At 39.1% G+C, this 72,089-nt stretch overlaps 1 protein-coding gene and 2 long non-coding RNA genes across 3 annotated transcripts; 2 read left to right on the plus strand and 1 right to left on the minus strand.

Annotated features, from left to right (window-relative positions):
• Nucleotides 1-21,907: 21,907 nt before the first annotated feature.
• On the plus strand, nt 21,908-24,868 carry LOC132629302 (uncharacterized). The gene is made up of 3 exons (XR_009578168.1): nt 21,908-22,891; nt 23,311-23,357; nt 24,406-24,868. It is a non-coding gene; the product is annotated as an uncharacterized LOC132629302 (long non-coding RNA).
• Nucleotides 24,869-35,722: 10,854 nt separating this feature from the next.
• LOC132626085 (cytochrome P450 704B1) lies at nt 35,723-42,037 on the plus strand. The gene is made up of 6 exons (XM_060340817.1): nt 35,723-36,714; nt 38,191-38,406; nt 38,938-39,216; nt 39,599-39,988; nt 40,545-40,745; nt 41,741-42,037. The coding sequence occupies exons 1-6, from the start codon at nt 36,439-36,441 to the stop codon at nt 41,918-41,920; spliced, it is 1,542 nt and encodes a 513-aa protein (XP_060196800.1). The 5' UTR covers nt 35,723-36,438; the 3' UTR covers nt 41,921-42,037.
• Nucleotides 37,479-43,146, minus strand: LOC132626086 (uncharacterized). Its single transcript, XR_009577072.1, has 2 exons — nt 42,556-43,146; nt 37,479-39,172 (listed from the first exon to the last, which is right to left on the minus strand). It is a non-coding gene; the product is annotated as an uncharacterized LOC132626086 (long non-coding RNA).
• Between the last annotated feature and the right edge of the window lie 28,943 nt (nt 43,147-72,089).

The raw sequence follows: 72,089 nt of genomic DNA on the forward strand, positions 1-72,089 counted from the left end.
TTATCCATGAAACATCTTCCAAATCTAACACAAGAAGAGAAATTTGAACTCAATAAGCAATCCAGAACTTTAGCACGTAAATCTCACTTTTAATCCTTGATTTCACTTTGGAATAACTTGGATATTTTAGAGAGGGTTTGCAGGGGTGTTGAGAATGAACAAAAATAGAAAAGGGTCGAGTTATATATAAATTAAAACACCCACCGCCTCAATTATAATGTACATTATACGGTCCATAGAATGGACCGTACAATTGTCACATATTACTCCACCCTATTGTAACCATTATACTGTGGGGTACAAAAATTGTACGAGCCGTAAAATATTATACGATCCATATAATTGGATTCAGTTGGATAAACAGGAAGTCCAACAATTTTCTCTTCCTCATTCATGATAACATTAAAATCCCAACTAATTAACCATGAAGCATCTTCCAAATCCAACACAAAAAGAGAAATTTGAACTCAATAACCAATCCAGAACTTTAGCACTTAAATCTCACTTTTAATCCTTCATTTCACTTTGGAATAACTTGGATATTTTAGAGAGGGTTTGCAGGGGTGTTGAGAATGAACAAAAATGGAAAAGGGTCGAGTTATATATAAATTAAAACACCCACCGCCTCAATTATAATGTACATTATACGGTCCGTATAATGGACCGTATAATTGTCATAGATTACTCCACCCTACTGTAACCATTATACGACGGGGTACAAAAATTGTATGGGCCGTAAAATATTATACGGTCTATATAATTGCCCTCAAGCTTCACTTTTTGTCTAAACGTATTCTCGTCGATTCGTTTAGCCTCTAATCCTTCCAACACTTACCAAACATGATCTTAAGCTCTTGTATACTCAAGGTTAACATGGTTAAACACTTGAAATCTCAAACACAAACTCATTTCTCAAACTACGCAAGTCAAACTTACGGTGAAACTCTACGCAGAAAAATTATGAGGTGTAACATCCATCCCCCCGTAGAAACATTCTTCCTTGAATGTTAAACATTCAGAGGTCTATAGAAATTTCGGCAGAGTCTTTCCTGTAACTTCATTATAACTGACCTGAAAGTGATGGTAACTCAGTCTGAACCTCCTCCAAGATTAGAAATAGGTAGGGGTATCTGGATTTCATATCTTGCTTCGCCTCTCACGTCACTTCCCCAACGTTCTTGTTTTTGCAAAGTACTTTCACTGAGGCTACATCTTTGGTCTGTAACCTATGAACCTGGTGGCTTGGGATAGCAATAGGAACCTCTTATCTGTAACCTGGACACCATCAATTGGCACTCAAAAATGATATCCAATACAGTTGCGAAGCATAGATATGTGGAAGACCGGATGCACTGACTCCAGGTCTGAAGGCAAGTCTAACTTGTACGAAACCAAGCCTACTCTATGGATGATCTTGTAAGGCCCGATGTATCTAGCGCTAAGCTTTCCCTTCTTACCAAATCTCATATTGCCCTTCATTGGTGATGCCTTTGAGAACACCCAAGAACTCCAAGTCTCGTCATTGATTATCTGCGTAAGACTTCTAGTGACTTTGAGTTGCTAACAATCTTTCCTGAATAAGCTTAACTTTTTCTACCGCCTGTTGGACTAAGTCAGGCCCTAGTAACCTCGATTCTCTGACCTCGTACCATCCATTAGCAGGTCTACACTTCCACCCATATAGGGCCTCATACGGGGCCATCTGAATACTAGAATGATAGCTCTTATCATACGCGAACTTAATAAGCAGCAAATGATCATCCCAGCTACCTCTGAAGTCCAACATATAAGCCCGTAAGATATCCTTGAGAGTCTGGATAGTGCGCCTAGTTTGTCTATCTGTCTGGGGATGGGAAGCGGTACTAAGGTTCATCTATGTAATCCATTCTGGAAAGACCTCCTGGGGTTAGCTGTGAATTGTGTGCCTCTGTCTGAAATAATAAACACTGAAACACCACAGAGTCATACTATCTCCTAGATATCTAACCTCACGTAATCCTCAGCTGAATGAGTAGTCCTGACTGATAAGAAGTGTGCTGACTTTGTAATCCTATCAACAATCACCCATATGGAATCACACTCAGATGAGATCAGGGTAAACCCGTATTGAAATCCATATTGATCCCTTCCCACTTCCACATCGAAATATCTATATCTTACAATAACCCACCAGGCTTCTGGTGCTCAACTTTCACTGGTTGACAATTGGGGCATTGGGTTACGAACTCAGTTATATCTTTCTTCATGTCGTTCTACCAGTAAAACTCTCTGATGTCATGGTGTATCTTCGTCGACCCAGGATGAATGGCATTACGGGAATAATGAGCCTCTACCATAATCTGCTGGCTTAATCCTGCAATATCAGGAACACACAATATACCTCGGTACCTGAGGACTCTATCTCCAGTGACCTCAAATAGTGACTTCTCCTTATAAGGGGCTATATCCCTGTAATGGGTTAATAAAGGATCCTCATACTGACGCTCTTTCACCTCAGCTACTATGGATGATGTCACTGTATCCTGAATATTAACTACTGTATCACCTGAGTTTAACAATCTGACTCCTAAACTAGCCAACTAATGAAGCTCATGAGCTAACTCTCTCTTCTAGGCCCGCAGATATGACAAGCTTTCTATGGATCTAAGGCTAAGGGCAGCGGCTACTACATTTGCCTTCCCCGAATGGTATAGAATGTAAACATCATAGTATTTTGGTAACTCTAACCATGTCTCTGTCGTAAATTAAACTCTTTCTGCTCGAAGATATACTGGAGACTCGTATGGCCTGTATATATTTCGACATGAATGCCATATAGGTAATGCCATAGATCTTAAGTGCATGAATCACTGTTGCTAACTCCAAGTCATGGGTCGGATAATTCTTCTCATGTTTCCTCAGCTGCCTCGAAGCATACGATAATTACTTTACCGTAAGACCCAACCCGATGCCTGAAGCATCACAATAAATAGCATAACCCTCAGATCCTTCTGGAAGTGTCAGAATTGGGGCTGAAGTTAATCTGTCCTTCAACTCCTGAAAACTTGACTCACAAGCATCTGTCCACTGGAACTTAGCTTCCTTCAAAGTCAGCTTCGTCAGTGGTGTAGAAAGAGAAGAAAAGCCCTATATGAACCTCCTGTAATACCTTGTCAAACCCAAAAATCTATGAACCTCTGTTGTTGTAGGGGGTCTAGGCCAAGTCTTCACGGCCTCTATTGTCACGACCCAAACTGGAGGGCCGCAATGGGCATCTAGGCCTTACTTGACGGGAACTACCATAACGTACATCCATAGTTGTACTAACATACATAAGTGGGCTAGGGGTGCTGCCATGAGACAATCTGAATAGAACATAAGGAATACTCGACAAGAAATGACCCCAACATGATATACATAAGATATACGGGCCTACCACGCCGATATGAACATCCGTATGTCAAACTATAGGCCGACATTGTCAAGACCCAACTAGGGGACGCGACGGGTACCCGGGGCTAACCACCGAGCACCGCTCGCTCTATTACTCACTTTACTCGATTAATGCCCTTTTTATCACATTTATACTCAAAGCATGGAAAAATCATAGTTTATATGAAAACATAAATACTTTTATATCCATATAGAGATCTTTAGTATATCAAAATAATAAGTGCACATATACATGAAAAACATGAGACCATACTACCCACACTGCTCATCTACGAGCCTCTACTGACATACTATACAAATAGACGGAACAAGACTCCGTCGTGCCCAAAATATACATATGTGTCAAAAGGATAATCATAAGAACCTCCGAACAATGGAGTGCTTTCAATCAGCTGACAACTCCTAAGAATTTGGATCGAGCTCGCCTCCCTGTCTACTGTGGGCATGAACACAACGTCCAAAGAAAAGGAACGTCAGTACGAATATTGTACTGAGTATGAGAGGCATAAACAATGAAGAAGGACAACAATAATATAATAAGAGCATCAATATTAACATCTGGAACTGAATGATAATCGTAAGAGAAGTGATGCATACTGTCTTACTCATACTCATCATCATATCGTATATGCATGACATGCAAGCTGCTCGTCCATATCGGAACGGTGTGATAATCAATAATATTAGCCCGCGTCCAGGCCTCCCGCGTCCGGGGTACCATCTCATGCCGCCCACTAGTGGTGTCTGCCCATGCCAAAAAGGTCATGGTGTATCCGTATAGCTGCCCGCCTTAGCGGTGACTGCCCGGCCAACTAGGCGCGGTGTGATGCAATCATGATATGCTCATCATAAGAATGCTTATAAAAATATATTTGTTATTGTACATGCATAAAGGCTCTAGAACAACTGCATTCTATCGAGGTGACGTAAGGTCGTGAACCCTCGATTCCATTATGAGCATACATGAACATTCTGCCTCACCTTGAAGGGATCAATTTATAAGGTGAGCGTACACAAGGAACAACATCATTTACTTTATAAGAACGTCATATCATATCTCTGGACTCATATAGCTATTCATGATCTTAGACTCTTGGTTTTCAGGAATGTGGGAGAATCATGGACAGAAAGAGAAATCACATCATAAGATTCATGCCATTGAAAGAAAAGGGTCTAGACTCACATACCTTTATCATCTATCTAGGCTATCGTTTACTTGTCTTCCTTCGATGTCACGTCGTTACCTTCACGAGAGAATTTGGACTAGCGTTAGTTAATAGATTATGAAAACGCATCGTTATTCCTAGGGAAAACTAGGCGGCATTTCCTTTGTTTTTACTACCTTTTCCCCCGTTCTATTTCAACTCCCAAACATTTACAACAACACTCGTGATATTGCAAGCAACAATCCTCATTCATATACTTTAAGCAAAATCCACCATTTTCCTCCAATTTCTCCACATTTTATGGTTTTTTCTTATCATCATAATTTTTCTTACTTCACACCTATTCCATGGTCTATACGTCATTTATAACGGGTTCATAATCATAGCATGTCAACTTTCATGATCCAACCTAGCTATCACCCAACTATGACACCTTTTTTCTCAATAATGGCCCATTTTCTATGTTCTTCTACATTTCAAGCATCTAAGCCTTCCAATACCTTGAATCACATAGTATAGTCATGAAACATACCTTCGATGATGGTTGGACAAGCCTTGAATGTGAATACTCCTTTAGCACTAAAATCCTTCTTCACCTCTTTTGGAATTTCTTGAAAAAGATGACCTCTAACTAGGTTTCATACACTTTGTTGCTTGGATTTGGTGTTGATGATCTTAGTTTCCCTTTGATTCTCTTGAATTCCTATGGATGAAGTGTTTGGAATATTCTAGAGGTCTCTTGCGTTGTATGGATGAGTAATGAAATAAAATGAGGCTTGGGTCCCTTTTAATAATTCAAAGTTTGATTTTTTATGATCAACAGTCGGGGTGAACAGTGGTCGTAAACCACAGTTTACGGACCGTAAACCAGTTTACGGGTCGTATAGTGTGGTCGTATTTAAGCATATTAAACAGAAAGGTTGGCTGATGAGTATGGCAATTTACGATCGAGGTTTACGGTCCGTAAACCAGTTTACGGGTCGTATACCAAGTCGTTTTTAACCATTTCAACATTGGACAGAAAGTTAAAGTTTTTGGAAGGCTGGGGGACGATGGCACTTTACGGTCCGTAAATCACTTTACGGGCCGTAAAGCACTTTACGGGCCGTAAAGCACTTTACGACCACTGGGCTAAATGAAATTCCGCAACTTTCTTATTCTCAAATTCAAGAATAGTCATTCCCTACTTAGTATAACATCGCACCCTCATACCCTTCGTTGGCTTATTCATTGTACATAAACGGGGACTTTTCCGAGGTGTAACATTCTTCCCCCCTTTTGGAACATTCGTCCTCGAATGTTAAAATACTCGGGAATCCTAGAAAAATTTCGCTAGAGTCTCTTTTGTAATTTGGTACTACCTACCTGCCACAACAACCCCATAATATTTTTGCCTCACAGGGCTACATCACAATAGCAACATCACTTTACGACTCACGACCAGAACATAAAGATAAAGCATACATACCTTATAACCTCGGCGCGTCATCATGAACCTCTTCTGTAGATTGGAATAAATGCTGGTATTTGGCTTTCATCTTTTCTTCCGCTTCCCAAGTCATTTCTTCTCGATTGTTATTTCGCCATAGGACTTTCACTGAAGCTACTTCTTTGTTTCGAAGTCTTCGCACCTGTCTATCTAAAATAGCAATAGGTACTTCTTCATAGGTCAGATCCTCTGTCACCTGCACATCGTCAATCGGAACTATTCTTGTTGGGTCTCCAATACACTTGCGGAGCATCGAAACATGGAATACCAGATGGACTGATTCAAGCTCCGAAGGCAATTTCAACTCATAAGCTACCTGACCCACCTTACTAATGATTTCATAGGGTCCGATATATCTAGGGCTTAGTTTTCCTTTCTTGCCAAATCTCATTCCCCCTTTCATTAGCGATACTTTCAGGAATACCCAATCATTTACCTGGAATTCCAAATCTCGTCGGCGGTTGTCCGCATAAGACTTTTGACGACTTTGGGCTGTTAACAGTCGGTTTCGGATAACTTTAACCTTTTCAACCGCTTGTTGGATCAAGTCGGGGCCTATCAATTGTGATTCTCCGGTTTCAAACCATCCAATTGGAGATCTATATTTTCTTCCGTATAATGCTTCATATGGAGCCATATGAATACCGGAATGGTAGCTGTTGTTGTAGGCAAATTCAATAAGGGGTAAATGCTCATCCCAACTACCACCAAAATCCAACACACACGCTCGTAGCATATCCTCCAAGGTCTGAATAGTACGCTCAGCTTGCCCGTCAGTTTGTGGATGAAATGCCGTGCTGAACTTGACTTGAGTACCTAACCCTTCTTGAAAATATTTTGAAAACTTAGCTGTAAACTGGGCCCCTCTGTCTGTAATAATGGCCAAAGAAATTCCATGAAGTTGCACAATTTCTTTTAGATACAACCTGGCTTAGTCTTCTGCTGAATACGTGGTTCTAACTGGGAGGAAATGAGCTGCTTTCGTGAGTCTTTCCACGATCACCCATATAGAATCGTATCTGCCTCGGGAACGAGGTAATCCCACAATAAAGGCCATATTAATTTCCTCCCATTTCCATGTAGGAATTTCCATTGCTTGCAATAAGCCTCCTGGCTTCTGATCTTCTGCTTTTACCTGTTGGCAATTTGAACATTGTGCTACGAAATCTGCTATATGTTTCTTCATGCCATCCCACCAGTATATCAATTTGAGGTCATGATACATTTTGGCTGCACCGGGATGAATAGAATACCGAGAATGGTGTGCTTCCTCTAGAATCCGCTGGCGTAATTCTGCCACATCCGGTACACACAGTCTGTCTCGGTATCTAAGAACCCCATCTATAGAAACTTTAAATGGAGACTTCTCTTTTCCATGAGATACATCCCTGTGATGACACATTTGTGGATCTTCATACTGGCATTCTTTTATCTCCGCATTCAAAGGCGAGACCGTAGGATCATTAACACTAATTCCTGCATTACCCGAATCAATTACACGTACCCTAAGGTTTGCTAATTGATGGATCTCACGAACCATTTCTTTCTTTTTCGAAGGAACTCCACATAAACTACCCATTGATCGACGGCTAAGCGCGTCGGCTACCACATTCGCTTTTCCAGGATGGTACAAGATATTCACGTCATAATCCTTCAACAATTCTAACCACCACCTCTGCCGTAGGTTCAACTCCTTCTGCTTAAAAATATGGTGAAGACTCTTGTGATCTGTATAGATATCGACGTGCACACCGTACAAATAATTCCTCCATATCTTTAAGGCATGGATAACCGTGGCCAATTCGAGATCATGAGTCGGATAATTCTGTTCATGTTTTCGCAACTGTCTCGAAGCGTATGCAATAACTCTCCCATGTTACATCAGTACACATCCTAGTCCCACACCGGAAGCATCACAATACACAACATAACCATCCGGCCCTTCTGGAAGTGTTAACACTAGAGCTGAGGTCAATCTGTCTTTCAATTCTTGGAAACTACGCTCACAAGCATCGTTCCACTGAAATTTCGCCGACTTCTGGGTTAGCTTCATTAATGGGGCTGAAATAGATGAAAAGCCCTCTACGAATCTTCGCTAATAACCTGCTAAACCCAGAAAACTACGAACTTCTGTAGGCGTCGTAGGCCTTGGCCAAGTCTTCACAACTTCTATTTTCTGAGTGTTAACTCGGATGCCATCATCTGAAATAACATGACCTAGGATTGCCACATAATTTAGCTAAAACTCGCACTTTGAGAACTTCGCATATAATTCTCGGGCTCGAAGAATGCCAAGAACAATTCTTAGATGATCTGCATGTTCTGATTTTGTGCGAGAATATACCAGAATATCGTTAATAAATACTATCACGAAGAGATTCAAGAATGGCCTGAAAACATTATTCATTAAATTCATGAACACCGCCGGGGCATTTGTCAACCCAAACGACATCACTCGGAACTCGTAGTGACCATATCTTGTCCTGAAGGCTGTTTTGGGAATATCTTCTTCTCTAATTCTCACTTGATGATAACCAGATCTCAGATCTATCTTGGAGAACCACTTAGCGCCCTGTAATTGATCAAACAAATCATCGATTCTGGGAAGAGGGTATTTATTCTTTATTGTCACCTTATTCAACTGCCTGTAGTCGATGCACATTCGTAGCGATCCGTCTTTCTTCTTTACGAACAGGACTGGTGCTCCCCACGGCGAAGAACTAGGCCTTATAAACCCCTTCTCAAATAAATCTTTTAACTGTGCTTTTAGCTCTTTCAGTTCCGCCGGAGCCATTCGATACGGAGGAATAGAAATGGGCTCGGTGTCTGGTAATACATCGATAGCAAAATCGATTTCCCTTTCTAGAGGAAGACCTGGAAGTTCGTCTGGAAATACATCTGGAAATTCATTTACCACCGGAACAGATTGGAAAGTTATCTGCTTTGCCTCGATATCATGAACCCGAACTAGATGATAAATATAACCTTTAGCTATCATCTTCCTCGCTTTGAGATAGGAAATAAACCTACCCTTTGGGGATGCCGTATTACCTTTCCATTCAAGTACGGGCTCTCCCGGAAACTGAAATCGAACCATTTTCGTCCGGCAATCAACATTTGCATAACATGACACTAACCAATCCATACTCATTATTACATCGAAGTCTATCATTTCCAGCTCGATCAAATCGGCTTTAGTCTGGTGATCACATATCACAATGACACAATTTTTGTACACTTTCCTCGCTATTACCGGATTACCGACCGGAGTGAACACCTCTAAAGGTTTAATCGGCTCGGGTTTCACCCTAATACAATTAGAAACATACGGGGTAACGTAAGAGAAAGTAGAGCCCGGATCAATCAAAGCATATACGTCACGGGAAAATATAGTCAAGGTACCTGTGATAACATCTGGGGAGGACTCAAGATCCTGTCGCCCTGCCAAAGCATATATGCGGGGCTGAACAGCACCTGAAGTAGATGCTCCCCCTCGGCCTCTACCTCTACCTGCTATAGTCTGAGAAGTCTGTGCTGTCGGGCGTACTGAAGAAGATCCAGCTGCTGATCCAGTGGGCTGAGTCCCAACTCTACCTCTCGCCGAAGGACAATCCCTCATCATGTGACTAACTTGCCCGCACACATAACATGTATCTGAACCCTGACGGCACTGCTCGGAATGCAATCTACCGCACTGGCTGCACCGCGGTACTGAGGGTCTCCGCTGACTAAAATCTCCCCTAGACTGAAAATCTGAGGCCCTCGAGATCTGACCCTGTCCTGACTGAAAAGAACGATCAAACCTCCTATCTAAAATTCTGGGAGGCGCATTAGTCGCTGACTGACCTGAGTGCCTAGAATGCATCTGTCTCGATCCCCCTTTATATTCACTGCTTGCTCCCGTAGACCTAGCTCTCTTACCTTGCCTTCTGTCATTATCACGATCACTTCTTTGCTGCTTTTGTCATTCCTCAAGGTTCTGAGCATGTGCCTGTATTCGGGAAATATCCATCCCGTCTTGCAAAGAGGCCGTCAATCAATCTCTAAACAAATGTTGCCCCAACGCACTCACAAATCTATGGACTCGGTCTCCCATGTCGGCCACCATCGTCGGAGCATATCTGGCCAGGGAATTAAATAGCATACTATACTCTCGGGCACTCATACTTCCTTGCTTTAGATTCAAGAACCTGTCCGCTCTAGCTCGGCGGACCTCGGGTGGCAAATAATGACGAATAAAAGCATCAACAAACTCTTGCCAAACCGGAGGAGGTGCATTTCTGATCTTGACGCTATCCAGTCGTTATACCACAGTCTCGCCACATCGCGGAGTCTATAAGAAGCCAACTCTACCGATTCGGTCTCAGAAGCATGCATAAGTTTCAGCGTCCTCAACATCTCATCAACAAAGCCTTGTGTGTCCTCATCCGGCTTCGACCCGAAAAATTCTGGAGGATTTAAAGTCAGGAAGTCACGGGTTCTCGTACTGGCGGAACGATCACTCAGGCCCCCGCATTCTGCCGCTGTGCCTGGGCGGCAACCAATTGCGTCAATAGATGAATAGCTTCGGTCACTTATTGACCCGAAGCAACTGGTGGAGGAATTGGGACTGAGGCTCCTCCTTGCTCTTCTACATCGGGCGAGGCCTCATTTTGTGATTCACCTTCCTCCGCATTCGCCGGAGGCTCACTTTCTGCCCGCCTCTTTGTCGTAGCTTTGCCCTTCTGGGCGGCTGTAGCTTTACCTTTCGGCGGCATTCTGAAATCACAATGCACTTTTAGGGAAGGATAAAATCTTAGGCATGGCTCTATCGCACGATCTCATAAGAAGAAAGATGGTCATTTTCCTAAATGCCCTGTAGCCTCTTGTTTATTAGCGTGGCGTGCAACACACCATAAACAAGACTCTACTAGACACGGCTCGTAGACACTTCCTAGGATGAATTGCTCTGATACCACTTTTGTCACGACCCAGCAAGGGGCCGCGACGGGTACCCGGGGCTAACCACCGAGCACCGCTCGCTCTATTACTCACTTTACTCGATTAATGCCCTTTTTATCACATTTATACTAAAAGCATGGAAAAATCATAGTTTATATGAAAACATAAATACTTTTATATCCATATAGAGATCTTTAGTATATCAAAATAATAAGTGCACATATACATGAAAAATGTGAGACCATACTACCCACACTGCGCATCTACGAGCCTCTACTGACATACTATACAAATAGACGGAACAAGACTCCGTCGTGCCCAAAATACACATATGTGTCAAAAGGATAATCATAAGCACCTCCGAACAATGGAGTGCTTTCAATCAGCTGACAGCTCCTAAGAATCTGGATCGAGCTCGCCTCCCTGTCTACCTGTGGGCATGAACACAGCGTCCAAAGAAAAGGAACGTCAGTACGAATATTGTACTGAGTATGAGAGGCATAAACAATGAAGAAGGACAACAATAATATAATAAAAGCATCAATATTAACATCTGGAACTGAATGATAATCGTAAGAGAAGTGATGCATACTGTCTTACTCATACTCATCATCATATCGTATATGCATGACATGCAAGCTGCTCGTCCATATCGGAACGGTGTGATAATCAATAATATTAGCCCGCGTCCAGGCCTCCCGCGTCCGGGGTACCATCTCATGCCGCCCACTAGTGGTGTCTGCCCATGCCAAAAAGGTCATGGTGTATCCGTATAGCTGCCCGCCTTAGCGGTGACTGCCCGGCCAACTAGGCGCGGTGTGATGCAATCATGATATGCTCATCATAAGAATGCTTATAAAAATATATTTGTTATTGTACATGCATAAAGGCTCTAGAACAACTGCATTCTATCGAGGTGACGTAAGGTCGTGAACCCTCGATTCCATTATGAGCATACATGAACATTCTGCCTCACCTTGAAGGGATCAATTTATAAGGTGAGCGTACACAAGGAACAACATCATTTACTTTATAAGAACGTCATATCATATCTCTGGACTCATATAGCTATTCATGATCTTAGACTCTTGGTTTTCAGGAATGTGGGAGAATCATGGACAGAAAGAGAAATCACATCATAAGATTCATGCCATTGAAAGAAAAGGGTCTAGACTCACATACCTTTATCATCTATCTAGGCTATCGTTTACTTGTCTTCCTTCGATGTCACGTCGTTACCTTCACGAGAGAATTTGGACTAGCGTTAGTTAATAGATTATGAAAATGCATCGTTATTCCTAGGGAAAACTAGGCGGCATTTCCTTTATTTCTACTACCTTTTTCCCCGTTCTATTTCAATTCCCAAATATTTACAACAACACTCGTGATATTGCAAGCAACAATCCTCATTCATATACTTTAAGCAAAATCCACTATTTTCCTCCAATTTCTCCACATTTTATGGTTTTTGCTTACTTCACACCTATTCCATGGTCTATACGTCATTTATAACGGGTTCATAATCATAGCATGTTAACTTTCATGATCCAACCTAGCTATCACCCAACTATGACACCTTTTTACTCAATAATGGCCCATTTTCTATGTTCTTCTACATTTCAAGCATCTAAGCCTTCCAATACCTTGAATAACATGGTATAGTCATGAAACATACCTTAGATGATGGTTGGACAAGCCTTGAATGAGAATACTCCTTTAGCACTAAAACCCTTCTTCACCTCTTTTGGAATTTCTTGAAGAAGATGACCTCCAACTAGGTTTCATACACTTTGTTGCTTGGATTTGGTGTTAGTGATCTTAGTTTCCCTTTGATTCTCTTAAATTCCTATGGATGAAGTGTTTGGAATATTCTAGAGGTCTCTTGAGTTGTATGGATGAGTAATGAAATAAAATGAGGCTTGGGTCCCTTTTAATAATTCAAAGTTTGATTTTTAATGATCAACAGTCGGGGTGAACAGTGGTCGTAAACCACAGTTTACGGACCGTAAACCAGTTTACGGGCCGTATAGTGTGGTCGTATTTAAGCATATTAAAACAGAAAGGTTGGCTGATGAGTATGGCAATTTACGATCGAGGTTTACGGTCCGTAAACCAGTTTACGGGTCGTATACCAAGTCGTTTTTAACCATTTCAACATTGGACAGAAAGTTGAAGTTTTTGGAAGGTTGGAGGACGATGGCACTTTACGTTCCGTAAATCACTTTACGGGCCGTAAACCACTTTACAACCACTGGGCTGAATGAAATTCCGCAACTTTCTTCTTCCCAAATTCAAGAATAGTCATTCGCTACTTAGTATAACGTCGCACCCTCATACCATTCGTTGGCCTATTCATTGTACATAAACGGGGACTTTTCCGAGGTGTAACAGACATGGGCATACAAAACATCAATATACACAACATTTGTCTACAAGCCTCTAAGGAGTACATAATCGTCAAAGGGTCGGGACAGTGCCCCGACATACCCATAACATATATACGTATCCATACTGACCCTAAAAGGCAAATTCAGAGCAAGTGGAGTGCAATAACACTGTTTGCTGAGCTGGTAACCTCCTGAGAGGACCGTCAACCTGTATATTAGGGCTTGCGGGCATGAAACTCAGAATCCCTAGGCAAAGGAACATATGTATGAATAAAGTACCAAGTATGTAAGACAGGAAAGTAACATATGAAAGACATGAAAATAAAATGAGACAAAAAAAAGGATCAACCTGTTCATATGGAATGCTTCTGGGGGCCATGATATGCATAAGTACTATATATATGCGTATATAACGCCGTTCATACATATATATGCGTATATAAAGCCTCTGTGGGCATCATCATCATGGCCAACTGATCAGTGGTGCGTATATAACATATATATGTATATATATATATATATACATATATATATATATATATATATATATACACACACACACACATACACACACACACACACACACACACACACACACACACACACACATATATATATATATATATGTAGATGTATATATAGTGTTAGACCCCGTATTTTATACGTCGAGTTATTCGCGAAGGAATCGACGTGAGATAGAAACCTCGGATTTTTAATTTCTAAACTAGAACTAATTGGTTATAAATTTTACTTAGTATAAGAATGTTGTTGAAGATTAGGAACTACTTAATTGTAGTGTTAAGTAAAAATTAGTGGCAACAAGGAGCCAATATGAACATTAACGTGCCATGTCCAAAAGATGACTCAAAGTCATAAAAAATAAGGCTATTATGGAAGACATACAAATATGCATTTAAAAGTTGATTCATCCTCTACACTTTCATTATATTATGGACAACCAAATTGAAAGAAAAAGGGATGTGAGAGTCGGCCAAGATGGATGAAAATAAGGGGGAGAAAAAGTTAAGGCATGCATTTGAATATTGAAGGTATTCATTATTTTATGAAGGCATGCATTATTTTATGAAGGTATACAAGTTGGATGAGTCATTGCACATTTAAATATTGACCATTCATCTTTGTATGATTGCAATGGACAAAGGTTAGTGTATGAATCATCCACTACACATGCAATTGTATTGTAAACAATTAAATGGAAAGAAGAAGAAAGGAAACAAAGAGGGAGGCTCAGCCGAAAGTATAGAGAAAAGAATAGAATTTTAGTGTAAAGTTAATTGAGTGCTCAATGTCATGAGTGGAGCATGTGTTGTGTCCAACTTGTAGGAATCATAGTTTAACCAAATGATGACTAAGGAATCAGCCATTACATTCATTTTCAACTTCACAACAAAGAAAGAAAACCTAGAGGGGGAGAGAGGAGAGCTCTCGGCCAAAGGGCTGAAAATTTAGCTCTTTGTGTGTTGATCAAAAAAATATTTCTTCAAGCATTTAAACCCTTTAGAAGGTCCCTAGAAACGTGAAGATAGTCATTGGAGCAACAAGAACCATTATCATTTCAATTCACAAACTCTAGCCAAGTTGAGAAGTCGGATTGTCAAGGTAAGATCTAACTTTCTTTTACATGTGTTAAGGGTGATGTAGATGTGTGAATATAAGTTTCATGCATGAAATGATGTCTGTTGATGTTGGAACATGATAGTAGACATGAACTTATATATGTTGATGTTGAAGTATGGTTGTAACTTGATGAACATGAATTGCATGCATAAGATCATGAATGTTGGTGTTGGAATGTTAATGTGGCCGTAGGGACTGTTTTAGTGGCCATGGTGGACTGATTTTCTTTAGTAATTATGGATGATGCTATCATAGATTGCATGGTAAAAAGAATGAAAAGAATTGGAAGGTTAAAGGTGAAGTTGTGTTAGTATGAATATAAATTGAATCCATGAAATCTTGTGTGTGATGTTGAAGCATATTGAAACCGTGTAGGGACTGTTTTGTGCGGAAGATAATGAACTGATTTTACTTGATATTTTGATTGTTGTTGTCATGAATTTTATGATGGAAATGAAGGTGTTTAATGGTTAGAGTTAGAACTAAAACCGTTTGTGGGTTGTTGTAAGGATTTTGGTGATGACAAGGTAACTTAGTTGCGTATGAATTGATGATGTACATGGCGTGTGGTTGCTGGTCGTAACTTACTGAAATTATATGAAAATAAGACATGAAATAAGGTGTAAGAATCGTATGTGGTTCGCTTAATATGTTCGTAAACGTTTGCAAGAATTCCGCGCATCTTTATGTTGTTGGATTGGGGATTGTTTTGGACGTGTTGTTGTTTTTGTTAAGTTGGAAAAACTAATTATAATTAAGAGTATACATCATGTTTTCATAGTAATTGGGTTGTTATAGAATCATTTTGATGAAGTATTACGACTATAGACTAATGAGAATAAAATAGAGGTGTCATAACCGCATGTAAACTATTATCGAATGTTGTAAGGTATGGATTGATTTGAAATCGCATACGGGCTGTTTTGACACGTTGTTGTTGTTCTTATTGAACTTGGAAGAATAATGATAATTAAGATTATGCATTGTGTTGTATGTTGGATGGGCTGTTATAAAGTTGTTACATGCAAACGTTAAGGCTACAAACTATTACGAATAACTTGAGAATGTAGTAGCCGTATGTGAATCGCTATTGAATGTTGTGAATGTGGACTGTTTGGAATGTTGTGTGGGCTGTCCGGATTGGTATTGAATGTATAATTATTGATGTGGGATTGGTTGTATGTAGTTGGTTTGGCTACAAGAGAAAAAGTCGTCTAAACATCTAGAAAGGAGTTACTAACGTTAGAATACGTTTTGAATCTCCCCGTAGCTTAACCGTAGTTGTTGGCGTCTTAATATAGGTTGAAGTATTATTGGGCAGCGTATACATATTGTGTGACAAATAAGCGCTAAAGGTATGTGAAGCTAACCCTTCTTTCTTTTTGGCATGATCGTTGTGAAATGAATATACGATATAACTATGATTCCAAAGGAATCGCTATTCCTAGAGCCACTAGGATGGCTAATGATCTTGAATCTCATAACTCACACTTCATATATATATATTTTGATATGCACATATGATTTCAAAGTTCCATTTTGATATAATCCACAGGGACATCCGAAAGGTAAATGATATGACTATTATTTGAATTTGCGAACGATGGTTCGTGTTGACTATTCTATTGAGTCCTTAAAAACGTTTTGAATTGCATATAGTTTCTCACTACTCTGATCGTGCATACCTCAATATATCTTCCACCGAGGCCCGGGCCGGGTATATTATCGTGCACAGTTTCACTGCATTGTTCACCGAGTCCCTCACTAGAGGGCCGGGTACGGTATATATGTATATGATGATATGATGATATAATGATATGATGACATGTCATGGCGGCCAGGAGGGCATATGATGATCTTATTCACCAAGTCCCTCATTAAAGGGCCGGGTACGATATATAAATATGCATACGATATATGATATTGACTAGTATGATTATGTTACAAAGGCAAGTATTTTGGATTCTGGATATTGTACACATTTACTGTACTCCATATTCTGTTATGATCCTTTTACTGTATTTCACTCTTTACATGCTCAGTACATATTCCGTACTGACCCCCTTTCTTCGGGGGGCTGCGTTTCATGCCCGCAGGTACAGATACGCGCTTTGGTGAACCGCCGGCTTAAGACTTCCCTTCTGCTATCTTGGAGAGTTCCATTGTTCCAGAGCCCAGACTTTGGTATAGATCCTGTTTGATCCAAATATATGCATATGTTATTTAAGGGTACGACGGGGCCCTGTCCCGTCATATTTCACGGTTGAAACTCTTAGAGGTCTGTGGACATATGTGTGGGTTGTGTATGGGTTCTGTTCAGCTGTGTCTATATGATGTGTTGTGGTATGATGTTCGTCTATAGTGGCAGCCTTGTCGGTTTGCACATGATATTGATATGTGATGATAGCCTTGTCGGCTTGCATATGATATTGATATGTGATGGCAGCCTTGTCGGCTTGCTTTTATATGTATAATTATGCGACAAATCTGAGACCATGGTTTGGTCGTTATGAATTCCATATGGTGTTTGTTGTGGACTGAACATGTAGCTAACGGGATTGTATACGAGTGCCCAGTTCGGGTACTTAGTCACGGCCTACGGGGTTGGGTCGTGACAATTATCCTCTATGTGCATCATTATCATAGTATCATACATATATAAATGCATAAGTATGATAAGATATTCTGAGTTTGTCGGAGTGACGCAAGGTCGTTACACCTCCGAACAACATTATGAAACTAACATCATTATTAATACATGAATCTATGGAGCATAATAATCATGAGGATAGACTTGTTGAGAATAATATTATTAGAACATGAATCAACAAGGACAATTCTAGCTACTAAGAGCGAGTCGTTATGGCATAGCGTTTTGATTACATTTCGTTCATATAGATCATGCCAAAAGGAAGAATGTTAGACTTAACATACCTCGATCTCTTCAAACCTATAATACTACCAACACAGCATACAATAGAGCTTAATCTACACAACTACAATATGGCATACAGTTATTATCGTTCGGAAACTTGCTCAACTCTTCACATTAACAACTTGTCTATACAAAATTGGGCAGCATCTCCCCTATAATCTTAAATTCCTCCAATTCCATATACCAACAATAACAACCAGTCATAAATATTTCAAGACGAGTGACAAGCTTGGATTTGAACCTATATACCCCATTTCACTCCTCATGGACTTATTACTTTAACTTGACATTACTTATAACATGATAATGAATTCATTAGTCAAATATTCCAGCGTTATACCATCCAAAAATAACAAGGAAATAGCCCAAAACTCAACAATCCTCAATTAACATCCCTACTTTCTAGTTCATGCTTATTTCAACCATTTACATCATTCAACATCAAAATCATCAGAAGCACAAGAAAGAACACATTATTGTTACCTTATACAATTTCCACAACTCAATACCTAAGCTTATCCTAGCTCACATCCATTCTTAACCTCAATACAACACCACCCAAGAAGTAATATCCCTCTTAGGCTAATCTTAGTGTGGGATTAGAATGAAATTCTATATTTTTGATTTAGGACCTTCACAAATCAGTAGAGAGGGTTTTTAGGAGCTTGTGGACAAAGTTTGGTTGAGAAATAATGAAAATGACCCTAAAAATTAATTTAAAACAACCAAAGGTCGGCCACCGCCTAGGTTGTCCGTCCAACTTATACGGGTCGAACAATGTTTTACAGACAGCACATGGCACATTACTTCTCAGATGTAAGAACTGCCAGTTGCATTGGAAAGAGGACTCTATGAACTTGAATTTAGATAGGTTATGAATTCCATAATTCCTTATACAATAGAAGATATATCTCCTGAAATTTGAGCCAAAATCTTGTATAGAATTTTGCCTAATTTTCCCCAAGTTTCGACGAACTTAATTTCTTCAATTCGCTTGATCCCGAAACCATTATATAAATACTTAAAACTTGTTAAAATTCTTTCTTAACCTTATAGGGGTTCCATGGCCTCTCCGGGCTTACGTTAGATTACTATAATACCAACGACGCAAAAATTTACGAGGTGTGACATCCTTCCCCCTTAGGAACATTCGTCCTTGAATGTTGGGATGTATTGGGGTAACTTCTAATCCTTGAGATTCTTGAGATATTTAACTCATCACGCTCAGCTAGATCATTCTATTTTCCCATTCCTTTCATACAAGAACACTACATTTACTCTTAAACGCTTGACCCTTCTTTCCTCTTTTGTTCTTATACAGTCTCGTTTGTATCCCTAGTAACATAGAACTCTTCCGTAGTGTCATGAACCTGTGGATTGGCGTACTACCTCTGAAATTTTTCTCATAAGGTCGTCCTTCTTATTACCCATATATCATTTTGTTCTACCAAAATGTTGCTGTCGAGTAAGCGTATCCTACTCCTGAGGTGATCTTCATTTAGTCTCTAATGGTTTGGCATGGCCTTATAAATCATAATACGCTTGACGTGCCATACCATTGATTCCTTCGTGCATAAGATCTCTAAAAATACTTTGCTTTCACATGCTAGCTCCTTTATGAATTCCGTGTTAGCTTTAGACTAGCAATCCGTTCGGTAAAACAATTTCATCCTTTAAGCTATCGGATGGTGAATCTGCATTCCTCTTCATATCACATTTTATAATGCTATCCCATGATCCTCATAGTTTGCCACATGTGTAGATAACACGATGGTCCTAAATTGATAGACGGGATCCTTCTTATGTCCTCGTGAGGTCTGGGATTCTTACCGATCATTTAGCATGCACATTTCACCTAACCAGCTCTCTGAAAAGCTGCGACATAAGTAACTTGTTGCATCCAAATTTTCTTGAGAGGAGGGTTTACAAAGGTTTCCATAACTGAACACTTTTAGTAGTCATAACTAAGGCAATATATTATATATCCGAACTATTTCTGCATCTCATTATTTCGTATAACCTTTTGTAACTTATCCAACGATGTAGGCAATTCTTGTTGGTCTATTTATAATCTCCTCTGTAGAATCAGACTTGCCGTATTCATAACAATCGATCCCTGCCTCTATATCGTGATCATTATATTCTTCCTCGACCCGCTATGATTTTGATGTTTTATAACCATTCTCTCCATATAGTCATATCAAAGTTAATGTCATCATGGTATATCTTTGATGTTCCAAAATAAAGTGGGCAATGGACCTCAGTCTTATCCTTATGTCACCTCTTCTATCATACTTGAAACACGTCTTCGGTCCTGATGTCTATTACTCCTCTAATAACTTCAATCCCTTTATAGAACACTTCTTTAGATTAGACAAAATCTTCCTGTCGATATCCTTGCCTTCTTGGCTATTGAAGTAACTCCGTTATATTTTGGGTCACTATGTCCTTATTCCCTGCGTTTCTCGGCGTATACCATACTTTGGTTGTTATCGCTTCCACTCAATTGCACTCTGTTAATTACAGTTATACATATGCTCAATTTGATCTTTATGTATTCATACTATTCTGCAATACGTAGTCCTACCTCATCCAAAGACTTAGCTTACAAAATTCTTTTTGGTTGCCTGCTTGTCAATCGCTTGTGGCTTTATGAATAAACATATATATATATATATATATATATATATATATATATATATATATATATATATATATATATATATATATATTAGCTCTATCCTATCTTACTTTACTTTAACCAAGCCATCTTATGCGAAACTACTTGTTATTCGCCTTTCTTACTACCGTCAATAGCCATCAGTTTCTCCTTGAGGCTTATCTTATCCTATTTCGCTTGCAACTCAACCCTAGTTTACCTTACGATTTGGATTCCTCGTACATGAAATCTTAGATATCTGTTTACCCCGAATTTGGTAAATAGATTGAATTTGTACGCGGGTATAGGATATGTGTTTGAATCTCGATATATTTGATGGATACAAGATTCGTATGGTTAAGATGTGAAGAAAATGATGATGCTTGGAGGACCACTGTGGATTTATACATCTACTAACATATAAGTATTATTTGTTTGAACAAGTAATAGAGATGAACACAATGATTCCGGACCAAAATCTAATATTGAGAGAGAGATTTGTGTATATCTTCTAGTACAAAAATGTTGTTGATCCGAGGGAGCCAGCCCTTACAAAGGAGGGGGATGTGCTCTATTTATAGTGTGACCTCCATGGGTCTCATATGATGTGAGCTAATAAAATAATAGCAATAAGGACAACTCTGCACGGATTTGGTGGGATTAGACTGACGGCGCCGTCTGGCGCACGCATTGTGGGTAGTTGACCAGGACAGGACGTTACTGGCGCTTGACCCGCGTGCAAAGGCCACCCGGACCAACGGCTACTCGGACTAACGGCACACGGACCAACGGCTACTCAGACCAACTGCCGCGAATGCTCGGGTCACCGGGCTTGGTCGTTCCAATGACGAAGAAGGCAGATCAGTCGGCCCCCTTGCTCCACCGGTTTGCCTCGCATCCGATTTTTACCGTATACAGATAGCCCCACACTTCCCGGATCTCCGATCTATCGGAGTAACGGGGAGTGGATAACTTCCGAAACCGGTGGCCCTGTCAGCTCGTCGTTACCTTCTTATTTCTTCGTTTTGAATGTTTGCCATTATTTTGGTCATGATCGTTGGTCCGTTTTAGGACAGGTCGACTCATAGTCGTTAATTCACCGTGCCCGTGGGACTTATCCGATGCTTCATAAGTTCAGATGTCTCCGAATTACGATAAGCATTTTCTTCAGGGTCGGTATTTTTTCAACCTTGGCAAAGTTTTTGATGTAGCAATCCCCGTTTTGGGAGAATTTGCCAAGCTTTGGCTTGGGTCTGTTAGATCCCGTATTTTCATACGTTGGAAAGTGTGCTAGTGAAATGACATTAGTAAGGGACACGAGGTTATCCCCCAAGCTTATAGGTGGTTAAAGTGATGGAACACATTTATCGTAAGGATTTGAAGTTAAACCAATCGAAGAAAATAAATTTTGTCGAGTTTCAACATTTATTGGAGTAAAATACGGTCCAAGCTATAATACCTCGTATTTCTTTTTGCCTAGAACATTTAATGGTCCAACATGAGTAAATTTACCCGAGTCCGGAAATTTGGTCATATTCAAAAAAAAAAAAAAAAAAAAAAAAAACGAAGGTGAGATTGGTGTATAAAAGGATGAGGTCCTGAAATGATTTAGGACTTAAAAGTGTGATGACGGTGTTTCGAAATAATATTTCGGGTATGCCAAAAGAGGTTATGACTACCATATCACATGATTATGATAATGAGTTTATGAAGTGTGTTCAAAATAATTATTACTTAAGAGAATTGAGATCAAGAAATTAATTATGCGGTGAAAGGTTAAATAAGGAATTTATTTGTGGTATTAGTTTGGGCTACGGACAGGTGTTTTTGGAAACTAACGTGTACACACATAAAAAGGGGTCAACTAATGACTAAGGTACATATAAAGTGAATTGCTTTACACGTTATCAAATCCACTAAGTAGATGAAAATTTTCTCTTTCCACTAATTTGTATGGTATTTATCTTCTTCATATTAAACAATTATGGATCATTTGCCAAGTACCTTCTCCATAGCTGGAACGTCCTTGCCCATACTCAAATGGAGGAGAAAATATTCTCAAACTACAGCAACGTTAGCTACAATATTAAAGAAGCAAGCAAATCATTTTTTTTTCTTCTTCAAGAACAACATACGGATTTGTGCATCGCTTCGGTTTCGTTGTTCCGTTTTATTGCGTTGTTGAATTCGGGCTATTCTTCGAAGGGAAGTAAAGTGGAAAAAGATCATTTCTTGATATATAAGGTAAGAATTATCCTCTTCTAAGTATATTTAAATTCATTTGGGTCATAGTTAAATTGTGAGACGAGAACTATGAAATTAATTGCGGGAAATCAGATAAGTTGTTATTGTCATCGTGTGGGCTATTTGGTGACTGTTATGAGCTATTTGGTGGGCTGGAAGATCAAGGGGATTGGTTGTAATTGTAATTGTTGTTATCGTTGTTGTTGGTATTGTTGTGATAAGCGGAAATTAATTGGAAGCTTGGGTTAGGCGAGTTATATAGAGGAAATGCTGCCCAATTTCCATTAAGTTCTTAACTAATTAAAATACTACTCAAGAAGTATAAACTAAGAAGTGATTCCCATAAGTGATTGGCTGTAGATTTATAAGTTTGGAAAATCGTAGTTCATTAACAATAGTGTTACTCTCATATTAAATAGGCTAAAGGAGCGACGGAGTAAGCTTGGTTACGGTTGATCTACGACAGGTATGTAGAGCCTACCTTTCCTTCTTTTGGCATGACCTTTATGGAATGAACAAATAATGTATACGTATGCTTCTAAAGAAAATTCTATTCTTAGCGCCACTAGGATGGCCGATGTCTTTGATTTCCATGAGTATTCCATGTGGTTTGATATGTATATATGATGTTCGAAAATTCTAGTTGGTATATTTCCGAATGTGTTCGAAAGAAGATTGATATGGCGTAAGTCTTTGATAAATATTTTGGTACGTACATATGATTCCAAAGTCTCCATTTGGTTTGTTCCATAATGATATTTGAAAGCTACCTAATATGTTTGTTACTTGAATTTCCAAATATGGCTTATGAAATATTTTTAGAAGGTTTTGCACTTCAAAAGCGCGCAACTTTCTTATACTAATTCCGATTGACCCGAATCTTATTTTTGAGCCTTCCGATGTTGGAAAATGTAATTGTCCATCGATTTTGAAATTTATTTATGTATTTATATGCATATGGTTTCCTCACTACTCCGCTCGTGCATGCTACTATGATATCGTTCGCCGGATCCCGGGCCGGTTTTGTGATCGTGCGCACTATGATATATTCGGTCGTATGCTGTGTTACGGTTCCCGAGACGTCGCCATAGGGCCGGGTACCGTTTATGGAGTTATGCTGTGATATGGCTTACGATATGATTTGATGATGTGATATGTTATGTTCGGAGATGTACGGAGATTTGAAACCTTCTGGAGTTATGCTGTGTGTGGCACCAGCGTCGGAGTGGTGACCACATTCCTGAGCCTTATGCATGATTTTTACTTGCATGATATAATATATATATATATATATATATATATATATATATATATATATATATATATATATATATATATATATATATATATACATATGCTTTCAGCACAGACTTTGATGTACTGATTCGGTAATGTTTCTCTGTACTTTTTTTATGTCAGTTATGGTTTGTATTTCTGTACTCTATGCTTTACATACTCAGTACATCTTTCGTACTGACCCCCTTTCTTCGCGGGGCTGCGTTTCATGCCCGCAGGTACAGAGGTTCGTGATCCGCCAGTGTAGGCCACATATTCAGCTATCACAGAGTGCTCCTTTTGATTCGGAGCCCATATGTTGGTACATATCTTTTATGGTGTATATGTCTCCGTATATTTGACTGTTTGGGGTACGGCGGGGCCCTGTCCCGTCATATGATTCCGATATCGTTTGTAGAGGCCTGTAGTCATATATGTGGGTCATGGGTCATGTGTGTGTTTGTTTGGGTATGACCTGCGTCTTAGTGCGGTCCCGTTTGCTATTATGGCCAAAACGGCCCATTTGTCTGTATACGTGTATGTATCTGGCGATGTACATTCCGCCAACCTATCAGATTTGGATACGGCCAGAATGGCCTGTATATTTGTATATGTGCATATAATCGGCGATGTATATTCCGCCGCCTCTTTTGGTTTTGATATGATATTTTGTGCGCGAAATCGCGTAAGATAACATTTGTTTTTCGCTCTGTTTAAAATGATGAATATGAAATCTGAGTTAAGTTATTATATGACGATTTGGCTTGTATGTCTATTTGGGTGTCCAAGTAGGGCACCAGTCGCGGCCCACGGGGTTGGGTCGTGACAGGGTCATTGTGACCTTGTCGCCTTTGTCGAATTTCGGGCACAATCCTCGATATAGAGTATGTGAGTGGGGCAGTGCCGGAATACGGCGGTTACCATCGGGGCGAAGTCCTTTTAACAGAAAGACACCCAAGATTTTGTTATACCAGCCTTTGATGACTTTGTGTTTGCAAAATGTTTGTACATATGAGAATTTTAATTCCTTCTCCCTTGTTGTAATAAATGAAAAATGGGACACGATTCATTATGATCGTTTGGTCCTTGCATCGGAGGCTATGGCCGGTGGCCGGGCCGTAGTTTTGCCGTAGCAAATGTTGAATGGGACACGATTCATTATGATCGTTTGGTCCTTACATCGGAGGCTGTGGCCGGTGGCTGGGCCTTAGTTTTGCCGTAGCAAATGTTGAATGGGACACGATTCATTATGATCGTTTGGTCCTTACGTTGAAGGCTATGGCCAGTGGCCAGGCCTTTGTTTTGCCGTAGCAAATGCTGAATGGGACACGATTCGTTATGATCGTTTGGTCCGGTCTTGACTTGTTGAGCCCCTCCGTTTTCCACTAACCGGGGTAAACCTCGATGTGGGTATAAGTCCCCTAGTATTTATCCGAGCTGCGAGGTCGGGTGAGTGCCATCAAGCCCCCACTTCGGAGGGTGTGACCTCGAGTTTCCGGGTGCTGGTCCCTTATCTTTGTTGAGTAACACGTTATACTTGTTGCCTCATTAAAAACCTAGTCGGAAAACCCATTTTGGGACAAAACCGTACTAAGGAAAAGAGTGCAACACGTGTTTTCAGACTTAGATTCTAACTTTATCCGGTACTTGACTTCCTGCAAAAAAAGAAAGAGGTCAATAGAAAAACACGAGGAGTCCATACCTTAGTCCGACCTGAAGCTTGGTTTCTCCGGATGAGAATATGGTCGGTACCTCTCCCTCGACGATCTGGCCTCCGGTTCGTAATTCTTCCTTGGTCTCTCCAGACTTTTGTTCATATTTACGAGCCCCGGGGGAAGCTCGAGTTGGTCATCCTCCACCCGAATCTTCGACTCGTACCGATTATGGACATCTGCCCATGTCACAGCCTCGTATTCCACCAAGCTTTCATTTAATTTGAACGAAGCCGTCGAGCTCCGAACATTGAGCCCTTTTGTGAAAGCTTGTGCAGCCCATTCCTCCGGAACCGGGGGAAGCTCCATTCGTTCCCTTTGGAACCGGCTGACAAATTCACGCAGTAACTCATCGTTTCTTTGGGCAATTCGGAAAATATCCGCCTTCCGAGCCTGCACCTTTTTGGCTCCGGCGTGTGCTTTTATGAAGGCATCGGCGAGCGTTTCGAAAGAATTAGTGATTGAATGCTCGGGCAGATGATCGTACCAAGTCAATGCTCCTTTTGCCAGAGTTTCCCCGAATTTTTTCAGCAACACGGATTCGATTTCATCCTCTTCCATATCATTGCCTTTTATAGCACAGGTGTATGAGGTCACGTGTTCGCAAGGGTCCGTTGTGCCGTCATATTTTTGGATATCTGGCATTTTGAACCTCTTCGGGATTAATTTCGGGGCCACACTCGGAGGAAAAGGCCTTTGAATGTACCTTTTCGAGTTTGGCCCTTTTAGCAAAGGTGGAGCCCCCGGTATTTGATCCACTCGAGAGTTATACGTCTCGACCCTCTTTTCGGTCGAGTCTACCCGTTTTGCCAAAGTTTCGAGCATCTTTAGAACCTCGGTGGAGGAACCGGCTCCGGAACCGTTACTCTCGACCATCCGTGGCTCGTTTCTTCCGATTTCGACAACACCCTTCGTCTTCCCCGGGGTCGCTTCATCTCCTCCGTTTTGCAACCGGGCTATTGCGATTCCCTGTTCAGCAATCGCCGCTCTCTGTTCCTGCAACATTTCAAAAATTAAACGCAAGTCAATATTATCATTCGGGGTATCCGGTTCTTTCCGGACTTGTGTCCCGGACAAAGTAATCGAATTGTTAGTATTTAAAGGGTCAGTGGGGTTTGGCAATCCTCGCGGCCCGCTGCCTTCATTTTCGGCCACGATCTCGTTGTTGTTGACGTGACCAGATTGCCCACTGTTAGCCATTTGGTCCGTTTCTTCCGAGACGGACAACAGATGTTTCCGATTTTGATGGGTAAGATAGGGATCAAGATCAAAGACCACTATTATCCTAGCCCCACGGTGGGCGCCAAACTGTTTACCCCGAATTTGGTAAATAGATTGAATTTGTACGCGGGTATAGGATATGTGTTTGAATCTCGATATATTTGATGGATACAAGATTCGTATGGTTAAGATGTGAAGAAAACGATGATGCTTGGAGGACCACTGTGGATTTATACATCTACTAACATATAAGTATTATTTGTTTGAACAAGTAATAGAGATGAACACAATGATTCCGGACCAAAATCTAATATTGAGAGAGAGATTTGTGTATATCTTCTAGTACAAAAATGTTGTTGATCCGAGGGAGCCAGCCCTTACAAAGGAGGGGGATGTGCTCTATTTATAGTGTGACCTCCATGGGTCTCATATGATGTGAGCTAATAAAATAATAGCAATAAGGACAACTCTGCACGGATTTGGTGGGATTAGACTGACGGCGCCGTCTGACACACGCATGGTGGGTAGCTGACCAGGACAGGACGTTACTGGCGCTTGACCCGCGTGCAACGGCCACCCGGACCAACAACTACTCGGACCAACGGCTACTCAGACCAACGGCTACTCGGACCAACGGCACACAAACCAACGGCTACTCGGACCAACAGCCGCGAATGCTCGGGTCACCGGGCTTGGTCGTTCCAATGACGAAGAAGGCAGATCAGTCGGCCCCCTTGCTCCACCGGTTTGCTTCGCATCCGATTTTTACCGTATACAATATCATCTATTGTCTCCCTCCTTTGTGTCACCATACATGTTATCATATTCCGTCACGGTTATTAGATATAGCAAATTTGTCATCGTATGTTAACTTACCTTATTTCTACTCTTTCTAGTTTCATTTTTCTCCTGTTATCACGTCCACGTCTTACCCTTAAAGTCGACCTTGCTTACCAATTTGAATGATTTAAAGTTGCACTATTCCTTTATCATTTCTTTAATTCTACTACCCCTCGATATTACGACTTCGTGTCAGTACGACTAACTTAGAGTAACTACACCATCCAGATGTTATCATAGTCTGCCTTTGACTCTGAGTGCTATCGCGATTAATCCTTCCCCATTCCTTCGTTAATGGATCTATCATTGTACCTTCATCTGGTAAACTTAAGCAAACTTTCCTATGGAGTTATACCTCCAAAATTTTGCCTATCATTCAATTTAACATCCCTGTGTATAATGCGTCTGTCGTCAATTCGTCTCTTTTCCTTATCATTATATCATGCGTCACGCTTTAAGGTGGTTTCTAACCCCTTTCTGTCACGATCTTTTTATCTTTTCATCGTCAAACAGGTACACTTCTGACCTAATACTTTATCACCTTATCTTTCCACCTTAGGGAAGTGGTTAAATACTTATGTTTAAAAATCTACTCGTCTTTCCGTTTTTCATAGGTCTATATTCTTGCCAGTTAGCAATTGATCTAAGAGTAATCGTTTGTCTTCTGAGCCAATATGTCGAGGTGCATATACACGTAGAGGGTCTCATATTCTTACGAGCATATTGGTCCTGAACAGGCTTAACCTTCAGTCAAAGAGATCTTTATAAATCTCCCCTAGTCCTCTTTCCATTAATCATCTTTCTCCTCCTACTCGCTTACTCATCCTATCATTGTAATGGTAGCTAGTTCAAGATTCCTTCTCGATAAAGTCCATCCTGAATGTTAACGTTTCTCCGTTGAATAATCATTTGACCTTCTGGTAGGTCTCCTTCAGATTGCTAGTTCATCGTTAATGAAGAATGTACTGTCACGACCCAACTAGAGGGCCATGATGGGTACCCGGAGCTAGCCCACCAAGCACCACCTTTCAGACTTATCATCAACTCAAGATGAACATGCACCATTCCCAACACAAGCTTTTCATGAAATGATCCCCAATTACTCCTCAAAATAAACATATATGTACAAGCCCACGAGGCTACAAAGTGATATACAAGAAATACACTAAGAGGACCATGAGACATCTACTACCCACACATATGTATCTACGAGTCTCTAACTGGAGTACTGAAATCATAAAGACGAGACATGACCCCGCTATGCCCAAATATATATACAAAAGAATACCAATAAGCGAAAACTCCGGAGAAGTGGAGTGCTCCTATAAATTTGCTGGTGAAGCTCCTAAGCGTCTGTGCCGTCTCCCTGTCTACCTGCGGGCATGAACGCAGCGTCCATAAAAGAAAGGACGTCAGTACGAACAATGTACTGAGTATGCAAGGCGTGTATAACAACATAATAAAGAAATAAGAGAGCATAAGATGGAATAACCTGTAACTAATCGCCTCTTAAGGCGGAGTCATGCATGCTAACTTTTATATTAAAACAACATCATATCATAAATATATACATAAACTGCCAGACCATAAAGGTACGGTGTGATCATCATTAGCCCGCGTTCGGGCCTCCCGCGTTCGGGCCTCCCGCGTCCGGGGCAGCCATCTCATGTCGCCCACTAGTAGTGTCTGTCTGGCCAACTAGGCACGGTGTAATTATCATCGTAGCCGCCCACTACGCCCATCGTAGTGGTGTCAGCCCGGCCAACTAGGCGCGGCGTAATCTCACATATAAATAATATAAAGCATGCATGAGAGCTCAAGTAAAAGTTGTAACTCTATCGGAGTGACGTAAGGTTGGTAGCCTCCGATTATATTATGGTCAAACATCGTCGCTAGGTCTCACCTTGAAGGAACTAGTATCATGAGGTGAGATGGCCAACAATGAATAATATCAAGGAAATTATGGAATAAGATCGCTAGGATCACAATAGCATCAATTCATAAACTTTGGAATCTCTAGAAGTAAAATCATTATCATCATCATTATCATAGAACACATCTTATCTCTTTATCATAAGAATCTTTTGAGAATATTTAACTTTTATCTTTTGGGATGTAAGAAGGTCATGGAAATATAGAGAGGAAATCGTAATATAGGAGTCATGCCTTTGAAAGAAAGGGGCTAGCCTTACATACCTTTGCGTCTTCTCAACAACTAAACACTCTCCTTCCTAGTTCACAACTCTACATTCAAGAGGATTCGTATTACATTAGATCATTAGAAACATGCTTAAGGCTAAACTAAGGCGACTAAGAGCTAACGAAAATTGAGTAGCATTTCCTTTGTTTCAACAACCTTTTCCGTATAATAAACAACTCCCAAACATCATAGCAACACCCATAATATCATAGTTAATTGCTTTCTTCAAGTTAAGCATGGTTTAATCCTTAAAACCCCTTTCCAAAGTCATTCATAATCATAATTACAACACAACACCATATTCATTCTTCACATAATACTTCCTTAACGTCATTAGCATAATTCATAACAAGATTATATTCATCTCATACTAAGAATCATGACTCAAATTAACTTATTACTCAAAATACCATTATTTCTATATTTGAGCTCATATTCTACTTTCTTCTCTAATCCAAGTCTTTCAACCACTCAATACTTTTAATAACATGAACTAGGTGTAACACTCACCTTTGATTATGTAGGAATAATCTTTGGATGAAGATACTTCACTTGATAAAACCCCAACTTCAACACAAAAGGGATTCTTGACTTCCACAAACCCTAGTGAGCCTCTTTACCCTTGATCCTCTTGATTCTTGCTAATTAATCCTTGATTTCTTTTGAGTTCATGTTGATATGGTATGGAGAATGTTATAGATCTCTCTTGAGGTGTGGAGAATGAGAGAAATGAAAAATGTGAACTTGGGTCCTCTTTTATAAAAAAATAAAAGCTGCCTCACATGGTTTATACGGACACTTATACGGTCCGTATAACTTATATGGTCCGTATAAGTGACCGTATAATACCACCAGTGAGTGAACCACCTCTAGACAGGTTATACGGACCCTTATACGGACCTTATAAGTTATACGGACCATATAAGTGGTCGTATAACTCACATTTTTCCGAAATCGTTCTTGTCGCTTCGTTTGACTTCCAATCCTTGTGGAACCTTCTTGGCACTTGTATAATACTTCATTAATCATATAGGGAGACTTATAGCTCCTCCTAAAGACATTACTAAATCAACATTAGATCGGTTGTTACGAAATCTTCCCGAACACAACTTATATTTCAGTTCCTTCAACAAACTTTGATTCACCGATTTGTATAACTTCAAAACCTTGAAGTACGCACTCTAAAGCTATCAAGTACTCTCCTTAAGGCCATATAGACTCCATTTTACCCTTAATCTTGCGTTAGTCTATTCACAGCTCACGTATGAAATGTCCGAGGAGTAACATTCTCTCCCCTAGGAACATTCGTCCTCGAATGTTAAGTTCTCGGGGATTCTACAAAAATTTCGCCAGAGTTTCGCTTCTAATATGGCACTACCATCCTGTCATAACAACCCAAAATAACATCACCTCACAGGGCTATAATACAACAACAAGAAACATGGCCACACGCGACCCAAAAGCATTAAGAGAAACATTATATACCTGAGGACAATGACGTCTCATCTTGTGCTTCTTCTGGGGGTGGAAACAAATGCGGGTATCTGGACTTCATATCTTCTTCTTCTTCTTCCCAAGTCATCTCCTCTCTATTATTGTTTCTCCACATGACCTTAACTGAAGCTACGTCATTAGTTATGAGTTTCCGCACTTGCCTATCTAGTATGGCAATGAGTACTTCTTCATAAGCCAATTTATCAGTAATTTGAACATCATCTATAGGCTCGATTCTGGAAGGATCACCAACACATTTACGGAGCATCGACACATGAAAAACTGGATAAACTGACTCTAATTCTGAAGGTAGATCTAATTCGTAAGCCACTTAGCCTACTTTGCGCACAATCCTGTAAGGTCCAATATATCGGGGACTGAGCTTCCCCTTTTTGCTGAATCTCATTACACCTTTCATCGGCGACACTTTCAGGAACACCCAATCATTAACTTGGAATTTCAAGTCTCATCGACGATTGTCCGCATATGATTTCTGACCACTCTGAGCTGTCAACAACTGGTCTCGAATAAGCTTGATCTTTTCCACTACTTGATGAATCAATTCTGGACTTATTAATTGTCTCTCCTACTTCAAACCATCCAATTAGCGATCTACACTTCCTTCCGTATAGAGCTTCATACGGGGCCATTTGAATACTGGAATGGTAACTGTTATTATATGCAAATTTAATAAGTGGCAAGTGATCATCCCAATTTCCTCCGAAATCTAATACACATGCCCGCAACATATCTTCTAAGGTCAGAATAGTGCGTTCAGCTTGTCCATCGGTTTATGGATGAAATGCGGTGCTAAGTCTCGCTTGAGTACCCAAACCTTCTTGAAAGGACTTCCAGAATTTGGCTGTAAATTGTGCCCCTCTATCCATGATAATGGATACTGGGACACCATGAAGTCACACTATCTCTTGAAGATACAACTTTGCATAATCTTCTGCTAAGTATGTGGTCCTGATTGGTAGGAAATGAGCTGACTTCGTGAGTCTGTCAACAATCACCCATATGGAGTCATACTTACGCCGAGAACGAGGCAAACTTACAATAAAATCCATGTTGATTGCTTCCCATTTCCAGGTTGGAATTTTCATAGCCTGCAGCAACCCTCTTGGCTTTTGATGCTCAATTTTCACTTGTTGGCAATTTGGACACTGAGCCACAAACTCTGCTATATCCTTCTTCATTCCACCCTACCAATACATTGACTTGAGATCATGGTACATCTTTGTCGCTCCTGGATGGGCAGAATAACGGGAGTAATGAGCTTCTTCCAGAATCTGGCGGCGTAATCCTGCAATATCTGGGACACATAGCCTGCTTTGATACCTGAGAATCCCATCTGCAGATATCTCAAATGGTGACTTTTCCTTCTGGGGAAGTGCATCCCTGTAGTGACTCAACTGGGGATCTTCATATTGGCGCCTTTTCACTTCCATGTCTAGGGATGAAACAGCTGGGTTTTGAACATCAACTCCTGCATTGCCCGAGTCCATTAATCGGACTCCTACGCTAGCTAACTGGTGGAGCTCATGAACTAATTCTTTCTTCTCTGGCTGAACATCACATAGACTGCCCATAGATTTACGGCTGAGAGCATTGGCCACCATATTTTCCTTTCCGAGATGATATAAGATACTCACATCATAGTCTTTCAATAGCTCTAACCATCGCCTCTGCCGTAGATTCAACTCCTTCTGCTTGAAAATATACTAGAGGCTCTTATGATCTGTGTAAATATCAACATGAACACCATATAAATAGTGTCTCCACATCTTTAGTGCGTGAATAACCATAGCTAATTCCATATCATGGGTCGGATAGCAATGACCTTACCGTGCTGCATCAACACACAGCCTAACCCAACACCGGAGGCATCACAATAAATAACATAGCCTTATGATCCCTCTGGAAGTGTCAGGCCTGGGGCTGAAGTCAATTTTCCTTTCAATTCCTAGAAACTGCACTCACAAGCATCGGTCCATTGAAATTTTTCCGATTTCTGAGTTAGCTTCGTCAATGGTGCTGAAATAGACGGGTTCTCTCTTTATTTATCCACATATGAAGGAAAAAAAATCTCAAAATCCAATTCATGAAGTTCGAATTCCAACAAACTTTCACACTTAGATTATGAAAGTCTGAACTCCATAAATTGTTTCAAGAGTTTGAATTAATAGATGTTTGATTCCATGCATGAATCGTATTCCCATGATGTTTGAAACACCAACAAATATATTGAAACCAAGTCCTCGCGTGGCTTCCACTACAGTTAAAAAGATTATTAGTGACATGAGCATTCATGAGCCGTTCATTCACAACAAAAGAGAGTGTGTGTGTATATATCAGCTAATGTAGGTTAATTGAGAATATATTTTGACCAAATTACAAACATTAGGGGCAGATTTGAATCTTTTATCATCATAATATTAACCCAAAAAGAATCATAGATCTGAAGGAGATGATATAGTTGATCCGTGGTCAGCTACATTTACATCAAGGCAAAGAAGCAGGCCCTCACGTGCTAAATATCACCGACATGATGCTCCATCAGTAAGTCTCATAGATTACCTCCCAAAGAGGTGAAGCAAGACTTAGGAAAATAACATAAACAGCAAGAAAACATATTCGTAGGTAAACATATAAATGATTCAGAATCTGAAAACTGATACTGAACTAAAAGCTAAAACTATAAGTTGATAACTGATGAGTTAATTTGAAAAGACTTTTCCTGCTGAAAAGTATTTGCACACAATTGCCCTTGCCCTGAGTGCGCGGAACTCATGTCATCATGCTGCATGCATGGAAAAAGCTGGTATACCTCCTATGGCAAATAAGTAGTCCCTGTAATTAAGCATGGGGTAGCTATCAATGACCTTCACGACACTCACGCTCGAGACAATCGGCTATGTCTCCCGTCTTGATGTTCACACCAGCAGGAGCGAATTTGTGTAGAAAATATGGGTCACATAAACTCATGCTCACTCGACTAAACTCGGTATACTATGTATATAATTCTTAAAATATATCTAATATTAACTGAAGGATCACATGGTCAAATAAGACCTAGCGGAGCACTGGTTAAGTGTTGGTTTTAATCCCATCGAACCCGCCTAAATGCACTTTTGCATCTTTTTTTTCTTTTATTCTAAGCAACTTTTAACGTTTTTTGCTCGCCAAGTTGATGTCACTATAAAATGTTATATCTTATCTTAAAAGCAATGGTGAACAGTGGCAGATCCAGAATTTTCATTTAAGGGGTTCCAAAAAAACAAAAGCTAAATATAAAAAACTAATGTTGTCAATGGGAATCGAGCCTAGGATACTAAAGACAATTTTGAACACCTTGGGCCGCTTAAGCTAACCTTTTGCATTTGTTCAAGGTGTTCAAAAGTTAACATATCTACATAAATACAGAAAATCTACCCTATATATACACTGTAATTTTTTGCCGAGGGTGTTCGGGCACATTTAAATGCGCCTCCTGATGGTGAACCCATCCTCTTGAAATCCTGAATTCGCCTCTGCACACCAGTAACCGAATTTGAACTGATGTAATAACAAGTAGCAAGTAGTAATACACACAAGCATACATATGTCTCTTAAAACTGAGCCAAGTAATGCACAAGTCATACAAGGTAACACAAATCACATGTATAACTGTTACTTTCTGGTTAAAATATTACACTGAGTAAGAATATGGTAAATGAAGCATTCGTTCTCTCTCACAAGCACATAGTCACAAAAATCTATCATCAGGTTGTATCAAACAAATATGAAGCATGAGTAGTACCAAAATTCCCTTTTAACATGGTAGAGTTCTTTCAACGCGCTCCTGTGACTGATTGCAATGGCGAAGAATGTATAAACCTGCAGTAAGAATAGTCATTTGTTTTGTATATTTTCTTATTTTAGAATAGCTAACTAAGTAAGTATTTTTAAAACTTACTAACATTGAACCTTTCATATCTACACACAAAAAACGAGTGACAGAGAAAAAAGAATCTATTCAAGAAATTTAATATGCTGGAAGCTAGCGTAAAATGGATTTGATTACTATAAGAAATGGTGGAGGGTGGGGGTGGGGTGGGGTGGGGGTGGGGGGTGGGGGGTGGGGAGGGGATCCCATTCAAAAGGTCAGATGATTTTTTTTTTTTTTGAGCTGACGCTGATGTTAACTGTTTGTTTTGATTGTATATATGTTTAAAGTTCCCCACTTTAGATGTAGTTAAATTATAAACATTTAAATAAAAGGCACACATGCCTCATAGATTTATTATTTTAGTAGCAACCAGCAAGCACCATGTGTATATAATTTTTTTTTTCCTTTTCCCAAATAGCAACTCTGAATGATTGCTAGTCATTTGTATGTGATGAAAATGTCGACTTGCGTGTGCCGTAAGTTGGTTTAACTATGGGCGAGGTTGACTTATATAAAACTATACCGATGTTCAATACGTAAGCCTCCTTAAATGTGAGATCTAATCTTTAAATAAAGATATGTTACCTACTATAATATATAAAAATGACACGATGGTTGGATTTACAGTGAAAGTGTATATTACACAAAGAAAAATGGTTGGACAATATTAGTTTGGTTGAAGACACAAAGAACGTGCAACATTTTCAATTCACTACATGCAAAGACTATTGACAATTTTGTAGAAAGTTCACAAGTAACCTATGCCTAAACCACTTTACATAATCCTCCATATCTATAAGATTAACACACAACTTTCACATCTTCATGCCATAATTTCCAATATTTCTCATAGCTCATCATCAAACACAACTACATGGAATTATTAACGTTGTTAGTTTGCTTGGTTTTTTCTTGGACATTCATCCAAACATTTAGGCAGAAAAATAAGAAAGGCCCAATTAATTGGCCTATTATTGGTGCAGGCTTGGAACAATGGGTGAATTTTGATCGAATGCATGATTGGCTTGTCGAGTATTTGGCTGAGTCTCCAACTGTTGTTGTACCTGCGATGACTACAACTTATACTTACATTGCTCATCCAGCTAATGTCGAACATGTTCTCAAAACAAACTTTGATAATTATCCAAAGGTATGTGATCCTTTTTCCCCCCTCATAATTCTCTTATCATAATTATCCATTCAGATTGTACGATTTAGTTAGGAATATTGATTTTCTCTCTTTGGGAAGATACCAAAATCGATGGTGGCAAATTTAGCGCAAAATATATCTCTATATATTCGTCTAATCCGTCCAAGTTTGAGCGGATAGGGTAAGCATATTTCATGGGATTAACATGGGCATAGTCCAAGTCAGCCCATCCAAAAGTAAATGATTTGGGCCAAATATGTAGGTCAAATTGATCCATATGGGAGCTTGTCAAATTTCCATAATAATAAATAAAAAGGTTTATTTAATAAGTAAACGAATTGTAAGAAAAAAACAATGAAATTAAAACTTCATTTGAGTTAGACAAATTGGGTCATGACTCATTGTCTAGCCTATCTTGATCCTGTCAGAGTAACCTTAATTTGGGTGAGTTAATGACATGTTATTTTGACTTGCCTAAGTTCAATCTAACCCGCCCATTTGGCATCCTACCGAAATCAAAGAGAGAACTTGGAAAAATAAAATAGCATTCGTTAGATAATACATTTGTCCCTCACTGAATGTGTTAAGTGTACTTTAAAATGGATATAATGTCTAGAGCCACTTCAAGTTTTGTGTTGGGATGCTCAGATTCTTAACATGATACTAAATTTTGGTAAATCCATTTTTACAATTATCTTCTCTTTACCTTATAGTGCAGGGAAAATTACAACCCAATATCTTTGAGTGATCTAGTTTATAAAATATCCAACAAATATATAGATTTTGTATATTTATACTATAAATATACATATACCATACGTGTAATATACATATTAGTGTATAGATTGTGTATATTTGGACTAATGCCAGTAATTAAGTTCGGCCGACGGTATATGTACGTAAGAAGCCCCCTATATGTATTGCTCTTGGCTTCTCTCTGAACTCAACCAATTAAGCTGCTTTGGGCTTCTCTCGTCTTTGTCTTGCTCCAGGCCTACTCCTTAGCATGTTGAGTCTACTTTCTTTCTCGGCTCCAAGGCTACTCATCAACCTATTCAGCTTATACTTGTACTCTCTTGCTTTTCATTTTTTTAAAAAAAAAGGGAAAAAAAAAGGGAAAGTTATGCATATGCATCTTCAGCCAACCTTAATTACCGGCAGTAGCCCAAATATACAAAATCTATAAACTAATATGTATATTATAAGTATGGTATACGTATATTATAAGTGTAGTATATGCCTATTATATGTAAAGTTTATGTATATTTAAGTAAAAATATTACAAAATCTATACGTTGTTGGCTATTTTGTAAACTAGATCACCCAAAAGGTATTGAGATGTAATTTTTCCCCAAAACAATAGGCGCGTGATTTTTTTCTATATTCACTATATGAAAATCTTATTTTCTTTCAGCTGACATATGGTTTTAGTCTAGCATGCATGAGAATGAATGGTTGATTTTTGCTTTGGCACAGGGTGAAGTGTATCATTCATATATGGAAGTGTTGCTTGGAGATGGCATCTTTAATGTGGATGGTGAGCTTTGGAGGAAACAAAGGAAGACTGCTAGCTTTGAGTTTGCTTCAAAGAATTTAAGGGATTTCAATACTGTAGTTTTCAGGGACTATAGTCTTAAACTCTTTAAGATTCTAAATCAAGCATCTTTCAAGAATGAGCAAGTAGACATGCAGGTGAGTTGCTGAATTCTGCTTAGACATGAAATACAATGATTAAGATACTCCCTTCGTCTCTTTTTTATATATAATAGTGTTTGACTGGATATGGAGTTTAAGAAAGAAAGAAAAACTTTTAAAATTTATAATCTAAAACATATACACAAATATTTGTGTGGTTATACGTTATGTAATTAAGGATAGAATTGAAAGATTAAAGTGGATTTTTTTTCAAAAAAGAAGATGTCGTTCTTAAAGTAAAAAATGTTTGAATTCTTTCAAATTTAGAGGGTATTTGACTAAATGTATAAATTATTCTATAAGAACATTTTACCTAAAACATCAAGTGTCATTTTTATCTAAACAAGTAATATTGTTTGTTTATAAAATTAATTTCAGCACTTAAATTTGCTTATTAGGAATTTAGAATCAGCTAATCCAAATAGGCTCTAAAAAGAAAACCGTGTCATGTAAAATGGGACAGAGATATTAGAACTTTCTAGCTGGTTTATTTTTGTATTGTTGCTAATCAAATCTTTTTTTTTTCAGGATCTCTTGATGAGGATGACTCTGGACTCAATATGTAAGGTGGGATTTGGTGTAGAGATAGGAACATTGGATCCAAATTTACCAGAAAATAGCTTTGCAAAGGCATTTGATGCTGCAAATGTCATTGTGACACTAAGATTCATTGACCCTTTGTGGAAAATCAAGAAATTTCTCAACATAGGATCAGAAGCCATCCTTGATCAGAGTATTAGAACAATTGATGATTTCACATATTCTGTCATAAGAAAAAGGAAAGCTGAGATAGAAACAAATGAGAAAGTAAGCTCATTGGAACTTTTTATAATTATGGTTTAGCTAAATTATAGCTTGTTTCTCCAAGCTTATTTTAGAGCGATGAGGTGTTTAGTCAAGCTTTTAGAAAAATAAAAAGTTCTTTTGAATAGTAGCAGACAATGTTTTTGAGAAGCTGAAAAACATAACTTTTTCCAGCCAAGCACATATTGCTGCTGTACCATTTTGACAAAAGTGTTTTTAGTTTGATTAACCAAATACAAACTGTACTCTCCAAAATTACTTTTTGAAAAAAACATTTATGACGAAAAGACACTTTCCAGAATAAACAGTTTTCTGATAGCTTGACAAAACAGGCTATTAGTCTTATATACTATGCTGATTTCTCAATGATTTTCATCATAACCAGGTTAATAAGCATGACCTATTGTCAAGGTTCATTGAGCAAGGGAAAGATCCTGAGAACAATATGACTGATAAAAGCCTGAGAGACATTGTCCTGAATTTTGTCATCGCGGGTCGCGATACAACTGCAACGACTCTGTCTTGGGCTATATACATGATTATGACTCACGAGCACGTAGCGGAGAAGCTGTACGAGGAGCTGAGATCGTTGGAACAAGTCCGCGCTAAAGAAGAGAACGTGTCGCTGCATCAGTATGACGCAGAGGATCCTGAATCAGTCGATTCGAGAGCAATACAATTCGCAGGGCTCCTTAATTATGATTCATTGGGAAAATTATACTATTTGCATGCTGTGATTACAGAGACTCTTCGATTGTACCCTGCTGTTCCTCAGGTTAGTTAGCTCCCCCGATTTTGTTGCAAAAATCAGGCCACAATTCAGCACACATTCTTATCAATTGGTCACCACTCAACTTTAATTGATAGGATTAAGTTATGTACTACTGGAAACACGCGTATTTTTTGTGAATTTCCAACGAAATCCATGGGAAATGTGCTCATCGGAAACTGTTCCTGACGGATTGTCATCGGAAACTCTATAATTACTGATGGCGTTCTGCCGGAAATGTCCATGGGAAATCCTTAGATTTCTAGTAACACTGATGATTTAGAGGTTTTTACACTATTGGTGAATTTTATTTCTAACAGAGTCCGTGGAAAATGTGTTTGTCGGAAACTGTTCCCGACGGACTTCCATCGAAAACTCCAAACTAACAACGGCATTTTGACATGAACATCCGTGGAAAATCCGCATATTTCTAGTAACACTGACATTGTAGAATTTTTTCACACCATCAGTGAATTTTAACTTGATATAGTAGGTCAGTACCATTTTTACACCATCAGCACATAGAACTTACAGGTGAATGAGTTGGTTTTAATGTCACCAGGATCCTAAGGGAATATTGGAAGATGATGTTTTACCAGATGGAACAAAGTTGAAGGCTGGAGGGATGGTGACCTATGTACCTTACTCTATGGGTAGAATGGAATACAACTGGGGTTCTGATGCAGCTTCATTCAATCCTGAGAGATGGCTTAAAGATGGGACTTTCCAAAATGCATCTCCATTCAAATTTACTGCTTTCCAGGTATATATAAACGAAGAAAATAGAACATATTTTGCACGAAAAGCTGTTCAAAATGAGTGATAAGAGGATAAAAAGAAGAAGGTAGACTAGTTGTCCGGACGGCTCAATAGAATTGGTGGCCTAAAACCAAACAATTACAAGCGCCCCCAAACATATTTTCTAAAATTCGTATATTGATGAGTCAGAACTCAAAAGGACTGACTTTCTGATCTATGGATCAAGCGAAGAGATAAAAGGGAAATAACCTACTCAAAGGAAACTAACAACTCACCCGAACAACTTCAACCAAAAAAAAAAAAAAAAGAAAAGAAAAGAAAAGGAAGAAAGCATAGAATTTAGAACCTTTTATTTACCATAACTGTATAAATTAAAATTATCGTTATACATATAATAACAACATTTTGGGGACCTTTATTTTTTTGGGACCTAAAGAAATATGGCTTCATTAACCTTATCTTAGAAATGGTCCCGACTAAAGGGGGAATGTACCATCAAAGTAACCTAAGAGGCTAAGACCATCAAAGTAACCTATGTAGCATGGTTGAGATCCTATGTTTTAAGAAATTGACTCCCTCCATCCCAATATATATATATATATATATATATATATATATATATATATATATGATACTCTTTCCTCTTTAGTCAATCCAAAAAAGAATGACACCTTTATATATTTAGTAAAAATTCAACTTTGAATTTACCTTTTTACCTTTAATGAAATAATTTCTAACCACACAAATTTCTATAGTTTGTTTTCGACCACAAGTTTCAAAAATCTTCCTTTATTTCTTAAATTTCGTGTCTAGTCAAACACCCTCATATAAAATGGGACGGAGGAAGTACTAAATATGTAGAAATATTAAATTTCGAGCCCAATAACTCAAATGATCGGTGGCTTTAGTGGCATGCCAAATCCATAAAGCTCAAATTCTGATTACGCCTCTGTTTGTATTACCTTTGTATTACCAAATTCATGTGAAATGGTATTGCAGGGAGGGCCAAGGATATGCCTGGGGAAGGACTCAGCATATCTTCAGATGAAAATGGCACTTGCAATTTTGTGTCGATTTTACAAATTCAAGTTTGTGCCAGGTCATCCAGTCAAGTACAGGATGATGACCATCTTATCAATGGAACATGGACTAAAGCTTACAGTTTCACTGAGATCTTGAAAATCAACATAATGTGTAAATGTTTATGCTTGCCAGCATGTAAGAAGCGTTAAGTAGATTTTAATTGCAATTTGTAACTAATTTAATTGCAAATTGTAACTAACTTATATGGTTAAAATAAAGCTCTATATACATCTGTTTTACGTTCTATGCACTGACTATTTAAAAAGTATTTACATATTCAGGTCCATTTATTAGATAATTAGAAGATAATTTCTTGATAAACATTCATTGATAATTTGGTAAAACTAGTAACTGACGTGTTATCACATATTAAAGTTCATGCGTGAAACCATATAGTCATGTTGCATACCTTAATTCACATTTTCATATGGAATACTACAAAAACAACCAAGTAAATCAAACCATAAATTTTGATATCCTCAGAAGATTCTTATATATTATTATTGCAACGAGTAGACGTACATCACTATTAAATAACACAAAATTTTGATGATCTTTCCTGTTGGAACACTGTAGAAAATATGAGATTTCTGAGAAAAAGCCTGTTGGAAATTCAGGCTTTTTCGTAGCGGATACTAATGAATGTAACATATGAGGGATTAAAAGACTCGCAGCCACATGAGACCTTTAATTAAGCACCAATAACTTTTAGAACAAGGATTGACACTTACCTGATTTTCTTTCCTCCGTGAGTGAAGTTTCTGTCCTTGTTGAGTGAGTAAGGCCTGATCGAGCCGTACTCCTCATATTCATCGTAGATCCAACATGTGAATATGAGAAAGAAACCCTAGCCAAAGATAACTTGCCGATTTTCTCAAATAATTATGAAGTCCATTTTCTTTTCTACTTTTGATGTTTTTTTTTCCTCTTTTTTCGGTTCCACCCGGCCGGTACCCGTATTGGAGCCCGACTATATTTGGATTCACGCTGTGTAGGGCCATTCAGGGGGAAGCGCTCCCTACCAAGGATTTTTTCATGACCAAGACTCGAACTCCATACCTCTGGCTAAGGGAGGAGCAACTCCATCCGCTTCACCATATCCTTTATGGTACTTTTGATGTTTTCTCTATTCTCATTCTTTAATTTTCTGTGAAAATGGTGAATGAAGAGAAGAGATATAGCGGCAAGTCATCCTTGGCTACGCTTCACATTCAATCCTATCCACTTGCGAGACCTACAATGATTGGGCATAAACGCAATGAAGATAAACATTGGAAACTAAGATGTATAACAAGAGTCCCTTTGATATGTATATATAGTGCTGGAAAATAGGGGGGGGGGGGGGGGTTGGGGGTGGGGTGTTCAGAACAAATATGGCTGGGTTGAAAACTTATACGGATAAAAAATGGCTTGAGTTACTGATAGTATTGAATATTCATATGTAATATATGGGTAAGAGTTTACCTATACCCGATGTTTACACCAAGCTAATAAATGCAAGATATGTGTTTGTACATAAACTTTTAATTAGCACTCTTATTAAATTACTTAACTATGATGAGTTTATATAAGTTGATATAAATATCCGGTGTGGATAAGTATTTTCCTGAGATATTATACTTGTCCTAAAGGGATGGGAACATAACATATATCTTAAGGAGAACGAACAAGCTGAAAAAAGCTCCCAAAGAGTAAAATACTTCAACTTATTGTTTCATTTTATACAATACTATTTACTTTTTGGTTGATTGAAAAATGAATGATACATTAATATATTTATTAATATATTTAGTAATTCTTTAATTCTAAACTTTTGCATTTTATTTTTTATTACAAGTGTTTTTATAACCACATAAGGAATATCATAATACCTTCCAGACATTTGTTGCAATAAAAGACTTTTTGTGTTGTATAAATTTTCAGCTTATGTGTCAAGTTTTTTCTAAAACGGTATCGTATCGACTCAAATGCCGTCATATCATAGATGGGGTATTACGTTACCAAATAACATCTCTGTTAGGATGGGCTCAAGTTTGAGTACCGGAATGAGTTGCAACAACTAGGGGTGGATGTCATCCCAATTCAGTAATTTTGGCTTGAACATCATAAATGTGTTAAAAGTTGACTAAATAATAACACGAATTAACTTGTACTAAAATTCCGAACTCGAACCATATAATTCGGATTCTAAATCTGTTGTGATGATGTTATAAAAGAATAGGCCTATCTATATGTATACTTCCTATTCTTGGAAAAGATAAGAGATACGCTCATAGAAGTACATATCTGTATTTCTGAATCTGATCAAGAATGAACCAATGACAAGAAATGAGAAGATATCAACCAGATATGCTTTAGTCACTATATATGTATATATGAAGTCATGTATGGTTAACAGCATGTGATGAGAGTCAGAAAAAAATTTCGATTCCTTAGTCAGCAAGAATGTGTTAGTGAGCTGGAAATTATCTTGTTTCCATTCTCTATTATATTTTAGAATATAACTTTTATGTACCGGCGATATAAAAATATTTACACAATCAAGTCATTTAAAAAGTTACGGCATGTAATGGCGACGAAGGCAGGAAGTTATACAAGGCGACGAATCAAGAAAGGAAATTTTATATTGTATAGCCGCCCACCTGGAATTATTTCCCTATCCACTCTCTATTTATTATAGAATTCAACTTTTACGTACCAACGATAAATAAATACTTACACAATCAAGTCATTTAAAAAGTAACTACAGGCGTAGGCAGGAAGTTACATGAGTGGATTTTTTTTATTTTTTATTTTTTAAAAAAAAAGACTCGTATTTTTTTTGGGTTAAATTGAGATTTTATTGAGAACAAATTGAAGTACAGAGGGAGACAGTTACAAGTTAACTTATCCAGCAAAAAGAGAAGGTAATGACATGCCATTCCTTCACAAGACAGAGGGGTCTCTTCCTATATAGTTCACTCTTACATTGTATAGCTACCTACCAAAATAATAGACAACAAATATATAACTTTTGTATATCGATTGTAATATACAAAATTAATGTACATTTTTTGTATATTGACCATCAGTTGTAATTAGTTTTGAACGACCGGCTAAATGTGTAAAAAGATTATCATACCTAAAATTTGATATTTTGACTTAAAGGCACTTTTTGGAACAAACACTCTAATCAGCACTGTGAGTATGGCTGTATTATTTACCTTTAATTTCTCTTTCTTCTCCGTCCTACCACAACGACTAAATAACGACTCTATAACGGCTACTTTAGCGCGTCCTTCACACGCTTCTCCTTCATGGAACCACCTGGAGGCCCTCTTCCGACGAGTCAAGTGAATGAGGCTCCTCCCAAGGTTGGGGTGACTCCACCCACTGGTGGAATTTTGGAAAAACCTTCTTATGCTAGTTCAATTACAGCTCCTAAAACTACTCCTGCAATTCCGATTCGTAGGGGTAAAGAACAAATTTTTGCTAGACCTTCAACTCACAATGGAGTACCTGCAACTATATTTAATCTGGATGAATACTATGGGGTCATGGCATAGGACTGCCGATACACCTTGGTGGGTAAATTTCTGAAACATAGACCTCAAATTGACAAATTGAGATCGAAATTCAAGAAGATGATAGTATTGAAAAGTTAGCCCAATTTGGAGTTTATGATAACTTTAATGTGCTTATAGACCTCCAAAACTAAGATGATTTCAACATTGTTTGGTTTAGAAGGGTGTTTGAGTTCGACGGAATACAAATATGGCTCCAGAAATGGTCACCGGACTTCAAGCCTGAGGAAGATCATCCAATTGCCCGCGTGGGTCCTCTTACCAGGTTTGCGTTTCCACCTCTATAGCTGGCACTACTTGAAACAAATTATGTATTTAGTGGGAACACCTTTAACTCTGGATAATGCCACAACTGGTCGTACCAGGCCAAGTATGGCAAACATTAGAGTTGAGGTGAATTTGCTAAAACCTTTGCCAGATAAAATATAGGTGGGTCTTGAATCTGAACATTTACCTCTGATAGGTTTTTCTCAGAAACTTGAATATGAAGGGTTGCCCAAATATTGTAAGCACTGCAAAAAACTAGGGCATAACATGGTGGATTGTAGAGTATTAGAAAGAAAGAAGAACAAGTTTGCTCTTAATTATCATGATGTTGATACTGAGAAGATCAACAATAACCATGATAATGTTGAAGCCTCAGGAATTCCAATGGCACAGAAACAATGGGATATGGAGAAACAAAACATCACCAAGGTCAATTGGGTAGAATCTGCTATTGAGATTAAAAATAACGGTAATCTGGAGGAAATCGAAAAGAATGATGGAAAAGAACAAGAATTGGGACAAGGTGAAGTTTTTAAAGAAAAAGATCAGAGCAAAGGTGGAGAAAATAACCAAAAGGATACTAGTATGAAAGATAGACAAAAGAAGAAAAAGAAGAAAAAGCAGAAAAAGATGCGTAAAAAGAAAAATAAGATCCTGTATAAGCATGTGGCATTATTTGAAGCAGGAAGGAGAAAAAAGAAACCAAAAACCATCATTAATCTTCCAAAGGATTTCAATATAAATCAGGAGATTGATCAGATGGAGGTGCAACTAGAATTAGAAACTGATAGCAATGAAATCACTCAGGGAGATTAGGTGAATCACAACACAGAATTGGTCAGGAAGGACATACTAAAAAGCTACAAGAGGAAACTCAAATGGAGGAAACTCATATTAGTAACATCAAGGAGAAACATGTTGAAAAGGAAATTTAGGTTGATCAAACTATTGAAATTGATAAGATGGATGATATTGAAGAAGGGGAAATCACCTCTCCTACTCAAACTAGCTCATCTAGTCTCCCATCTTTTCTCAAGAATCATAAAGGTACTAAATTGATTATTGAATTGCAAGATGAGCATAATGATAAACAGAATGTTATGCTTGATCCTAGGGATGGAAACCAATTGATGAACCATGATCCTGGTGACAGAGGAAAACACAAAAGAAGCAGCAGATATCAAAACTCTGAGAAACAAACTAGCAACAGGGAAGGAAATTATACCAACAAGAAAGATGCATATGATAGTATGGCAGATGAACAAAACAAAAGGGGTACAATAGCACAAACTGATTCTGAAAAATCAAGAACCAAGGACAAATATTACAAACCTTCTGATCAAAGTCAAAGAAAATCTCATTCTCCTAACTCAAGAGGAAGAAGCAGTCAAAGGAAAAGAGAAAAAACTACAAGGAAAAAGTCTTCAACCAATCCCAAAGGTAAAATACATAGACAAAGTGCTCCTCCTTCCTCCATTCCATGATTAGTAAAATATTTTGGAATATTAGAGGGGTGATATAAAAAAAAATCAATTCATCGATTGAAACTACTTACAATTGAAGGATACAAAATATACTTAGGGTTTCATCACTGTATAGCAAACACCAATGATCAAATATGGTGTTTCTGAAAAGATTGAGACCTATTTGATATCCTAGAAAATAATGATCAACAAATTACTATAAACTTTAAAGAAAATCCCTATGATCACGACACTTTTGTAACTGCTGTATATGCTAAATGTACAGCTTTAGAGAGGATTGATCTTTGGGACAGTCTTACTAATATTAAGGCTAAAATTCAAGGTCCATGGTGCATACAAGAGTTTGGACTTTATCACTTGTATGGATTTTGTGTGGATTAGGTGATGTGGGTTTTATAGGGCCAAGGTTCACCTGGTGCAACTATTGGATACCCAGTAAAAGAGTATGGATGATATTGGATAGGTTTTTTATTAACGATGAATGGGCACAGAGGTTCCAAAACAACATAGTGGAGCATCTTTCCAGAACTGGATCTGATCACAGGCCATTATTATTTAAATGCAATGATGATCAACAGAATAATATCAAATATTTCAAGTTTCTGAATTTCTAGGTGGAACAACAGGATTTCATGGACATTGTCAAAGAAGCTTGGACCATCACTGTAAAAATAAATGCTATGTGGAGACTTCAGAATAAAATTAATAACTTGAGCAGGCATCTAAGTTATTGGTCAAAACACAAGATAGGGAATGTACATGATGAATTGAAGAATTGGGAAGCTAAGATGGAGCTGCTAGAGGATTTTGACATTTATAACAATACTGATCAAGGAAGAATGATTAACAAAGGCTGTGTTGAATACGTTAAGTGGTTGAATATGCAAGATTCCTTGATAAGACAAAAATCACAACTGAATTCGTTCAAGGATGGGGATAAGAACACTAAATACTTTCATAATGTTCTTAGAAATAGAAGGAGAAGGTTGCAGATTCAGAGAATCGAGAATAGCAAAGGAAAATGGTTACAAGACAAAGATAAAATTTCCAAGTCTGCCATCAGACATTACAACAGACAATTCAACCTCAACCACCATTACAGGAACAATGGTATGTTGTATTGTATCCCACAAATCATCACAGAGGAGGATAATATCAACCTTACAAAGATTCTAGAGAAGGATGAAATAAAAGATGCAGTCTTTGCAATGAGTAGTGACAGTTCTGCTGGTCCAGATGGATTCAATGGAAAGTTTTTTCAGGTATGCTGGAATATCATAGAGCAAGACATTGTAGAGTTTTTTAGAGATTTTTTCCTGGGGAGAAAATTGACAAAATACTATACTCATACATGTCTTGCTCTTATTCCCAAAATTGATTCACCTAACAATTTTGCTAACCTTAGACCTATTAGCTTGAGTAATTTCTCAAACAAGATCATCTCTAAGATTCTTACTAATAGACTTAATTCCCTACTTCCTGCTCATGTTTCTGAAAATCAAAGTGGATTTATTTCTGGGAGACTTATCACTGATAATGTTATGCTCACTCAAGAAATAGTTCACAATCTTTCTATGCTAAACAGTGGGGGAAATGTGGTTATCAAATTGGACATGGCAAAAGCCTATGATAGGCTATCTCGGTCCTTTCTAAACCAAGTTCTTTCTACATTTGGTTTTAGTCAAGACTGGATTGATTTAATTGACTGAATCATTTCCAATGTTTGGTATTCAGTTATAATAAATGGTGCAGGAAATATGAGCAAATTTTCAATCAGATGGTGAACTCTGATAAAAGTTGCTTCTTGACAGATCCAAAAACTTATGCATATAGAATCAATAGTATAAGGACATGTACTGGTTTCATGGATAAAAGCTTTCCTTTTGTCTATTTGGGATGTCATATATACACTGGCAGGAAAAAAGTAAGTTACTTTGATAGCATGGAGTCCAAAATCTTTAAAAGGCTTAATGGTTGGCAAGGGAGTATGTTATCACAAGCAAGTGTTGTTTAAAAGTGTTATCGAGGCCCTCCCCACATATATTTGAAGTGTCATTGAGCTTATTGAACAACATATATCTAAATTTTTTTGGGGATCAGAGAATGGAAAAAATAAATATCACTGGTGCAAATGGGAAAAGATTTGTTTTCCTAAAGATGAGGCAGGGATTGGGATTAGAAGCATGCAAAAAATTACAAACACCCTTGCAATCAAAAGATGGTGGAGGTTTAGAATAACAAACTCCATATGGGCAGAATTTTTGAAAGCTAAATACTGTGAAAGGAAACATTATGTTGACAAGAAATGGGCACCTGGGAACTTACAGTCTTAGAAGCATCTGCTATGGGCTAGAAACAAAGGAGAGAAATTCATTAAATGAAAAATCAACACTTGGGAATGCAACTTTTGGTGGGATGATTGGTCTGCTCAAGGTACATTATCTCAAATTTTTCCAGAATATAGAAATGGTAATGGCAAGAAGATTAAGGTCAAGGAGCTTCTGATAAATAATAATTGGAATATGCAGAAACTTTACAACACCTTACCTGGACATATTGCTTTATATATTAGTTCTATCAAGATTGGACATGGATTCAATAAAGATTTTGCTATTTGGAAGCTCATTGATAATGGGCTTTTTTCCAATAAGAGTGCCTGAAGTTTGATGAGAAACTGCAGACAGAAAAATCCTTTGATCAACAAAATTTGGCATAACTCAATCCCATTCAAAAGTTCTTTTCTCACTTGGAGGCTGTTGCATAAAAAAATACCATTCAAAGATGTTGTTGCAAAATTTGGAAGACAAGGTTTCTCTGAATGTATTTGCTATCCAGTGGCACAAAATGAGACCCCATAACACCTCTTTATTGAAGGGAAGGCTGCAAAGAAATTGTGGATCAATGTTGGGGCCCTTTGTCACCCCCCGAACCACGGCCTAGGCGTAATACGGTACTCGGTACCTAACTGCATGTGACCGAACGAACCCATAGGCTGACTGAATCAACATGTGACATCAAAACATGCAATAATAAGGAAATAAGACTAACACATGATGATCTACTAAAAGTCTGACTGAAAATATATTAAATGCAGAAATACTGGTTAAAGTCTGAAACATCTGAATAAATAGCCAACAAGGCTAATACATAAAAGACTGCTAATATCTGACTAACTGAACTATGTATATGAAGCCTCTACGAATACTGAAAAGATAACTGTCTCAAACTCTTAATAGTGTCTACAATACTATTCTGAGATGCTCTACATGGTCAACCTCACAACGCGAATATACCAGAATATCATCAATAAATACAATGATGAATAAGTCGAGATACGCTTTGAAGACCCTATTCATAAGATCTATAAAAGTTGTTGGTGCATTCGTCAACCCAAATGACATGACAAGAAATTCAAAATGATCATAGCGGGTTCTGAAAGCGATTTTAGGAATATCAACTTCCTTAACCTTTAACTGATGGTAGCCTGATCTGAGGTCAATCTTGGAATAACACTGAGCACCCTAAAGTTGATCAAATAAGTCATATATTTTGGGAAGAGGGTATTTATTCTTAATGGTGACCTTGTTCCACTGGCGGTAGTCTATACACATAAGCAATGATCCATCTTTCTTTCGGACAAACAAGACCGGTGCGCCCCAAGATGAGACACTTGCTTATAAATCCCTTGTCAAGAAGATCTTTCAACTGAACTTTTAACTCTTTTAATTCTGCTAGGGCCATTCTATGCGGCAGAATAGATATCGGCTTAGTGCCGGAAAGTAGGTCAATCCCAAAGTCAATTTCCCTATCGGGAGGAATTCCGGGTAGATCATCTAGAAAGACTTCTGGAAACTCACTGACATGACTGTAGAGTCGGAGTCTGGGCATCTATATCTCTGACTCAAACTAAGTAGTAAATATACCCCTTGGAAATCATCTTTCTGGCTCTAAGATAGGAAATAAATCTGCCCTTGGGTGCTACTGAATTACCCTTCCATTCTATAAGCTCATCGGGAAAATCAAAGGTTACTGTTTTGGTTCTACAACCCACTGAGGCATAAAAGGACTCTAATCAATCCATACCCATGATTACATCAAAATCTACCATTTCTATTTCTACTAAGTCTGCTATGGTTTTACGATGATAGACTAACACTGGACAGCCCCTTTAAATACGTTTAGCTATAACAGATTCCCCAACTGGATGGCTACTTCAAAGGGTTCACGCAACTGTTCGGGTTCTATCCCAAATTTCTTAGCAATATAAAGGGTTATATAAGATAGAGTGGATCCTGGGTCCATAAGAGCAAAAACATCGAAGGTGAAGTGTTAGCATACCTGTGACAATATTTCCACGGGTCTCTGTATCCTGACAGTGCATACAGACGATTCTGACCACTGTCCGTATTTCCAGACTTTGCTGCCCCACGCCCCTCCTGGGCTTGGGAATTTCGAGGAGCTGCTGAATTAGTGGACTGAGTTATATTACTGTTACCTCCGGTATTTTGTCTTGCTGACAGACAATCCCGCAGAAAATGACCTGGCTGACCACACCCAAAACAGCCATCCATGCCTGAACGACATACTCTTGAGTGCTTCTTATCACAAGTGTTGCAAGTAGGGTGTTGCAAACCACTGTCGGTCACGCTAGACTGGGACTGAGAGCCTACTATTTCGAATTTTTGGCCTTTTTAATTGAACTTGGACCTCTGAGATGGAGCACTAGCTATAGAGGAAAAAGGTCCTGATGACTTATTCTTAAAGAACTGACTGTTGCCACCTCCTTGAGATCCTCCCTGATTGAAATTACCAGCAGACTTAGCCCTCTTGTTGAACTCTCTATCTTTTTACTTCTGCAGGGCTTCTTCTTCCTTCAACCTAGTCTCTTACCTTGGACAAATGTCAGTATCTTGGAAATAGTCATCTTGTCTTCTGAGCAGCCGTATTGGTATCCCTATGCAATTCGGGTTTAAGCCCAAGTACAAACCTCCTAACCACGACCCTTATGTCAGGAACCATGTGAGGAGCATGTCTAGACAATGACACGAACTTGAGATAGTAGTCCTGAAACGTCATGTCATTCTGCCTTAGATTCTCAAACTCATTAGCCTTTGCTTCCCTGACTTCGATTGGCATGAAGTGGTCAATGAAAGCGTCTGCAAATTCATCCCAAGTAGCAGAAGGTGCATCCTCCCCTCGAGTCTGTTCCTATGTCTCATTCCAAATATATGCCACATCTTGGAGCTGCAAAGCTCCAAGTTCCGCTGCCTCTGTATCAGTAGCATGCATAACACAAAATATTTTATGGAGTCCATCAATGAAATTCTATGGGTCCTCATCCTTCTTTGACCCTGTGACCACTGGCGACTTCATCTGCAGAAACTCCTGAGTCCTAGAACTATTCAACTCATTACTAGCACCTGACCTAGGAGCCATTTCTTGTCACTGAGCCTGGTTTGTCAAAATCTGAGTGAGCAGCTGAATAGCTCCACTAACATCCGCGTCCGAAGCATTGGGAGGTGTAGCTGTAGCATTAGCTATGGAGGTTGTCTGAGCCTGAGTGTTCTCTTCTATTACTGCATCAACGATAGCCCTCTGGCTAGTGGTTGTGTTCCTCTAGTTGTACTTTCTTTACGGAGCCATTTTGAAATACGTAAGTCACACGAGTTAGAAGAATTCCTAAAAGTACTGCTCTAACTGCACGAACTAGAGTATGAAAGAAGTGAAACAAATCCTGAATGTCTTGGTGATCAACTGTTTATATGTGTGGGGCCCTCACACATATAAAGGCGACCCCACTAGACACGGCTTCATAGACTCCCTAAGACACTTGAACCTAATGCTCTGGTACCAAGCTTTGTCATGCCCCGAATCATGGCCTAGGCGTAACACGGCACTCGGTGCCTAACTACATGTGACTGAGTGAACCCATAGGCTAATTGAATCAACACGTGACATCAAAACATGCAATAATAAGGAAATAAGTCTAACACATGCTGATCTACTAAAAGTCTAACTGAAAATATATGAAATGCGGAAATACTGGTTAAAATCTGAAACATCTAAATAAATACCCAACAAGGCTAATACATAAAAGACTGCTAATATCTGACTAATTGAACTATGTCTATGAAGCCTCTACGAATACTGAAAAGATAACTGTCTAAAACTGGACAGACTGAAAGTAGGATAATGTCCCGGAGGAATTGGGGCTCACCAATTAGCTGATGCGAGCGGTCCCAGTTAGCTGGATCGTCAACCTATATATTGCGATGCAGACCCCTAAGCAATAAAAAGAGACATCAACACATTTGAATTGTACTAGTATGTAAAGCAATTGAAAGAAGAAATATAAGTACTGAAACTGAGACTGAACTAAACAGGAAGGCAAGGATCTGAAGTACTCCATGTTCTGAATGAAGAATCACCCGTATGACTGTAAATATAAATTGTGGCCTCAGGCCCAAGCAATATGTATGCATAAACTATGGCCTACGGCCCAAAAATACAAATATAGGTGTTCCTCATTAAACAATTTACAAAACTGAGACTGGCTATAGCTGACAACATGATAATTATTTCTGATTATGGAACTTAAGCAAATAACTCATTATACACTGACTGAGACTCATGTGATGCCCATACATAAGCTTATAATGATTACGTGCAGAGTTTTCATGATATTCAAAATGATCACCATAACGAATTATGAAACTATAACCCTAGAAGATAGCAGTTCTATAACTATTCAAAAAACTAGGGCTAAACTGTATTCTGAGTCAAATTACTGATAAGCATCTAGAATGAGGCGTAGGGAGAATCATAAACGTTCCCTAACGTAGATAGTTAGTGTCATACCCCATTTTAACCGGGATTAAAGTAGAAGTACAACATATTGGAGATTCCTGTTTTTGTTGTTTTTAAGGAGTCGCCACCTAATTATTTATGGTGAATTAGGACACCTAAAGTTCATTAGAGTTATATTTAAAGTTAACTCTGTTTAAGATCTGCGAAACTTAAGATTCTAGGTAAGGGTTCAATTAGTATAAAGGGAAGGTATTAGGCATCCTTTAAGACCCATTAACAATGGTTAACCGACCGGACTTATAATTAATTAGGCTAAGTGTAAATATAGTAATATAGAAAAAGGAAAATAGCTTTGTAAGTATGCCTAAAGTTATAGATAAACATGTAAGAATGCTACTTAAAATAGAACTTGTAGAAAATAATAATTTGTATAAAAGGGTACTTTTAATGCTATTTTGAAATACGACTTATAAATGTTGTTAAGGTTTTAAGACGAAAGTAATAATAGCGTTGTTTAAAATAAAGCGAAAGGGTTGTTCGTTGAATTAGTTTGTCTTTTGTTCCTTAGAGTAAGCTAACATTAGTGTAAGATTTGCGATGTTTTAAGTTTCTAAAATAGTAAGCATAGATTATTATAATCCCTAAACCAAAAGATGTAGTCATGCTATGTTGAAAATCAATTACTCAAATAGATGTTATAGATACTACAAATAGTTTAAGAATAGAAATGAATATAATTTGTGAAATTAACTACCCATTACTAAACTAAAACCCTTAATGTTACTAATCTTAATTAACAAGCACAAATGTTAGTCATACAATACATGTTAAATGCACACAAAAAATAAAAATAGAGGAGTAGATATAATGAGAATGGGCTCAGCCCATTTTGAACTGTTGCAATCTGTTTGCAACTGGGCTTCGGCCCAATAACAATTTATGTATGTTGTTGCTGAATTCTGATCCTGCCTATTGGGCTGACTCGATAGAGATTATGTTGGGCCTTCTCTCCCAACGCCGAGTGCGGGAAGAGATGACGAGTCACTTGGACTCGCATGCGATGTTCATGCATAAAAATAAAAGAAAATGATTAGTATGTAATCTGTAAAACTTAATATATGTAATGCAAATCTAAAAATAAGTCGATAGATTTCAACTAAACAGCCTGTGATTGATATATTAGATAAGTAATAAGAAGAGAAGCTAAATAAATGCAATGGGTCCATATTCAAATTAGATGTCCACAAAAGATGTTTCAACAGCTATACGAGTGACTGAGCAGGAACCCATAACAGTAAGTAACAAATAGCATTAGTCAACAATGTTTAGCCAAAGTGATATACGGCAGTGATTCAGCCAGATAAACAGCAATCCCTCTTCGAAACAGGTACCCAAATAGCAGAACTAAACCAGACAAAGGTAGTGAACATTTACTAAAAAATATGCAGCATCCAATAATATATCCAAGTAACAGAGAAATGAATAAAGAAGTCCCAACATAAATGGAGCCGTTTTCAGTTTGGTCACAGGCAGAGATAGCTTAAAACGAATCAGATTTCCAAATTTCAGAGCTAAGGGGCAATGTAATACGAGCAGTGCAAGGTCGACATTTTAATTCATGATAAACCTTTTGTTTAGAACTGTGAAGAAGGCAGAAATGAATGGTCTTAAGTACAGAATCTAGGCAACCAAACAACCTCTCCAGGTACTAGTTAACACATCAAGCATGCTGCCTAAGTGTTCTCAGCAGCTCTGACTAAACAAGATATCCAACCAGCACAATGTAATCAAACTAATCACTCACACAAGTACACAAATTCCTGCTAGTGCAAGAGTGTAAATAACATACCCTTCTATACTTTACATAAGCTCACACAAATCCAAACAGGCATAATCATGAATTAAACAAATTAATGACCAGCTTACCCCTTTCGAACTCAACAGAAACAGATGTCATATAAAGTAATACAAAATGAAAAGATTTCACGTTATCAAAGGACTTGGATACAACACAAAAGGGAAAATGACATGTGTTTCAACCGTAGGGGACTGATTCATCATACGAATTTAAACACAAAGATCAATTAGAGTGACATATGCAAATGAGCTTACTAGCACATAAGCAGGCCTAAGTATGCAAGAGAGATGCAGGAGGAGATGACAATGCAAGCAGATTTGGATGCATAAAGATGGCACGAGAAATGGCCCTTTCAGTTAAAATTAATGAAGTGACAAGAGTATATGGAAATATGCAGAATTCATATGAGGCAAGCAAAGGAAGAGGCAACAAACAGTAGTGGCAAAATTAGTATAGGGGATTGATTAATTTGGGCTGTTAGCAAGGCAAGGCACAAGTAGCAATTGTAACATGTAAATTGGCAGAAATTTGAGAGTATAATATGATCTTAAGGTTAAAGGTAAACTGTAACAATCAAGCAACAAAATTACAGATATCTCCTACTGGTCCTTATGAAAGTTAACTTAAATAATCCTTAAGCATGCTATTGTATCACATCAACTTCACAACAGAACAATGAGAATAAGATCTTGAATCAAACTGTAAGTGGGAAACAAGGCAGGTAGCAAGCAAGAATTTTGAAGAGATCAAACCATATCAGTCATTTAGGCACACAAGTCACAAGGTGAGTTAATTCTATCATCACTAATGTGCGCCTAAGGTCACTGGGCATTTAAGCATAAACAGGAAGAGCTGAACTATCATGCATTTAAAATGAAACTCAGAACCCACCATGTATTGCACCTAGCCATTTCTACTACTTGAATTCATGTGAAACTAACCAAATCATAAAACAGAGCATGCTTTGAACAAATCGACCCAGTTTAATCCATGTAATCGTCAACAGCCAACAACTTAACAACAATAACTAAACCAAAAACAGACCCATTAAGACTAATTGTAGACTAATCTGACGACTACCACCAGATATCAAACATGTGAACGTGAAAACACCAAATTACAGGCATTATGCTAAAATACTACTAATTGATAGTGAAGATATATGGCATGCTGACACAAGAAAATTGATTAAATCAAACCCAAGTTGATCTAAAAAACTAACACTGAATATATATGAACTACTAAATCAAGCATAGACGTGCTAATAGATAACTAACACACAGCAAGATTAAAACTTAAGCTAAACAAAACCAATATGAACGCATAACACACAAGCAAAAACTAAACTAAATACACAGAAAATACTAAGAACACTAAAAATAAATTGAAATAAATACATGGAAAAGCTTTACCTTTTGTGTGTGCAATGAACTGAGGCGTCGATGGCCTCGAATCTACTCTCTCGTTATGAATAGACCCGAACCTTGAGCCAAACGAGTTCAAACGAAAGTATTACGGATTTTGTGAACTAAAGTTTTGTATTCACTCTTGGCGAATTGAATGAAAATGCTAGGAAGTAGAAAGTAACGACTGCTATCAATGGTGTTTGTAACAAAATACTCGTGTATCTTCCCCAAAAAAACTAAAAAAATCCCTCCGATCTCAGGGGAATTCCCCTCCTTTTATAGGGCTGTGATTAGGGTTTAAGAAAAGAGGAAAAGGAGCGTATGAGAGAGAGGAGCGTATGAGGTGAGGAGCGGCGTGGGGGACAAGACGGATAGACGCATGGGGGACATGGGATGGTGGAGACAGAGAGGATGGCAGAGAAGCGGTAGGGTAGAGAGAAACGAGGAGAGAGGGAAGAGAGGAAAGGGTGAGGGAGGCGGAAGTGTGGAAAAAGGAAAAGAGATTAGGGTTCTGTTTGGGTTTCAACTGAAGTGTATTAGGGGAATGGGCTGGTAGGGAGTTGGGCTGGTAGGGAGTTGGGCTGGACGGGTAGAGGAAGTGGGCTGGCAGATGGGTTGTGGGTATTGGGCTGTTAAATTTAATATATGGGCTGGTTATTTGAGATCGAATGTTGATCCGAAAATACGGATCCTTCTTCTTTTATTTAAATTATTTTGGGCTTCTAATTTAATAACTAGTACAACATATACTATGTAAAGACAATTAATAATTAATATGTAGAAAAATAAAGATTTTGCAAAGTGTTATCTTGTAATTAATTTAACGATTCCGCACCCGAAAAATGAAATGATTACGAATATTTAAAACTTGTGATAAAGTAATGCTCGTAATGTTTAAAAATAAAAGTTGCGAAAATAATAGTAGTGAAAATAAAGTATTTAGTTCGTAAGTAAATTTAGAAACCCGGGTAAATTAAATAAAAGAGGGACAAAATTGGGTGTCAACTGTTAGGCTCGCATACCTTAGCTTCTTCACAATCCACAATAAAAATCTGAATCTTTGAGAAGAATCCCAAAAGCTTGTGTCTCAAACCTTGAATATGGGTTTTATTGAAAACCCTATGTTAAGAACAATGATTTCTCATTTAATATTCATGAATATATGTTGGAATTCACTTGGAATGATTAGAATAGATTTACCTTGGTGTATTCCAATGGTAGGGAGAGAAGAACTTCGTACTAGGGCTTGAAGACTGTGAAAAACTGATTTTTAGAAGCTAACTGTTGTATTTATACAAGTCCTGGCTCGTCCCCAGACCTTGCTTCGTGAGAATTTAGACGCGCCAGGCCATCTGGGAGCGCAAAAAACCAGTAAAGTGAGGCCAAAGGCGAGTATTTTGGGGAGCCTGACTTTCTCGCCTCGTCTGCCTTCCTCGCCTCGTGAGGATTTTGGCTAGCCCGGACTACTCTCAGTAAAACGGCCATAATTTTTTTTATAGAGATGTCCGATTGGCCTCCATTATATACCGTTGGAAAGGTATTTCAAAGGGCTACAACTTTCATGTTTTACGTTTTCTCAAATTCTTAACAGAGTTTCACTAAATCTGGCTGGAAGGCAGACCTACCGAAAACTTAGCCGATTCTATCAAATCTGAGCACCCCTCTATTAGCCATTTTGAGACGATCATATATCCTTGATCGGGACTCTGACAGGCCTGATCCTTATATGCCTAGAAAGGTATTTCTATGTACTACAACTTTCATTAAAGAATCTTTTCCAAATTCCCAAAGAATCAAGGTGTTATGGTTGCCTGAAGTAGGCCCCTCAGCCACTTTCGCAAAACGTTCAAACCTTGAAATTTCCTTTGAAACTCTTACGATACGAGTATAATCTTTATTTTAAGATACGGGTGTTACACCCCTCTTGGTCTTATTCATCACAATAATCCGGTGAGGGGATTATTAGAAGAGTGGTGGAAGTAGAAAGCTCAGAACGAAGTGCACAAACTCATGTTACATGTATCACCTATTATGTTTCTGTGGGAATTATGGAAATCTTGGAGTGCTTGCAGATTTGGGGAGCCAAAACAATTTAATCTCTTCAGAATGGAGGTGCAAGTTAAATGGAACATCAAAACTGCCATAAAAGTGGCCTTTCCTGGTATCACTATTGATGATAATTGGATCAGCTTTTGTGACATGGAGGAGAGACTCAGCCCTGTAGTTAGAAACATTCCTTTTTGCTGAAGGGAGGTCTTTGAAATTATTCCATAAATTTATTATTAAAAAATAAACTTTTAATGTGACATGGCATGCCAACTAGGAGAGAAGGAGGGTTTTGTAATGTTTAGTATTTTTTGAGGAAAATGGAAATAGTTGAGTGATATTCTTGTCCTAAAAGAAACAAAAGTGATATTAAGAGGCAATTGTCAAAACATGGGTGACCTTTTCGAGAATTAACTCTAGGTTTATGGGAGATTTGATGCTTGGCACAAATATCTAGAATTAGTGTCATTTGCATTTCACTTCTTAGCACTTTAATCGTAGTTTTGAATGCAAATTGTTGTATATGAGCTTATGTTGGTATGCTTGTATGAATAGGTACAACAAGGACCAATGGAAGGTATTCCGAGCAGATTGATTTCGAGGCTTTGCACGTTCATTGAATATTGGGAAGGAAGTTCCAGCACTTGAAGGCAGAATTCGACCACTGAAGGGTCTCATGCGCTGGCCATGCATCGCACATCCAGCACACAAAAACTCCATCTCTGAATCTCAGACAGGCCATGCACTGGCCATGCGCCGCACAAGCAACACACAAAGGAGATCACGCATTGGCCATGCGACGCATAGCCAGCGCACAAGCGGCGTCAGTTGTCCTACTTGGATCGGGATTGGGCCAACTTATCCTATATTTACCCTAGCGTATAAATCGTCATTTTTAACATTAGAAAGACGGCTTGGACGAATTTGGAGACTTGTGAAACTCTTTCTAGGTTTTATTCCTCTTCTATTATTTTTCTTTACATTGAAACCCTATGTTAATCATGAATTCTTACTCCCATTCTCGAATCATGTGTAACTAAACACTGTAATTCTGGGGTTGTGGCTTAGCCATGAATATTGACGTTTGACAAGTATTTCAATCTTAGGAGCTTGTTCGTATGCAATTGCTTCTTTACTTCTTTGCTTAATTGCTTGATTGTCTGCGCAACAGTTGAGTTCTATTTACTAATTGATATACGTGCTTGGGAAAGACGTTGTTAATTTGGCGAAGAAGTAACGAGATTGTGATATGAATATCCCTATAGTTGGGCTAGAATTTGTGAATAGGATAGAAATATACGTAGTTACCGCAGTTAATTTCATGTCGTGCTCTTATAGCATTCTTGATAGGTCAATACCATAGGAATATAGGAGCCAAGTTATCTTGAATCGGCGAGTAGTGGTTCGGGAGAATACTACGAGATTAATAATCCGGTTAATTGACAATTGTGAACAAAGTAGCTAAGGTGTGATACTTGAACGACTCAATAGGATTGGTGAACAAAATACGACCCTAGAATACTTCTAAAATAATGATAAAAGCAATACTCAAATACGTTCTTAGCATAAATTATGGTTACATTATTAGTTATTTACATTATAGCATTAGTTTACAAAACAACCATTTTATTCTTTACATGCATAATTAGTAGTAATAGTTTCTTTTTGTGAAAGTATTGGTCATAAGTCTCTATGGGTTCGACATCCGATTTTATATAATCACTATATTACTTGTACGACCACATACACTTGCGTATGCATTTGGACGCAATAAGTTTTTGGCGCCGTTGTCGGGGAGAAATCAATTATTTTTGCCATAATAAAATGTATTGCATTATTTATCCAAGCATTAACGTCTTGATCTTAGCTGCTACTTGATTACAGGTACTTTACTCGAATACGAAGGACTGCGTGTCAAAACGATCTTGAGGAATTCGGTCCTGAGCCTGAACGTACTTTCAATCGGCGAATGATAGATTTGAATTTATTGCAGAACCCGCAGGCTTTAGCAGAGTTACCTCGTGTGGCAGTGCCTCGTGTGGCAGATGTAATTTCGAGCATTGTCAAGACCACCATCGAAGGGCACTGTGAGCTGAAGCATCCCATGATTTAGCTACTTCACTCTAGTAGGCAATTCACGGGAATGTCCCATGAGGATCCTCAGCGTCACATCCATATTTTTCTGCAGATTGTGGATACTTTCTCTACTGGAAGGGTCACCAAAGAATTTGTGAGGCTGATACTGTTCCTCTTTTCTCTATTGGGGAATGCAAGTAACTGGTTATTAGCAGAGCCCGCAAATTCTATCACTTTAAGGGATGATTTGGCGATGAAATTCTTGATAAGGTTCTTTCCACCAGCAAAAACAGCTCGACTCTGAAGAGAGATCATGTCATTCAGGTAGAAAAGTGGGGAAATTTGTATCAAGCGTGGGAGAGGTTCAAATGTCTTCTCAGAGATTGTGCTCACCACCATCAATCGAATGAAGTTTTGGCACACACATTTATTGAGAGTCTGGATGCCTAACATAAGTCATCACTAGACACTGTTGCACGAGGGCAGGCTCTTGATCTAAGTTATAAAGAACTATTCACACTATTGAACAGGTTTACTCAGAGCACTCCAGACTGGTAGGATGATGCAGCTAGCAGTTCAGTTAGGAAGGCACCGAGTGTTTTTGAAGTGGATAATTTTACAACACTATCGGCATATATTGATGCCATGCGCACTGAAATCTAGAAGTTAACTGTTGCGCGAGCTCCACCACATGTGCATGCAGTGCAACAAGCTATCATTTTTTGTGAAGTCTGTGGAGAAGGTCATAACAGTGATGAATTCCCTGCAAATCCTGCATCCATATACTTTGTAGGTAATGCAAACAAGGGGAAAGGAAGCAATAATCAATACGGGAATTCCTACAACCCAAATTAGAGGAATCACCCGAATTTTAGGTGGAGTGACAACCCAGGTAATCAGAAACAGAACTATCAGCCAGCACGTGCTCCTCAAGCACCCACGAATAGTATGGAAGAGATGATGAAAAAAATGATGGGTGATATGCAGAAGATGATAATAGACCAGCACAAGTTGATAGCAGATAATCAGAATTGCGATTTGGTTGTGCGAAATTTAGAGAGGCAGATGGGACAGATAGCTGGTGCACAAAATACTAGACCATCTGGAGGACTTCTAAGTGATACGGATATGAATCCCAAGCCTTGTAATGCTGTGACTCTTCGAAATGGGAGAGAACTAGAGAAAGTGGCTTCGAAGAAACCCAGTCGAGTAGAAGCTGAAAAAGAGAAGATTACTGAGAAAATGTTATTTTGAAGCAGTTGGCATGACTTTTGAGAGAAGTGGCTCAATGTGTACATTTTAATGCAATTGCGAAACTTTCATATACACCGAATCCTGATGTAGACCTATTTGAATGGCAAGGCTAAGTAAAGTACTAGGGAATGTATGATAAGTGATTGCTCGAGGGCGAGCAAAGTCTAAGTAGGGAGTGTTGATATTTGGCACAAATATCTAGAATTAGTGTCATTTGCATTTCATTTCTTAGTACTTTAATCGCAGTTTTGAATGCAAATTGTTGTATATGAGCTTATGTTGGTATGCTTGTATGAATAGGTATAACAAGGACGAATGGAGGGTATTTCGAGCAGTTTTTGATTGATTCCGAGGCTTTACATGTTGATTGAATGTTGGGAAATAAGTTCCAACACTTGAAGGAAGAATCCGACCACTGAAAGGTCTCATGTACTGTCCATGCGTCACACAGCCAACGCACAAAAACTCCGTCTCTGAATCTCAGACAGGCCATGCATTGGCCATGCGCCGCACAAGGTTTCAACAGTGATAAATGCGGATGTGAATCCCAAGCCTTGAAGTTGCTAGACCACCTGGAGAACTTCCAAGTGATACGGATGTGAATCGCAAGCCTTGTAATGTTGTGACTCTTCGAAATGGAAGAGAACTAGAGGAAGTGGCTTCGAAGAAATCCAGTCGAGTAGAAGCTGAAAAAGAGAAGATTACCGAGGAAATGATTAAAGAAGAGAGGGCAGTCAAGACACCAGTGGCAAAGCAACCACAACCCGTGGTTGCAAATCCACCACCTCCATTCCCTCAACGTTTGGCAAGATAGAAAGAAAAGGCTACTTACAAGAAGTTTCTTGATTTCCTTAAGCAGGTACACGTGAATGTCCCGTTGGTTGATATGCTGCAGGGTATTCCAAAGTATACTAAGTACATCAAAGATATTGTTGCAAACAAGAGCCGATTCACAGAGTATGCCACTGTTGCACTTACTGAGGAATGCACTTCGCGAATTCAAAACAGGTTTCCTACTAAATTGAAGGATCCCGGAAGTTTCACGATTAAGATTTCTATTAGGAAGCAGGTTGTTTCTCGAGCACTATGTGATCTCGGTGCAAGTATAAATTTGATGCCTTCATCTATCTTTAAGAAGCTAGGTTTGGGAGTACCCAGACCAACCACTATAGTTCTTCAACAGGCAGACAGATCATTAGCAAGACCCGAAGGCATTATTGAAGATGTATTGGTGCAAATGGGGTCGTTGATAATTCCTGCAGACTTCATGATTTTGGACTTCGAGCCAAACCCGGAAGTCCCATTTATTTTGGGGCGTCCATTCTTGGCCACAGGGAGAGCACTTATTGATGTAGCTGCTGGGCAACTCACTATGAGAGTACATGATAAAGTTGAAGTCTGCAATGTATACCAAGCTCTGAAGATGCCTGCCATCTATGAGGAGCTGTCCACCATTACTGTTCTGAATGATGATACACGACGACCACTCATCACTTCTCATAATCCATTAGAGAGATCCTTAGTGGGTGATGATATTTTTGGTGACTCGACGGCATTTGAGATGGTGCAGATTCTGGATATGGTGAGTATTTATATTCGTGCAGGCGAGTTTAAGCCTTTAGACAGAAAAATAGGAGTAACTCCGAAGTTATCAATTGAAGAGCCTCCGAAGTTGGAATTGAAGCCATTGCCCGCACATCTTAAATATGCATTCTTAGGCCAGGGTGATACCTTGCCAGTGATATTAGCAGCAGAGTTGACCGCTGAAGAGGTTAGTATTTGTCTGGAAGTATTGAAGTCTCACAAAAGGGCATTGGGGTGGCAAATATCTGACATTCAGGGAATTAGCCCCGCGCTATGCATGCACAAGATACTGATGGAGGATGATCATAAGCCTAGAGCACATCATCAATGGAGACTGAATCTTATGATGAAGGAGGTTGTCAAGAAAGAGGTAATCAAATGGTTAGATTCCGGCATTATTTTTCCTATTTCGGATAGCAAGTGGACGAGCCCAGTTCAGTGTGTCCTGAAGAAATAAGGGATGACAGTTGTGACAAATGACAAAAATGAGCTCATTCCTACAAGAACAATCACTGGATGGAGCATTTGCATGGATTATCGCAAGTTGAACGAGGCAACCAGAAAGGATCACTATCCCATTCCCTTCGTTGATCAAATGCTAGACAGGTTAGCCGCGCAAAAGTTTTATTATTTTATAGGTGGCTATTCTGGCTACAATCAGATAGCTATTGCCCCGGAGGATCAGGAGAAGACCACGTTTACATGCCCATACGGTACATATGCTTTCAAACGCATGCCATTTGGGCTGTGTAATGCACCCGCGACTTTCCAAAAGTGTATGATGGCTATCTTTTCAGAGATGGTTGAGGACTTTGTAGAAGATTTTAGGGATGATTTTTTGGTATTCGGGAACTCTTTTGAGGTGTGCTTGAAGAATCTATACCAAGTACTTGCAAGATGTGAAGAGACTAACCTGGTCTTAAATTGGAAAAAATTTCACTTTATGGTCCGAAAAGCCATCGTCCTTGGGCACAAGGTTTCAAAGAGAGGGCTAGAGGTTGATCGTGCTAAAGTGGAAGTCATTGAGAAGTTGCCACCTCCCGTGTCAGTCAAGGGTGTGCGCAGTTTCCTCGGCATGCAGGATTTTACAGACGCTTCATAAAGGAGTTTTCGAAGATCTCAAGTCTGATGTGCAGGTTACTTGAAAAGGAGGTGAAATTCCTATTTGATTATGCGTGTATCCAGGCCTTTGAAGGTCTAAAGAAGAGATTGGTAACTGCACCAATAATCATTGCACCTGACTGGAACTTGCCATTCGAATTGATGTGTGATGCAAACGACAATGCTGTGGAGGCTGTGTTGGGACAGAGACGAGAGAAAGTTTTTCATTCTATCTACTATGCTAGTAAGATGTTGGACGCTGCCCAAATGAATTACACTGTAACTGAGAAGGAGCTGCTAGTTGTGGTTTATGCGTTTGATAAGTTTCGGTCCTATCTTGTTGGGACACATGTTATTATCTATACAGACCATGCAGCCATTCGCTACTTGTTCAGCAAGAAGGATGCTAAACCCAGGTTAATTCGGTGGATTCTCCTTTTGCAGGAATTTGATATTGAAATTAAAGATCGTAAGGGAGCTGAGAACCAAGTCGCAGACTACTTGTCTAGATTGGACAACCATAATCATTTTGTGGAAGATGTCCAAATTCGAGAGTAGTTCCCTGATGAGCAGCTATTTGCTATTCTTGTTACCGAAGTCCCATGGTATACTGATTTGTGAACTTGATAGTAAGTGGGTTGTACCCTCCAGAAGCCACCTCACAGCAGAGAAATAAGTTTCATCATGACTCCCGGTTTTATATATGGGATGAACCGTATTTATTCAAGCAAGGGATTGATCAGTTAGTGCGGAGATGCATTCCACAGACCGAGGTGAGTCAAGTGTAGGAGAGCTGTCATTCTTCTCCATACGGGGGGAGGGGGGGGGGGTACTTTCAAGGTGATCGTACTGCGGCTAAGGTATTATAATCTGGCTTCTATTGGCCCACTCTTTTCAAAGATGCCCATGCATTTTCTAGAAGTTGCGACAGATGTCAACGAACGGGAAACATCTCTAAGAGGCACGAGATGCCTTTGACAAACATATTGGAGGTAGAGATATTTGACATCTGGGGCATTTATTTTATGGGTCCCTTCCCACCATCCTTCAGTAACAAGTACATTCTGCTTGCTGTCGACTATGTTTCAAAATGGGTAGAGGCAGTCCCTCTTCCAACCAATGATGCGAAGGTGGTGGTGAATTTTGTGCGAAAAAACATATTCGCAAAGTTGGAACCCCACGGACGATGATTAGTGATGGTGGTGCTCACTTCTGCAATATTTTGTTGAAGAACCTTCTGGCAAAGTATGGGGTGAAGCATAAAGTCTCTACAGCTTACCACCCACAGACATGCGGACAGGTAGAGGTCTCGAATAGAGAAGTGAAGCAAATCTTAGAGAAAACTGTGAATGCTCAGAGGAAGGACTGGGCAATGAGGTTGGATGACGCCTTGTGAGCGTATCGCACAGCATATAAAATCCCCATCGGAGCATCTCCTTACAGGTTAGTGATAACGTCCAAATTCACTCCTCAAAGAGAAAGTGTACACGGTTGTATGCAATATAATTTACCCAACTATGAGTCGGGGTCGATCCCACAGGGAACAATATACTAGGCGATTAAGAAAGTAAGGAACTTTCACCAACTAAGCTAAAGCCAAACGATAGATAATATTTTGGTTTTTGAGAAAATTATAACTAAGGCAGAAATGTAAACTAACCTAGAAAGCCAGTAAAATGATCAACGGTCACAAGCATGGATAATAGGAGATTGCACTCAAGTAACGATCCAACTTATTTTACGATATTACAACTAAGAACGAGGTTATGTTAATAGCTAATGATTTCTAAAATCTCATTGAAAGTTTCTCAACCAAAACAATGAATTTCACTTTAAGCTTTCTCAAGCCTTAAAGTGTGATATTAGGCACAATTAATATAATCCCAACTGACTTTCCTCTCTCGAGCTCAAGTCATTAGATGAGGGTTATGCCTCAAATCCTTGTTAACTAATCTTTCCCAAATTGACTTTCCTCTCTCGAGCTCAAATCAAATTAAATGGGTGAGTCCTAGGGTTAGCTAATCCCTTTGGAAACATTCAAGAACGAGATTAATTAAAGAAATAATAACCCACTTCATTAGGAATAAAAATCATTCAATACATAAGCAAAACAAGAGTTTCAAACCAAACTTTAATCAAGAATATTTTCATAAACAAGATTCAAGTAATGGAATAGAAAGCTACACACTTAGATAATCAATACATAGCAAGAAAAAAAAAAGAAATGAGTAAAGGATTAAGAAATTTCTAATCAAGATCTTCAAATCTTCAACCCAAAGTGTGGATGCAAAAACCTAGCTCTCCAAGCTTGATGAAAATGGCAAAAGATAAAAATGATATGCCCCAAGTCTCTCTTTTATAGCTCCTCAACTTTCTCAAGTCAAAATATGACAAAATAAACCCCAAAGTTTTAGTTTTGCAAATCTGTCCCGTTTTTGCAAAACTGTCCAGTTTGGCCTTTTTTTGACTTTATTTTCACTTGGTTTCTTCCGATCACTTCTAAATCACATAAAACTGAGTAGAGCACCAATATTATACAAAAAAAACCCTGCGTGCACAACGTGCGTCTCGCATGTTGTGTCACAAGATGCGAGACGCGAAGCATGCTCAGCAGCCGCATGTTATGCTCTTGACTTCAGGCTTCCCAGATTTCGGACAAGGTTTGCGTTAACGCTGTTGTCTCATAAGTTCAACATGCGAGTCGCATGTTGATCTCGCAAATTGCGCAACCTTTCATTCTCTATTCTTCAGTGGCCTGTCATGCTATGTAGTGGAATTGTGGATCCGCAAACATGGCATGCAGCTCGCATGTTGTGCAAAGTGTGTCCTTGGCCTATTTTGCTTCATTTTGCTCCGTTATGCTTTCCGAATATCTTTTCCTACAAAATGAAAAAAAACACATGAAAAGCAACACCAAAAGTGCTTGAAGAGTTACAAAAGCTTAAGAAATTAGCATCGAATATCCCGTAATTTCACGGCACATCAGTTAGTTTATGGGAAAACGTGCCATCTACCGGTTGAATTAGAGCATAAAGCATATTACGCAATCAAAAAGCTCAATCTTGATATGAATCTGGGGGAGAGAAGAGGTTGATCCAATTACACGAGCTTGATGAATTCAGACTGGGGGCGTATGAGAATGCAAAGCTATCTATACAAGGAGAAAACTAAGAGATGGCACGACAAGCATATCCAACATCGTGAGTTCGCGCCAGGGCAGCAGGTACAACTCTTTAACTGGAGGCTGAGGTTGTTTCCGGGAAATCATAAGTCTCGTTGGTCTATACCATTTGTGGTGACTAGAATCACACCCCATGGTGTGGTCGAGATACAAACCATGGATGGGGTGTGCAAGTTCTTGGTAATTGGGCAGCGTCTCAGGCGATATTAGGGTGGTAACTTTGACAAGGAGAAGGAGCAAGTGCTCCTTAATGATGAGTAGAGAAGGATCTGCGTTGTGCTGTAACGTTAACTCAAGCACTTCTCGGGTGGCAACCCGATTCTGTAATGTAACAATTTGAAATAAAAGGAAAATACAAAGAGTGTCGTGCCACGACCTTAACTAAGGCGCTTGTTGGGAGGCAACCCAACTTTTGTAGCGTATATGTCATGTTTGTTCATGTTGCAGGACCAAATAAGGAGCAAGAACAGCAAATGATTGAAGCAGAACTTGAAAAAGCTCCAGGTTTGTCTGTGTTTTCCCTGTGCGTCACATGGGAATCGCATAACAGGTAAGCAGGCCAAAATTTTGGCTAAGTAAAAGATTCAGAAAGGGGTGTTTTGTGCGCTAGCCATGCGTCGCATGGGCAACGCATGATCTGCACTCAGAGCCGAAAATTTGGCTAAGTAAAAGATTCAAAAAGGGGTGTTTTGTGCGCTGGCCATGCGTCGCATTGTTAACGCATGATCTGCACTCAGAGCCAAAAACTTGGCTAAGTACAAAGTTCAGAAAGGGGGGATTTGTGCATTGATCATGCGACGCATGGTCAACGCATGATTGTTACTCAGAGCAAAAATTTTCTAAGTATAAAGTTCAGAAGGGGGGTGTTGTGCGCCAGTCATGCGACGCATGTTCAACGCACGGGTCAACCCTGTTAAAATTCTTTTTAAAGAATAAAACACGGGTGACCCCCCAATAACCCCCAATTTTCACAAACTCTCTCCCTCTCTCTACAAAACACTCCCAACCGAACCCAAATCCTAAAACCCCTCTCCCAATCCCTTTCAACTCTAAGGAAGGTGGTGTAAATCATCTCACATCATAACATAAGGTAAGAATTCGTGTGCCTTCACTAATGAAATCCCATTCCCTCTTTCCCTTTTGTGTTGGTGTAGGAGATTGATAAACTAGGGTTTGTGGGGTTGGGCGAATTTGGGTGGAGGTTTGGTATTGTTGTGTTTGTAATGGGTGTTGGATGCTAGAACAATGATTCCCAAACATAAAGGAGGGTTTTTCAACGATCCATTGTTGCAAAACTTCAAGGGATAGTTCTATGCCCACAATGTGTTTGATAAAACTCCTCAACCAAGTTTCTTGTGATTTTTGTGAAGTCTTGAGTAGCAATTGAACTTGAAACAACATTCAAAACCGTAGGGCATTGCCATGAACACCCATAGGTCGAAAAGGCACTAAAAGTGAAGGGTGAACCACGACCCTAGGTCCTCCAACATGATTTTCCTTATTTTGTAGGATAGTTTTTTTTCTTTGGTTTCATTAATTTTGTTCGTTTTAGTCTCAAGATTAGTTAACTTCTTTGTTTCAAAATTTTTGCACTATAGTTTGTAGTAAGTGTGGGGTGTTTCACGACCCCACACTTGGGCTTAACTTGCGGATGATAAAGTGAAGTGTTAGTGTGCAATAAGTGTGGGGTCGTGGTTAAATTTGCTAACGACGTTGGATAGTTGTGTTGTGAATCTCTACAGGTACAATGGTGACCAAAGGAAAAGGCAAAGTTGATGAGATGGGTCCCTCGCAAGGATCAAAGAGACCCAGATGGGGCAAGGCCATTGCCACCAAGAAAGGGGCAACAGCCCGCAGTAGCAAGCAACCGGTAGTCCCCATTCCTCGGGCTTCTCCTCTGAGGCCTCATCCCTATCTTATAATGATTGGGTGTACGGAAAACTGGTACAAAGAGTTCCCTTTGAAGGGTGGGTACATCCATGAAAGGCCCGTTAACAAAGTGGCCTTGAAGAAAAAAATTCGGGGGATCCACAATCAAATAATAGAAATGGGCTAGCAGGGTGTCTTTGAAAATCTGGGGCCCGTGAACATTAACATGGTGTTGGAGATGTATGCCAATCAAGAGTTGGCCAGAACAGAGGGCGGTGAGATGCAGCTGTCGGTAAACGTAAGGGGTGAGTATGTGCCGCTAATAGCCTCCACCTTGTGCGCACATTTAGGGGTCCCTAATTGTCCCATTGGACCACTGCTTGAATTCATCAAAAGGCCTGACTACAACGCCATTCAGGAGACTTTATGTGGGCAAGATTCCAAGGCCAAGTGGGCCAGATATAGAGAGGACCCTAGGTTGCACTAGACAATGTTGATGGGTGATTTTCTGAAGGAGGCTCGAGTGTGGCTCAGGCCGCTCAACTACCGTATCATGCCACTTGATCATTTCACTACTGTGCTGAAGGAGAGAGTAGCCATTGTATACTTCTTCTTGATGGGGCAACCTGTCAACATTAGCTATTGGATACTAAAGGAGATGTAGCACATTAGAGAAGGCAAGTCCCTCAGGCTGAGCTTTGAGAATACCCTCATTTCCTACTTAAGGAAGTTGGCACCTCACTTGGAGAGTCCGCATGACAGGGTGCTTGAGTGCTCGGATAATATGATCGACATCTCTAATGTCAAGTCCCCCGAACAGTGCACTAAACTCAATTTGACTCCATCCTAAGAAAGATCGGCTCAGTCTACTGTGTTGGCACAAATCTACAAGATTGCGATGATCGCGAGTGAGCAATTTGAGTTAGACCTCTCTAGTGTGTTTGCGGAGTGCCCTCACACCACTTACTCACGAGTACTCATTGGGGAGGAGGGCAAGCTGCTAGCTGATGAGGGCTTGTGCTCCGCAGATCTCCTTGTAGCCGAGATGGAGGAAGGGAGTGAAGAAGAATTCCAGGCACAGGATGCTGAGAATGATGAGGAAGAAGAGGCCGAGCCATCTGATGGCGGGGCTAAGGATGATGAGGAGGATGAATAGGCCCTAGTGGGCCTCAGGGAGTATTTCTTGCCTTGCTTTGTTTTTAAATTTGTTCATCTATATACTTCGAGGGCAAAGCATGATTTAAGTGTGGGGTGGGAAATACGTCCCTTATATTAACAATTTTTGAGGTTGAGGATGGTGATCAAGTGCCATAGGTTTCTTTTTGGTACTTTTTTTTTTTAGTCTTAGAGTAAAAAAAAAAATTAGTTTTGTTAGATTTTCTCTGTAGCTTCTTGAGTCCCTCATTAGTGGCACACACCATCTACCCCCTTGGGTTTTCTTATGGCCTCGGTTCTTTCCTAAGGGGGGACCTTTGAACCGGATTAGATTTTTTATTTTTTTTTAGTTTTGGTAAATAGAGTTGTAGGAGTCAAGCCTGTTAGACCACTCGAATGCTAGGTGCTCAGGTGAGGTGGAATGTGAAAACTATGAGCTGTTCTTGATGACTTTTTAAAAGCATGCATGAAAAGAAAAAACCTCTCTTGAAACACTTTTGTAGTGAATTGCATTGACTCATGTATGACCCACTTGGCATAATTTGTGATAGTTGCTTGATTGGAGAGTTGTATGAATCTGTTTTGTACTGATTATGTGTTGTGTGTGAATGTGA

Source organism: Lycium barbarum, chromosome 2 (genome assembly GCF_019175385.1).
Source record: "Lycium barbarum isolate Lr01 chromosome 2, ASM1917538v2, whole genome shotgun sequence".
NCBI lineage: Eukaryota > Viridiplantae > Streptophyta > Magnoliopsida > Solanales > Solanaceae > Lycium > Lycium barbarum.

Bases quoted from the DNA above. Each gene is read 5' to 3' on its own strand.
- LOC132626085 (XM_060340817.1), top strand. From the start codon at position 36,439: ATGGAATTATTAACGTTGTTAGTTTGCTTGGTTTTTTCTTGGACATTC. The intron at 36,715-38,190 runs GTATGTGATCCT...GCTTTGGCACAG, and splicing joins ACTTTGATAATTATCCAAAG to GGTGAAGTGTATCATTCATA. The intron at 38,407-38,937 runs GTGAGTTGCTGA...TTTTTTTTTCAG, and splicing joins ATGAGCAAGTAGACATGCAG to GATCTCTTGATGAGGATGAC.